The sequence below is a fragment of the Primulina tabacum genome, chromosome 2, assembly GCF_025594145.1.
Source record: "Primulina tabacum isolate GXHZ01 chromosome 2, ASM2559414v2, whole genome shotgun sequence".
Taxonomy (NCBI): domain Eukaryota; kingdom Viridiplantae; phylum Streptophyta; class Magnoliopsida; order Lamiales; family Gesneriaceae; genus Primulina; species Primulina tabacum.
Window position 1 is genome coordinate 8,523,497 of NC_134551.1, and position 72,089 is coordinate 8,595,585.

Below are 72,089 nucleotides of genomic sequence, written 5' to 3' on the forward strand. Positions count from 1 at the left end.
GATGTTTGAAATTTAGTTTAGAAATAAATAAATAAAGCTTTTGCAAGTGTTCTTACCCGAAATGTCACCTCATATATTCATTTTTCCTGTATTATATATATATATATATATATATATATATAAGAAACTGAAAGAAACCTCGAAAACGGAAGAAAGGGTGGAAAGTGAGGAAGAAATTGATACACAAGAGAAATAGAAGAAAAGATAAGAAGAAACGCGGCCACCCCCTATATATTTGATATCTTCTGCTACAAAAAAACTTATAACACCAACCCCATTCGTAATTCCATCAATTACTCGTTTATCAAAAAAATGAGTTAATTGTGTCAATCTTCTTATCGACCCGGTGAAGGATGTTGTATAAAAAGTATCTATATAAGCACGATTATATGACCAATCATATATAACATTTATAATTTTGTCCAAACGACTTCTCTTAGCACCTGTTTTAACAAATGAATTGATTAAGTCGAAATTTTGGAAAGAGGAATAAATGGGTTTATATAAAAAGGATGCTAGAAATATTCCGAAAAAAGCTATACTGACTGAAAAGATTGCATCTTTCAAAAATTCATACCAATCTATTGAATCGTTTGTCTTTTGATGTAAAAGGTTGATAGATGGAGATAACCATTTGGTTAAAATATCTAAATCTGTTCGTTCTTGATTAAAAGAAATTCCTAGAAATCCAATAAACAAAGTAAATAATGGTCAAAATCGGATTCAATTGTCAACTGCCCCTATCGGAAATAGGATTGACTAGCGATTCCGAAGGAACTGGAGTTACATCTCTTTTCCATTTCCATTCAAGAGTTCTTATGTGTTTCCACGCTCCTTTGAGACCCCGAAAAATGGACAAATTCCTTTTCTTAAGAACACATACAAGATTCGTCACTACAAAGAGGATAATGGTAACCCCACCATTAACTACTTCATTTATGAATTTCATAGTAATAGAAATACATGTCCTACCGAGACATAATTTGTAACTTGCTATCCTCTTGCTTAGCAGGCAAAGATTTTCCTACGCGGAAAGGATGATTCATTCGGATCGACACGAGAGTCCAACTACATTGCATTGCCAGAAACCATGTTGTATATTTGAAAGAGGTTGACCTCCTTGCTTCTCTCATGTACACGCTGAGCCCCTTTTCTCCTCGGCCCACAGAGACAAAATGAATGTAGGACTGTTGCCAACAGTTCATCACGGAAGAAAGGACTCACTAAGCCGGAATCACTAACTAATCTAAATCACTAACTAATACTAATATAATTCTAATAGAATAGAAAAGACTAATATAATAGAAAACAACTGCCTTTTCTGTATACTTTCCCCGGTTCCGTTGCTATCGCGGGCTTTACGCAATCGATCGGATTAGATAGATATCCCTTCAACACAACATAGGTCATCGAAAGGATCTCGGAGACCCACCAAAGTACGAAAGCCAGGATCTTTCAGAAAACGGATTCCTATTCGAAAGAGTGCATAACCACATGGATAAGCTCACACTAACCCGTCAATTTGGGATCCAATTCGATATATATATATATATATATATATATATATATATATATATATATATATATATATATATTTTCAAAATTCTTGAAACTATTAAACATATATCTAATATCTTTTTCAATCTTTTTAAGCATAGGGTTGAATTATTGTTAGCTTAGCATAAAAATTGTCATAACGTTAGATCTAACGGTCGAAAGTTGATTTTAACACGTGAGACTATAAAAAATGGATCTCGCGCTATATTTTTAAGAGTGTTTTAATTTTAAGTCTCATAATATATATATATATATATATATGTATGTATGTATGTATGTATATGTATGTATGTATGTATTAATTGCTTGAAAGTTGATGCAAAACATTAATTTAAGGAGTGGATGGAAATATAATAGAATATATTTATAATATGGTTTAAATTTTAGGATTATTTTATTCTAAGTAACTAGATTCGTTGAATCTTTATATATATATATATATTATTTATTTTGGGTTCAAGTTGCATAATGGGGTGGGGACAGAATAATGTAACAAAGCAACAATTTGATCGTTGCTAACTATTTATTTATATTTATTTATTTACTTTTAGCATGTACACTATTAAATATACTAATATAGTATATTTTAGAGTATTATGGTTCTATTTTGGGATATCATTCAATTCCTTGATATTGTTACACCTTTTCAATTTGAGAGATATATATATATTATACAAAAACAAATATGAAAAAAAAATATTATATTTCATGTTAAAAATATTATTTTTCATTTTAAATATGGCTTGTGTTGACCTGTCTCACGAAAATAGATTCGTGAAAATATCTAATAAAATACTTATATATGGTAAATTTGAGATATATTTATATACGAAATAAAAATATAAAAAATTATTTGGAAATTCGATGATGATAGGCTGGTGGGCTGGTTAAAAAAAAAAAAAAAAGGAAGCTGGAGCCGTATGGGCTGAACACAATGATTTCAATATTATGGGTTGAGCCGTATATTGATTATTGATCGTCATTGTAACTTTCACTGCATTAATAAAATATAACATAAATCAATGAGTGACGTTGATGTTTTTGGATTTTGATAAATGTAAGGTCCTTAAAACTTAAATTATGTGACCTAAATCTATGTAATCAAGGGTTTTTATTTTAATTATGTTTTTAATGATTTTATCATTCAATGCATGATTATTGCATGGTTAGGTTTTATATCACGATTATTTTAAAGTTTCATGACTTAGGATTTAAGTTGCATTTCGCGCTTGAACGAGAACGGAGACCGGTGACATTCAGGAAAAATTATTTTTATTGAATAATTATTTTTAATTATTTTATAGGATGTGTTTTAAGTATGATTTTTGAAAATGGACCTTGGCTGAGTATTTTTACCTGTCGGACTATATTTTTAACCGGTACACAAATTTCAACGATTCAGAAGATTTTTTGAGGGCTCGGACAATATCTTCAAAAATGTACCTAAACGAAATATTTTTCGAGAGCATTTGTGGGCTTGTTGGGTTTGCTTTAAAGTTTAATGGGCTCAAAATCCATTTTAATCATTTTAAAATTTTAATTAAGCCCATCAGTGCATGTATTATCTATCAAAACCTACCCTAGCAAACCCTAGCCCTATTCCCTCATTGTGGCCGCCCCTCCCTCCTCATCAGCAGCCTCTCCCTCTCGGTTTTGAAGCAGCAACCAACCACCATCGAAATTCCTCCTTATTTTATCAAGCAAGTTCCTTCCTCGCTCCTCTAGTATTTCCCCGACACGCATTTATTCGAGTTTGTGAGATTATAATCATAAAGGCACGCTGTGTATCTTCCTTGGTGGTTCGAAACGGGTTGTTAGGGGCATGGTTATGTATTATTAATTCATTGTTTAAGTTGGGAGAAATTTGGTTAAGTTTCGGGTCGATTCGGGTTAAAACCAGGACCCCGGTCCAAGTTTTAAAACGAATCATGTAAGTTTTGAAGCGGGTTCGAGTTTACGTTTAAGAAAATTTTTATAATATGTTTTGGGATGTTTTAAGGATTTTGGTAAGTTCCGGGTCAAAATGTTAAGGTCCGGGTGTAAAACGGTCATTTTGGATTTCCCGGGACGAAATGGTCATTTTAAACCCGAATCGAGATTTTAGTCCTGGCAGAGCCCTAAACACGATTTTACATTTTTTTAAACGTTTATGTTGTCTTGATCATGGTTTTTACGTAATTATGAAAAAATACGTTGCATGCTTGGTTTCAAGGAAAAATTACGTATATGCATGATTTTATTAAGTGATGAATATGATGATATGTTTTGAATGATGGGAGTTGGTTGTGATTGACACGATGACACGGTGACATGTAAGGAAGGGCTCAGTGGACGGGTAATGCTGTCATTGATGTCCTCGCCGCCGGGTACCTCTGTTATACGTTGATGAATCCATCGACTGACATGATAATACGAAATTCACAGTTGATGAACGAAATTCAAATTAAGAAAATGAACACGTATATGTCGATATGATGATATGTGTTATGACTATTATCATGCTTTGATAGGGTACGATTATGCATACGATTTTCAATGATCATGAAATGTATGCTGAATACGGTATTTTTCACTGCTACATGATATGTATATGCATTTGATATCACGGTACAGGTATGTTGAGTCTTTAGACTCACTCGATGTGAATGATGCAGGTGAAAACATGTCTATGAGGGGACAGAAGGTGCCGAATTCTATGTAGGCAGGGCTGGATGTACGCACACGACCCGAGGACCACACTTTTCCGCACATCACGTTTTTATGAGGTTGAGTGGATATGAAATTTTGATACGTTGTTTTTGTTATGGTGGTAATTATCAGGATGTTTACTTGAGTTATGTTTACGAACACATATTATGGTCGTGTCTGCAATTGTAAACCGAAATATTTTACTTTTCAGATATTTTTAGACCACAGTATTTTATCTGTTATAGGATTACGATTATTTTAAAATGTGTAATTTTCAGCATATTTCATGCCTGCATGATTTATGAATTTCGGAAAAAAAAATTTAGTGGTATTTTAATTGATAGACGTCACATTTAATTTCTTTCATAAAAAAATTAAACACAATAAGAAAAAGTAGATTAAATATCTTCTACTATTGGTTCGATCTCGTAGGAATTTGTGGGTGGATTTTATTTCGGGGTATGATTTTTTTTTCAAGTCAAACTCGAATCTAAATTATTTTGTGTAATAATTTACAAGCTGCTCGCACATTTTAATGCTCTATTAATATGTTTTATTTATTTATTTATTAAATAAATATAATTCTAATAATTCTAATAATGTGTATTTTTCTTAATATTTAGCTCGATATAATTAATTCATTAACAACCCTAGTATGCTTAAAAAAAAAAAAAAAAAAACTCGAGTACGCTTTTAAATAAAAATTTTCCAAATAATAAACAAGACTCGGCCAAAGAAATATATTAAATGGGGGGTGGTTTTCATGAACTTTCCAAAAGTGATCCCCGTCGATAAGCCCCACAAAGTTTGAAAAAATTCTTTGAAATGGTCACAAATATCGGCTCTCTCTCTGTCTTTACTTAAAAAAATAATAATAAAATAAAATTCTTTTTCGTTGTTTTATCTTTTTGTCATGCCACTGATAAGAATATTATCCTTTGGTAGCAAATAGAAACGATGGATTAAACAAAAGGCTCCGGTCAGAGATGACAATTTTTTCAATAAGTTCTGATCCTCGCAAAAAAATCCAAAAACAAGGACAGAAATCTCCGAGTTCATGGATTTTTTTAAATCCTTGAAATAGCTGAATTAACCCCAATAATAATAATAATAATAATATTAATATTAAATTATTATAATAATAATAATAATAATAATAATAATAATATTAATATTAAATTATTATTATTATAATAATAATAAGTTCGGTTAGGGGATTCTATGAAACCGGCCTCCGGCCATACCCCATTAATATTTTTGAAATAGAGTTGGAGACATGTATGTGGTTTTGATCCCCGTGTATGCGGATTTAGGGATTCCCTGAACCAGAAAAAAGGGAAATCGTAATAGATATGACAGCGAATATTGGATTCATGTATAAAGATGACAAACTCTCCCCCACCCCGTTCGTTATCCCTAGGCTCAGTTTATAAAAGAATCATAAAAACATTTTTAGTGTTTTGTGAGTACAAAATTCGTAAAATATGTTTTTAGATGAATTTTTTATAGGAAAAAAAAATTGGAAATGTTTTTTTAAAAATTATTCTCTGAGTTTTAAAGGATAGTTGAAAATTGTTTTTGATGTTTTTATAATAATAGAAAAAGTTGTTTAAACACCTTTCACTGAAAAAATATTTTATAAAATAATCATCTAAACATATATTTATTTTTAAAATAATTTTAAACAAAATATTTTTATAAATAGCTATCTAAACGGAATCTGGATAAAATGTATACTGACAAATTCAATGGACCTGGTCACCTGGACCGCGACTTTAAAATTTTAGTATTGAATGATTATTTGAATTCGATTCCCTTTCTTGTTCTTTATTTTTTTGCAAGCTGTCGAGTATGACGTCTACCACTTATCATGCGAGAAGACCTTTTTCGAGGAAAAAAAATAAAAATCTGCATGAGACGATCACACTAATCGTATTTTGTGAGTCAATATCTTATTTGAATCATCCATGAAAAAATATTACTTTTTATGCTAAGAGTATTACTTTTTATTGTGAATATCGGTAAGATTGACCCCGTCTCACAGATAAAGATTCGTGAGACCATCTCATAAGAGACCTACTCGAGAAAAAAACCCATCTCATCTAATCATTAGTGGAAGATCAGAATATGTATAAAATTAAATGACAACATAAACACAAATTTAACCATGTCTAGATCAAATATGAACCATAATTATAGAATAAAATATTTTGATATATTCCAAAATAATTTTTCCGATGATCTTATCTTTTATAAGAAAGAATAGAAAAACACTCTGCATCTTCGTAGAAGTTTATTAGTCACTCGAATACTTAGTTGAGGTAGTTGATACTTCAGAGCGATACAAATGGTACCATCATCATCGAAGAATCCTGGAACCAATTTGATTGAACATCTAGTCTACTAGATTGAATTACAGGATATCATGTACTTGACAAACACGATGCAGTACATTAATAAAGTAACTAATTTTTAAGATGTAAATTTTTTGATCCATATATTCTTCAAGTTTAAGCTATTGATTAAACAAGATATTTTATCATGATATCCAAGTCACAAGATTATAAATTCAATACCCTAACATAAAAAAAAACATTTATGTATTTAAATCAATCACAATTACTATTGAAATTACTTCACATCACCGTTTTTAGACATTTCTTGATTTCCGAGTTACACAAAAACAAATAAACTCGGGATTTCGGAACTAACTTGAAAGGAACCCTACACATATCATCCATGAAAGGTGGTCCTTTTTCCTTACTTCCATCCATGAATGCACATGGCAGCCATGTTCTGCTCAACGGACAGAAAGTGTTGGAGGTAAATTTGCTGAGCACCACTATTACACACACACACACACACACACATATATATATATATAGTGTGTGTGTATATATATATCTAAAATGTGAATGGAGTTTCTAGAAATTTATCATATTCCAAGAGAGGACGACCAATATGAATCTTAGTGTTTCCATCAGACAACAATTAGGAACATGATGTTAGCTCCACTTAACCAACCTACACTGCCGCAACATTCTCAAGAATCTATACCCTCAAATTGTCTGGCTACACTGAGCTTCAATCTTGAAATTTCAATGATTTTTTGAGCCGAGTAAATGGCATAAAACAATGGATTAAAAGTTTATGAAGGAAAATTCGTCAGTTGATAAATTTGAGGAGTTAACTCGGTGTAATGGTACCGTTTATGCCATTTTGGATGGTTCTAATACGTTAATATTCAGACCCCTTGTCCGACCAGGCATCCCACCTTTAATTGAAGATAAATCCAGCACCAACCTACAAGAAATGCTGAATGAATCAAAATTTATGCAACTTGTGCGAGTGGGGAGGATACAGGAGGCGACAGTCATGGACCAGTGGATTTTCGGGGCGAAATGATAGTTTTTGAAAAATTATAGGCAGAATTTGAAAATCTATTCTATACATAAAAGGTAAAAACATACGTGATAACAGCTGAATTCTCTTGCTTGCGAGCAGCATAAGTTATCATGATCTTGTTTTCTACTTTTGATGTCTCATGTTGTACTGGCACAAGAATGGACTCTGAAACTGGATTGACACAGAGCAAAACTCCAAATATCAATCATAAACAACTTGAACTATACGCTTTACTAGAGGAACAAACTTACATGGTTTCTTGGTGGTCTTGATGCCACTATCGAGATCCAAAAGTTTCTACAAGATTCAAGAGAGATAATTTAAGAACAATTTCTTTTTGATGAATGGATCATTAAAAAAAAAGATGCAATAGTCACCTTAAGATTCTCATAACACACATCAAGGTTATCGTTAACTAAGATATGGTTGAAGAGACCAGGCGAGTTTCCCTGCTCAAGCTCCAACTTAGCGTTTTGGAGTCGTTTCTGGATCTGTTCTTCTGTCTCGGTTCCCCTGCCACATTTTTTACAAACTTTTTCAGTAAAAGGGCCAGCACAGAGAGACTATTCAAAACACCTATAAGTATAGAAGAGCACCTTGCTCGGAGGCGTTGCTCAAGCTCCTCGAATGATGGAGGACAGATAAAGATAAAAACGGCTTCAAGAGAACTAGCCTTCACAGACCTCGCCCCTTGAACATCGATATCAAGGATACATCTCTACATGAAATCGCACAAACCACCATCTTTACAGTTGCTAAAGAAATGCAAAAAATCCATACGTATAAAGTTATTGTTGAATTTTCAAGTAAAAAAAAGATAGCGGGGGAGAGAAATGCAGCACAACATGTAATTTCCGTGATTCGGTAATGGAGATCTACATTAACAATGTAAAATAATAGGGCTAAGGCAAAATTTGTTCTTTGATTACCAAGAGTTGCAAATGAAATCATATTGTTCTCAGGTGAAAAATCAAAGTATGCGAAGCATAAAACTCAAAACATTAATTGATTACTCACATTATCTCAATCATACACCAAGAAATTATGTACCTTTCCTTTCCTTTGTCCGCAACCACCTCAACAAATTTCAATCACATTCACACCCCGAGAAATTACGTACCTTTCTTTTGTCCGCAACCACCTCAACTGCTTCTATACTTGTCCCATAGAGATTTCCATGGACAGCTGCAAACTCTAGAAATTTTCCATCTTCAATATCTTTCTCCATGACACCTCTTTCGGCGAAATGATAATGGACACCATTCTTCTCATGGTTCCTTGGAGCACGTGTTGTGTGGCTTACAGAGAATCCGAACATTGATGGGAATTCTTCCATCAATTTGGAAATGAGGGTACCCTTACCAACACCAGAAGGGCCACTAATAACAATTGGCTTTTCAGTTTCGCCAATCGCTCCTTTACTCCAGGCAACCACTTCGGTGCCTAATCTGATTTTCTGGTCCTTTACAAAAGGAGTATTCACCTGCACAATTTCAGAGTTTAACCACACTACGTATAAAATTATAACAACAAATGTATCTGCAATAAGTCGATGGAGTGAACAATCATCCTTCTCTCAAGGGAGCAGGGACGGGGACCCTACAAGTGTGGGTGCATTGTCAAATGACAAAACAAGAATGTACGAGTAATTTCCCAAAAAATATAGATCTCTAGCCACCCCTTGCCCCCTCAATTTTCCAGAATCCGCCCCTGGCTACAACTAACAAGAGCAGTAAAAACACATGATTCCACATTACCTCAAGAAACCAAAAGCAAGCATCAGATGTGGAGTCCCCCTTAATAAACAAGATTCGCTCTTCATCCAAAAGAATAGCTGAGTGACCCTTAGACAGATCAGGTTTTGTCCCTAAAACAGTGGGGATCTGCCTGCAAAGACGATAGTATAAACCCTCCCCTCCTCTCTAAATGAAAGGACACAACAATAATTCAATAACTATATGTACAGTAAAACCATACCATTCACCAGTAGATCTATCAAAAACTTGAATTCCAAGCACTGAAGAATCTCCATTTTTCGTCACATCAATGAAATACTAAATCGATAAATTCAAAACCAAGAACTTGTCACCCCATGAGAGAAAAGAAACAACACACTTAAAGAACATTATTCATTCCAAGCGACGTACAGTTCTATTGCCGTCAATAGTAACAGCGCTTTCATTGCCCTTCCAATTTAAGTGATGCCCATTTGCGTAATCACCCTGGAGATCATCTACAAAGAAAGCTGGAGCTTCTCCCTGATCACAACAAGAACAGTTTTAAAACGACCATAGGGAACTCAAATCACAATATCCTAACAAAACAAAAACGTTATTTTCTTCTATTTCCCTATCCAAGAACTAAGAACAAGATCCGAAACATCATCTCACCATTGATAAAGGTGATCCACCCAATCAAGGTTGAATCTGTTATGTGTAAAATTACAAAGCAATAGATCAGAAGAGAACTAATATCCGAAGCTCATAGCAACAAAATATTTCAAATCCAACCGAAGATTAAAAGGTCATAAAAAAAAAATTAACCCTTCATACCCGTTTACGAATTATCCTTCATTAACATATCGATACCTAATGATTGACCTAAATCAAACATATAAATGCAAGAAATGATCTCAAAAAAAAAAAAAAAAAACGAAATCAAAGATTCTAATGCCGCACAAAATAACAAATGGAAAACAGAAACGACCCAAAACACATTGTGCTGACTTCGACAAAGAAGCCGAGAACTGCATTGATATTCGACCAACATACGAGAAAGTAATGGAACCAACCAATAAATTTCGCTAAGGAACATCCCTAACCATAAATAACTACAAGAAGAAGAAAACCCACCTCAATCTAGTGACCACGACAAGGTCAAATTATCGAATTAAATATTAAAACTGAAAAACACCAAGAAAAAGGAGCACTTTACGTAAATACTGAGGGACTCAAACTTTTCCCTTTTGGCGGTGGGTTTTTCTTGAGGTGGTGATCTGATCCACCACAGGAACAAAAGAGAGAAGAAAACTCTGGATGGATTGAAAAAGATGAAGAAATTGCAAGGAAATGTCGAGAGGCTACGATAATAAATAATCCAGAGACCGTGTGTATTTGTTCGTGCGTGGGAGAGAGGTGGATGCCGGTGGCATAAACACAAAGCTTGGAATTCTTGGACCATGTCCGCTTTCGGTTTGTCTTTCACCTTTTCTTCTTAATAATAATATTTAAAAAAATATTATATTTATATTTATATATATATTTATAAGATTATAAAATAAGGGTAAATTTGTCTTGGTAAAATATCAGAAAATAAAAAATCCAAGTATTTAATTAGGGTTTGAATGAATGCTTTGGATTTGAGAAAATATTTAAGTGAATTATTTGAAAGTATTTTATGTAAACTATATTTGAAATTCACTACAATGACTCGAAATTGAGAATTAAAATTCATCGTCAAATTGATTTGCACATTTAATAAATGAATTTAAAATTCATAAATTCAAATTTATCACTCCAAGTATGGTTTCATTAAGTGCATGTACATGGTTATGAATTTTCAGGAGAGAACTATTCGCTATTGCTCTCTAAAATAATAGTCATCGACACATTTCCAATTTCTTTCATAATTACGTTTTTATTAATTTATAGACTTTTGACTGAAATTAAAAATTCCTCTCCTCACGTTATTGTCAACATAAAGAGAAATTGAATGAGTCAAGCTCGAATAAATATCATGCTAGCCGTTTGACTTAATTCGTCTTTATCTTATACATCTAAACAATATATAAATATAAGTTCGATTTGATTAAATATCACAAAACCGAATATATGCAAACAATATTTTTTTAAAAAAAAATATCGATACAATTAACCAAACATCTTACTTTTGAGCAGGTCTTCTCACGAATCTTTATCTCTGAGACGGATTAACCTTACCGATATTCACAATAAAAAGTAATATTTTTTCATGGATGACCCAAATATGAGATCCGTCTCATAAAATACGACTAGTAAAGTCATTTCACACAAGTTTTTACCCATACTTTTTATCAAAAAAATATTAATTTTGATTCTAGACAAAGACTGGGTCGACTGATATCGTCTAACAATAATTAGTCAACATAACTTTTGTACTGCAACTAAAAAAAGTAATAACTAGTACAAATTTAAAATATTCAGTACGTTTTTGTAATTTATTAATTAATTAATCTACATATAATAAACATAAAAGAATTTATTAGGTCCGGAAATCCGCGCTAGGGAAACTTTTGTTTTTAACGTAATTGTTTCTCGAGATAGCTCGATAATTATTAAATTGGTTTATGTTCATTAGGTTTTAAAAGCTATTGAAATTCACATGTTTCAATAAATTAGGTATTTTCGGGGAGTGTTATTCATATTCCACTTATTTTATTAAAAAAAAAATTAGATTTTAATTTTGTATTATAAATTGACAATTACATCTTTTTTTGATTATTTTATTTTTTTAGTAAATTAATTAATAAACTTAATTCCTAAAACAAGTTACCTAAAACATTAACTACCCGAAATTGTCATTAAATTTGTAAATATCCTTTAAAAAAAACTCAAGATAAACATTATTAGTATTATTTACTTAATTAATTATTACTTTTATTTTCATATTAAGTAGTTAACATATTATTTTTTATTTCTCGAAACAGGTTATGCTTCGTTCTTATTTTCTAATATATTATTGATCAGATTTATAGTTGAAATATTTGTCAAATTACATTTCATAAAAAAATAGATGTAAATTAATTTTAAATATTTAGTATTTATTTCCATAAAATTGATAGGGTTAAAATAATAACTTTTTATGTTATAAATATAATGTCATTCCCTACTGGGCCTGGGCCTGTATGACTAGGCCTATATATGAGATCTACCCAGGCCAGCCCGCTATATGGACAGAGGATATTATTAGGATTGGCCCTTAATAATAGTATTTAATTCGCGTCTCTTTGATGGATATTGTTATTTGATTTTTGTTTTTTAAAATATCAAACAGGAGAACGTAGTCAAAAAATCCTAACACTTCGTGTATGCTTTTTGAAACTCTAGTGATGTAACTCGGAAAAATGGGGTAGAGCTAGTGTTTGATTTCCGAGTTGGGAGCCTTCTCTTCGTGGATAGTGATCAAGATGAATAATGACTGAGCTCTGAGAGATGAATTTTAAGAGTTGAACCCCTACACATAGTTCAAACAACAAACTCGTGAATGAGAAATCAGAAAGAGTTTTCTGACGTAACAATTCCGAAGGTTAAGTCACTATTTGACTCACAAAAAAGAGATAATACAAAATATATAATTGCTGACAAATTGCCATATGAAATGAATGGATTTAAACTTGCAAACCTTGAACCTCTTTTTTTAAAAAAAGAAATAATCCAATTAAAAAAATTTACAAAAAAATTTAAAAAGTTGAACCTATCGAACAATTAAAAATAATATCAAAAAATTGATACGGTATAAAAAGAATGAGAAAAATTAACAATACAAAAAAGGAGAAAACGGTTTTTCAAAAGAATTAAAATATAAAAAACCAACAAGATTATTATTTTTGTTACAAATATGCTATTAATAAAATGTTAACTTCTAAATAAAAAATTAACAAGATAAAAAAGAAATAAGAAAAACTAACAATATAAAAAAAGAGAAAATAATTTTTCAAAAGAATTAGAATATAAAAAAACCAACAAGATTATTTTTTTGTTACAATATGTGATTAATAAAATTTAAACTTATAAATAAAAAATTAACAAGATAAAAAAAGATAAAATAGTTTTTTTTTAAAAGAACTATAATATTAAAAAAAATTACATGTACCGTCGTTTTTTCTTTTTCAGTTCGAAATCACATATTTGTAACAAAAAAATTAAATTTTTAATAACATTTTTTTAAAAAAGGGTTGAAATAATTATAAGAAAAAGGTAATAAGAGAGACATCATTTTACCCCCACAATATATATTTGTAACCAAAAATAAAATTGTAACTTTAAATTGGATTATTAATCGCATATTTTAATATGAAAATTATAATTTTGATTTTGAAATAATTAAAATATAAAAATACCAATTTTTTAAAAAAATAATAAAAAAAATAATAGACATCACCCTCTACTGTGGAGAACCCACAGCAGAAGATCTTGAGGCAGACATATGTTTTATAGTGCGTTGTATAATTATTTAAAACATAAATATTGTTAAAGTGCAATAATTGACTCTTTTTGGTAGAACAATCGAAACGTGGTGTTTGAGCCGTTGTACGGTTTAAAATATTATAGTAGCATCATTTCCACTAGTTATAGTTTTTGGTAAAATAACAAACGATCTATCTTACAATTGGTATCAGAACAAATATAGGGTTTGATTCTCATTGATTGCAAGGAGTGCAATTATTGAGAGAGAGATTATTGTGGTGTAATAATTGTCTATGTTTGGTAAAACAATCGAAATATGGTACTTGAACTGTTGTATGGTTTAAAATATTAGAGTTGCACAATTCATCAGCTATAAATTTTGGCAAAACTAAAATCGTTCGATTCGGTACTACAAATATAATCTTGATTATTATGGCAAAAGATGCCAAAAAAAGTATTGAAATAAAAGAAAATTTAAGCAAAGATGTTAAGGTTTCTGATCACTTGATCCCCCTTTACATATAAGCATGAATAATATTAACACATAAAAAATATATAGCGTCTCAACTACCAATTTTTTTTTGTAGTAGATATGTTCGTGAACTCCATATTGTTCAGAATCCTAGCAATTGATCTAGAGCTTTTATCACACGATGATGATTTAAGAGTACAACTCTTTGCATGACAATTCAGAAATTAATCGACAGTGCCTCTCAAGCTGTGTAATCAAGTTGGTAAAAATATAAATGAGCATTTAATCAATGTTGGTGGATTCGGTTTCTCTTTCTCATATGAGTTTGGCATATAAGGCTTGCCCAATATAATTTACGTAACTAACATGATTTACAGACTATTGTGTTAGCCTGAAGGTTTACTTAGTGCACATTGAAAAGTAGCGGTTACGAGTTCCACTATTTCAAATCTTTTTGAATATAAGCATAAATACAATGAAATAATACAAATATCTAACTAATTAATTAATTGGTCGCCCAAATTCTCATATATATATATATATATATATATATAGCGATATAAAACGGTGATTTACTCTTTCTTGGGCTGAAATTGATCCAAAGAATTCGGAAACCAATTAAGGGACGAGCCCAGACGGTTAAATCCGTTCAAGTTATACATGGTGATGCTCCTTTTTCTATGGATGATCCAATATCTGAAGCTATTCGTTTGCTATGCTCTAATGCATCGGGTGCTTTCATCGAGCATTACCCTCGGACAACCAACAATGTAGCCCATGAACTAGCTGTTAGCCAAAATGATGTAACCATGTTTCTCCTGAATTTGATGAATCTCACACTCGAAATTGAATTTGTCTGTCAAAACTGTTATATCAATATATATACAAACAAAAAACTAACAAACAAATATATTGCAATGTATGACAGAATAGCTCCAGAAATATAATTCAACAAACTAATTCGTATGAAAAAAAAATAACGAAACAATCAAACCGATGCATGGAACAAAGTACAATTTCTTTAAAACAGATTCGTCATCTTCACAAAGTATTTGAGGATCAATACATACGTTTGTTTCTCGTGATACAACAGTTGAAGCAGTAGCGAATTAAGGAAATAGAATGTAATAGAATGTTTGAATGAGATCTTGAGTGTGTGTGAGTTGAGGAAATAAACATACTTATTTATAGTATCAAAAAAGACACACCAAAAGTCATTCAATAATGTAGACAGTCAAAAGTTCACATTAACTCAAAAATATGGAGAGTCAAAAGACGCTTTCACATTATACAAATTTTCATTCAACTTTTAATTTTAATTAGATTCTCAAACACTATTGCGTCTCTTGAGTCTTGACAAGGTCGTAAATTATGATTTGTTGAAGATATGGATGAAATGTTATTTTCCTAAAAAAAAATCTAAATAGCATGTGTAGATGATATATATTTTGAATTGATCGGTAAATGTGAGCTTCTAATATTTATGGACTTGATTCAATAATTTTTAATACAGAGGACAAAAGCATCGGTTTTGACAAGTACAAAATGTTTGTGGAATTTGTTTTGTTACGAGTCTGCATGTACAAATGCCAAATGGTGTGTCAAGTTACCATAAATCATGTGTTGCCTCGCTATGGTTGAGGTTGACATGTAACATTTTAATTTATTAAATGTAGTTATCCATAAGCAATCATTGTTACGTCTTGACATAAATATAAAATAATTATTATCATTTTTTCTTCTAAATTATATGTAAAACCGATTGCTTGTCGTTTTATCAAGAGTTATAGCTAATAGTAATGGTGCAACTCAAATCTTTTAAACCGCACAGCAGCTCAAGCATTATAACTCGATCGCTCTACCAAGTAAGGACAATTTTTACAAGCAATATTCTAGGAGATCATTTTATGTCTTACGGTATTACATTCTAAAACTTGTCGTTTATCAAAAGTTAGGTCATAACTCGTAGTAAAAACCCAAGTATTATCATTATTTATGTTTCGATCATTCTCTTAATAACTACCTATATTTTATTATCGTGATGGCGTGATGTCTAACATATTATAAACATTTTTGTTGCGTATGGTTTTGAAATTTCATATCTTTAGAGAGTTCAAGTTTGAGTTAATGATTTTATAAGCAATGATATTTTTTTATTTAAAATTGTGCATAAGAATTTAGTTCCGACAAGTAATGTCATTGAGTGGACGCTTGAATTGTAATTTGAGGAAAGTCGAAAATTAAGGGTTTAAAGCTGATTTTTACAAGACTTATATCGCAAGCGATCTTAAATTATTATAATAATTCAGGTTCTTTGAATGAAATGAGTTTTTGAGAGAAACATAAGAATGAATTATGGTGTAATAATTGATTGGTTCTCTGCCATAAATCAATTTTATTCGTGTCATAAAATTTGAATAATTATTTTAAAAAAAATTTATAGAAAAATATTAAAAACAATCACATTAAATATACGGTGTGAATTATCATAGAGTATAAAATTTCAGCAAAAAAATTATCATAGAGTGTCAGGTCGTCTTATTGAAAAAGATAATTATTAAAAATTATGTTGGAGTTAAAAAAAAAATCTTTATAGAAGGTAATTTTATAAATTCGAAACATGACGGGCCAAGAGACCGAGAATTATTAGTCTAGACATTTTTTTAAAAAAATCTTAATTTATGAGGTGAGAGAGACTCGAACTCGAACCGTAGAGAAAAATAGGGCGAGACTATACGAGCTAATGCTCAGTCTTATTAGTCTAACATTTTTTAACATTGGGGATTGCTTAACTGTTATTTTTTGTGTGTTTTAGGTAAACTCAAAAAGTCGGTATTATGCAAATCACATTGATAATCTAACATTTTCTTGCATAATGCATAGTAAAATTTTAGACATATATTTCAATTTGGGTCATCCATGAAAAAATATTAATTTTTATTGTAGATATATATAAGATTGACATGTGTCACAAATAAAAATTTTAAAGACTGTATCACAAAAAACCTATTCGCAGACTAGTTAGAATTTTATGGGTAATTAACTAACATGCTTATTAAGTTGTTGCCATTATCAAATACAGAAATTAGTTGAATGTATCAATCAGAAATCAATTAAAACTTTGGACATTACGTTACAAATCAATCGAAAACGATGTAAACCAGCCTCGACAGCCTAATTTAATTTTACAAGGATGCTACCCAACATTTTGGTCCACACCCCTCACTAGGAAAATCATATTTGATGTGATCCGGGTGAAATCAGTGACCAGGGTCGGGTGTTCCACCGGATCTGCTGTGGGGACCCGGACGCTAATCATGTTCTTAATCATCATTGGGACTAATTAATCAATTATAAAACAGGGTCTAAATTTTTTTTTTAAAATGCGAAACGTAGTGAAATAAAACGTATATACATCTCAGTATAAAAGTACAAGTCCTGTACCACATACATTTATTCAACTAAGGTTTAACAGCTAATATCACGTGTCTAACCCTATCTCTAATCCAAGTCCGGAGCCTCCACTCTAATCACGATCTCTCTTCATCTTCTCAACCCTGAACCTCTCTCATCTGTTGTCATGCACACATACAAAACAAAACAACAGCCGGATAACTCCGGTGAGAATAAATCCCAATATAAACAATGTAAACATGTAATCATATAAAAACATATACAAAAGCATATAAAAAATATCATTCACATGCAGCCAATCAACAAACATGTATGATATCAAAACTGTAAATCAACTAGTCGTATCAGACTTGACTCAAACAACGCGTCGTCTCAGACTCGACTCATTCCTAATCTAGGGATCTCGGTTTTGAATATTGAGAATTATATCGAATCTTAGTTGATAGGAATGACTCAACCCTAAACGGCATCGATATAATTCCTATATCTAGTGTCTGGGCGAAACAGCCACAGAATTGACGAATCAGTCAAGAAGCGAATCAGCCAATAATTAGACGAATCAGTCAGGGACTAGGAGAATCAGCCGATAGCCAGACGAATCAGCCGGTAACTTGGCGAATCAGCCAATGACTAGCGAATCAGCAGTCAATACATGCATACAATAACTAGGCGAATCAGCCGATGACTAGCGAATTAGTAGCCAATACATGCAGTGGCTATAAATCAATAGACTACAAACATCAATCTCATCAATTACAAATATCAATGCAATAAACTAAGTATGTGATTTAGGGAAACTCGAGTCAAACCTCACTCGAGTTGTGCAATCCCACTCAACATTAATTTATACATCTCTTTCTGATACTCTGACTTTGTCGAAGTCTCGAACTCAAAGCCTGTCAATACTCAATCTGACAATAATAATATCGAGGGTACGGTATCAATACACCACTCAAACAACACTGGATATCATCAGAATTCAATCAAATTCTGTTTCAACAGCACAACGGCATAGTCTCAATATACCCAGCAATATCATCTCAGTCAGATATCAATTCTAACATCTCATAATCGGTAACAATTCAATTCTGATATCAAATCGATTCCAAAACAACTCCGAAAATCATAACAATTCCATATGGTATTTATTCTTCAGTCCGGTTTCGATTATACGATGTCTAACATGACCAGAACATCATATAAGAATCATATCAGATTCTGACAATACCATAATTTCAAATCATATCAAAACGTAGTAAAACTTACGTCCAGTTGTAGCCTACGTCGATAGGAACACAGTACTGAAGTCGGATTCAAAATCAGATAGACGGATTTCTCACAAAAGGCGTAAGGATTTTTCACTCTTTCCTCGGTCCTTTCTCGATTCTTCTTTCCTCCATTTCTGAAGAATTCGTGCATATATATATATATATACACTAACATGCAAGAAGGCAAATGGCACATCCTTTACGCAACACGTCTCGCGCATATGCGCGACATCAACCGGCGCATATGCGCGAGACCTTAAGTCTCGGCGCGTGTCTTCCCAACTGCTGGCGCATATGCGCGACACATTTCCACGCATATGCGCCCAACTCTCTGGACCTCTCGCGAATGTGCGCGTATACAAGTCGCGCATGTGCGCCCAACTCTCTGGACCTCTCGCGCATGTGCGCGTATACAAGTCGCGCATGTGCGCCCAATGTTCTGTCCCACATCATGGGCTTCCGCACTACTCGCGCATATGCGCGCTTACTCTTCGCGCATATGCGCGAGACCTTCGGCTCTCGCATCAACAATCTTACATGCAAACTTTCAATTCGTGTCTCGATTAGCCCTTTCATAATCATTTCGATTAAAATCAATAATCGTAATTTAACACGATATAAAATCTCGGGCATTACATCTGCTATCAAGATAATAAAGAAAACTGAGAAAGAACTATATCTGTGATGAATATATATCTCAGTAATATGGCTTCAGCTGTAACCTGTAAACAAGGAAAGAAACTCGTGAATGGGCGCCGGAGAGGTGTCCGGTGTGGCCACTCCGATGCTTAAGTCAGCAGGTGTAAAAGAGGAAGCTCTTTAGAGAAAATATTGCTGCTGGTATGAATAGGTGTGTGCACCTTGTGTTTAATGTAGAATGAACATGATATTTATAGTAGGAAAAGTAATGATGACCTCGTTCTTCGTGCTACCTACTAATTATAGTAGGACGACTGATCATACCATATATCCTGACACGTCAAATCATACATACAATAGTCACATCCTGTCTGTTTGATTCCGTCAACCACTTGGATCGATGTCAGATATGAGACAGTCGCTCATATCCTATTCTGCTAGTACACTCGAGTGTGGTGCTCATATCGAGGTGGTCTGGTAGAAAACTTCTCTGGAGCTTGCACGAGAGCCTGGGCATCCAATAAAACGACGGTTCGTTCGATCCTACCTGTGGGGGCACTGCCTCCACAGGATTTAGATGATCCAAATTTAGCCACATTTGTGATTTAAAAAAAATAGTGGACCCCATGTACTTGTAGCTAAATCTGAACCTTGGATCTACACATAGGAACACTGTCTTACATGTAGGGTGAAATATTCCCAAAACGACGTAGCATGTACGTACGTACCAATTTGGCTGTGGACAGAGACATGAGACAACAACTGTCATGCAATCACGGGCGGTACTTTTTTCAGTGGTCACGCCTGACTCAACAACTGCATTAAGTAATAGTACCATGTGCAACCCCCAAAATAAATAAATAATATTGAAAATATATTTTTAATATAAAAATTAGTAATTTTTTTTATAAATAAGATATTCGTATCATTAAATTTATTTATACGATTTTATTGGAGTTTTTGTGATATTTTCAATGTACATTTGTTATTAGACAAAAATTTGTGTGAAACGATCTCATGTGTCGTATTTTGTGAGACAGATCTCTTATTTGAGTCATCCATGCAAAAGTATTATTTTTTATGCTAAGAGTATTACTTTTTTTGTGAATATCGATAGGGTTGACATATCTCACAGTCACAGATAAAGATTCGTGATACCGTCTCACAAGAGACTTACTCTATTATTAATATTATTTTATAATATTAATCTTGATAATAGTTAAGTGTGATAATTAAAATAAATTGTAAACATAATTATCTTAAAATCTAGAAGATAGGAATTCAAACGTTCGTTTTGAACCGAAGAGATTTGGAAATCAAGAAAATTGGGATAAATTGGTGTAAATTTTATGTAGCTTTTTTTGTTCATTAATAACTCAAATAAAATTTATATCTCAGACTGACTCGAGAAACAGTTACTAATATACTTATATACATCTATTAACTAATATACAAATAGAATTTAGTAATATACATCTATTAACTAATTAAAGTATCTGAAAAACATACAATTATTTTTGAATATAATATAAATTTTTTTGAATAATTCTATAAATCTATGTAAAAACACAAACAAATCTGTATGTACATTTAAGCTTTTTTTTTAAAAAAAAAATTAAAACAAATTTTGTTGATGTTTATCGTTGAAAGTGATAAAGACAAAGCAACGCGTGGCTTGATATGATCTATGATCCAATAATTGCTGTGTCGGGTCTGAAAATGGATGCGTTGACGTGGACAAATCTCCTACGCACCTTTTTACCAAGGTGCTTTGCAATTTGAACTTTGTTACCTACGCTGGTTTGAGTCATATTTCCCGATTTCTTGATGAGATTCATATGAGACGAACTAAAAATAGATAAAGCTGATGAAGACATCGAACTGATACAGAAGATCAAAGCAAATTCACATCATATCAAGTTGATAAAAAATTCAAAATCAAATTGAGCTTGTTTTAGAACAAGTTGATCCGATATGAGCGGAAATATAATTTCTTATTTTAAATGATTTCTCTAATATTATTTTTTGCTTGTTGATTTGATTGATATAATATTTAATAAGATTTTGTCTTTTTAAATAACGAGATAATTATGTAAATATTATCACGATATGATATCAATGTTCAAAAGGAGTTCTGTTCCTAATTAAACTCATATTTTCCTTGTGAAATATGTTTCTTTGTGAAAATAAACTCTAGGAGAGAGAAAGTCCATAAATAAGAGAAACAAGGACACTATTGATCGGCTGCTTCTCGATTAATCATTCATGCACCCTACACATCGTGGAATTTTAGAAAAAAAAACATTCTCCAATGACATTGTTGTTTTAAAGAGTACTGTTGCACGTGCTACCGTGATGGAGACATTTCAGACAACACGCGTGCAAGTGTTGGCTGAAGATCAGGTTTTGTTGCTCGAAGTTTTTGGCATCACGTTTTTTCTTTCATATTTATGTTTTAGTATTCTTGGTTGTTTTAAAAAGCTATTTATTTTCTCAACGTGTTGAGAAAATTGATTTTCATTAAGATCACTAGTGATTGATTTTGTAAACGTAACACTTGTTTTCTATTGATTATTTTTGCCCTGAGACACTGTTATTTATACTTGTGCAAATTTAATCTTGTTCATCGTATTTATTTAAAGTCAGTTTGTGTTACAAACTTTAATATTCTACTGCATGTTGTCTTAAATGTTGTAACATTTAGCACAACAGTTAATTCTGATAAAACACAAATTTACAATCTTACACTGCTATTATTATATAAACTCACATCTGTCAAGCAATATTCCTTACGCGATACAAAATCAAGATCCTTATACAATAGATCCATCTGCAGTTCTTGGACTCGATGCAGTGCATATCTGAAGACCTTGAAATTCCGCATATGTTAAAGATTTAAAAGATTTTATAGTTTATTGATTTCTTTACAGACCGATAAGATGCAAGAATTGGTTGAGTTTAAATTTTAGACTTTTATGGCTTTATTTATTAATTTCGCATGAACAAGTTTGGATAGTAAGGAATTTATTTATTTTATTATTTATGTTAGTTTATTTATGATAAATTAATTATACATGTTTTAGGATTAAGAAAACTGTTTTTTTTTTAAAAAAAAATTAACGTAAATTAAATGAATTTAGAAGCAAGGATCATTGCATATTTATTGATCTCGATTCGATAGTTTCGATATGGATGATGACTAGCGTAAATTAAATATATTTATTTTTAATATCCCGATATTATCTTAACTCGAACTAATTTAAATTATAATTCTAGTTTGGAGAGGAAGACAAGCGAGATTAAATGATAATTCCTACTTTATCGGAATGTTTCATTTATGAATAATAAAATAAAAAATATATACCCACCTGTGGTACGCTTTTATTAGTTCAAACCGGCATAGAGCTAGGGAGAGATGAAAAGTCGAAATTCTACATGGTTTCAAAGCAAAAAAACGACAACTGTCGGATCGGGGGCATTGGGTTACCACTAATCATTATAAATTTCATATTTTAATATGATTTAATCCGCAGGTGTTGCCTTCCAGAAAATTCTCACTTTATTTTCATCCAGCCGTGTATAATTCAAACGACGCTCATATAACTATTATAAGTATAATGTTTTCTGCTAGAAAATTAATCCCATTATCCACTTAATTATATGGACTTGTATAAAAAAACTTGACACTTCATTAATATATATATTTAATTATAAAAACAGATCAAACAAATTTAATAATAGTAATAGATTTCTTTGGGGGATTTTGTAATTTATTCTGCTTATTTCTTGATTTTCTATACATTTAAAGTTCCTCATTAAGTCTTATAATATATTTTTTCTCTAATCCAACCAATCAAAACATTACTTGATTTGTATAAGTATATATATTCCATATTACCGATAAAAGTTTCTTTAATGTATACAATATTTGAAATATTTCAGCTATTATTCTTAAGTCACAGCACGACAGTAAATTTAAAAAATTTTCAAATAATATGTTAAATCCAACACATTCTTTTTTTAATTTATTTCTTTTATAAAAAAAAAAAAAAAACTCAAAATCACGCTATGATTGGAATAAAAAATGTATGTACTGAAAAATTAATGGAGTTTTTGTAAGTGGCGATACAGATGGACCTCGTTAATTATATTTAGCTAAGTATAATCGCGGGACCATTTGCAAAGTGTTAAAACATTAGCACGTGTCACATTTTATATTTAATATTGAACTATAAATAATTATCAAATATATTCCCCAATTTATATATTTATGAAATTTTAGACGGATCGTAAATTTTGATGGTCTCTCTTTGGCCTTTGGTCAACATATTTTTCACATACAATTTTTAATTTTTCTCGTTCGCGTATGTTTGTATAGTTTTGATAAACTACACACCAATATATACACATTTACATAACTTCCAATAGAAGTATGTCAACTGCTATATGTTCACATAAATGTGCAGGTGAATATGCAACATAACAAAACTATATATATCGTGTCAATCTTTGTGACCATCAATTAGGTGATATTTACATGTTGGATATATAATTTGATATTATTCATCATATTTAATAGATGAGTCGACACCTTATTTGTCGGTACAATAGAAAAAACTGTATATAAATTAATGGGAAAAATACAATTTTAACGTAAATATCTACGTGATATGCAAGTCACTCACTAGTCCGATTCATTAGATTCCAAGGAACTTAAATATTATGAAACCGATTCAAAATTCAAATGGATTTAACATTACATGAAATTTCAGAAAATATACCTATATTATTGTTCTAGTTTTTGAAGCTTGGAAAATAGTATATTTTTTAAAATTATATTTCAAAGAAATAATAAATAACAAAATATATCAACGTAATTTAAAATCGTACGTTAATTCACGCAATATAAAGACACACGAAATGATTTTTTATTTTTTTTTTTAAAAAAACGAAGCTACACCTAAGCCTTTAAATGAGGCATTGATACAAAATAACAGAGAATAACTTGTGAAATAATTTGTTTAAAATAATAGTAAAAATGGTGCGAATTAGATATAAATATTATATCAGATATTGTAACATTTTTATGACAACATATAGTGAAATAATATAATATAATATAAATAAATTAATTAAAAATAACACGTAGATAATTATATATAAGTGAAAACACATCTCCGATGCCTCTAAGCAAAATAATCGGTAGAAAAAAAATCGAATTTATAAAATCAATACTAGTGAATAAACGAAAAACTATATTCTTAACAATTTAAGAAAGTAAATTACATAATAAAATATCGATAACAAAATGACAAAAACACAAGAATGCAAATCAATGTGACTGAAATTTGTAGCAAAAAAACAATTATTTAATCAACACTTTGTACGTGTGTTTGTCTTTAGGTGTCTTCGACATCTCTCGACAACACTGTGAAGCAGCGATGCTTCGTCTTTACGAGTTCTTCGGAAAATTATTCCGAGCTTTATTTTGTTTTCTCGTTTCTCGCTAGTACATTGTACATCAACTCATCTTCACTATATAAAGATTTGTTTTGATTTTGATAGTATTCCTCGAATAGATTCTTACAAGATAAAGGAAATGAGTATTCATTAGGAAACAAACTCTTTTAAATATCAGAGATCAAATCTAAAGTTTAAGAAACTCAATATTTTATAAAGACAAAACTGTTAATATACAATTTCATTTGAAATGAAAAATTGAATATTTTTAAATTTCTAACAAAATGATTTAACCGAAAACAACAAAACATTTGGATATTATATAATTAAGCACATGTTTTACGATTATTAAAAATAAATTAAATCGAGAATTGAATTATCCGAAATCCAAAAGTTTTCATAGCTATATTTGTACATAACACGAGTATTATTCTGTAAAAGAATCGAAGCCATCTTTTTTTCTCCCCCCCCAAAAAAAAAAATAACTGAAGTTACATTGCAAGTTCTATAATGTTTGGATCAATAAAGTTGATTGCATAAATTAATGGAGCAGATCTCTCGTGAGACAATCTCATAAATTTATTTTCACGAGTCGAGTCAAACCAATCTATAATTAAATTGAAAATTAATAATTTTTAATATAAAAAAATATTTTTCATAAATTGGTTCAGGTTGAAAATCATCTCACAATTTATTTTTTCAAAATTCATAACACAATATAAAAAGCATTTATTGGGAAGAAAACAAATAGTTTCATCCGATTCAAGTTGCACCAAACAGTGGTGCCCTTTGGGATTCCTTAAAAATTATTGACATACTTGATAACATAACATTGATAAAGTTAACATCCCCATGTTATAAACATTCTAAGTTGAGTGGTGCATTATTTTGGTAGATCCGAAAAAATTGTAATTTTGATCATTATATTTATCTTTTACGCTATATTGTCATTTATTATTTAATATTTTACGATTTTGATTTTTTCTCGTGAAAAATTGAGAATGGTGATGTGATAATTTTATTATGGCAAAAATTTGTGTGAGACGGTCTCACGGATCGTATTTTGTGAGACAAATATCTTATTTGGGACATCCATGAAAAAATATTACTTTTTATGCTAAGGTACCGTTTGGTTCATGGTATGAGATATATAGTATAGAGATAAGTAATATTTTGTAATAATAAAATAAATAGAAAATGATAGTTAATATAGTGTTTGATTTAATTGATTTGATTGATTAAATTTGAGATAATATGATATTACCATTTTGTCATTGTTGAAAATATTAATAATATTATTTATTAAGGGTAATATCGTAATTTTATACTATTGATTTGATTGATGTGAGTTAAATTATTACGAATTTGATTGATGTGAAATAAATAATTAATAATTTGATTGATCGAGATAAATAATACTTGTACAAAACAAGTGATATGATAGGACTATTTATATTAGTACTTACAAGTACTTGAACCAAACAGTACCCAAGAGTATTACTTTTTATTGTGAATATCAATAGGGTTGATCCGTCTCACAGATAAAAATTCGTGAGATTGTCTCACAAGAGACCTACGCTTTTACTGTTACATATCATTTTGACAAATTAGCTCATTTTAGACCTAATTTTTCTCGAAGCTTGTTAAATAATTTTGAAAGTTCAAAAAAAAAAAGAAAAAAAAGTTAAATAAAAAAAAATTATTTTGCTTTTTGGAAAATCAATTTCTGCCTTCCCAAGAAAGTAAAGATACATGCATATTTTTGTCGGCCTTTTGAATATGCAAGGATTTGGAGTTAAGTGTAAAGAAAATAAAGTCCACGTGTCACAATATTACTTGACGGTGAAGGGAAATTGTTCGATGTTTAACCAAAAACCAACTATATAAACCCCATTTTGCATCAACTTCGAATCACACATAACTGTTGAACGATCATTTCACATTTTAACGCGCTATCCTTTCCTCTTTCGGGAAGTTTGCTGTTAAATTCATTTGATTCGTAACTTTCCTTCTCTTTAAAGATACACGGGTGATTGTCATTTTCAGAGCATTCAGGTTTTTGAAGCTGCTTCTTGTGGAGGTTAAATTATAGGATCCTGGTAGGTAAAACTTTGGTGTTTTTCAGGATTTTAATTTGATTTACTTTCGTTTGAATTGAAGATGTAAGTTCAAATTTGTGCAAGTGTGGATGTTTTGAAGCATATTGCTCTGGTTTTGAGTTGATTTTCTCATCTGAGGCCGTCTTCTCAGGATTTTGTTACTGGAGGCTTTTAATTTTGTGTATCTCGGGTTCTTTTTCCATGTGATATACAAGATTGAAACTTTCGGAATGATTGCACGTCGAGCTTCTGCTTTGCCTGCTATCGGTGGAGTGTGTTGGTGCGTCAAGCTTGTGTTGTACCTTTGAGTCGATTGAAGAATTAATTTGAGAGTTGAGACCCTCTGTTCCTGACGTCGAATCCTCTAAGACGTCTATAGATTTTTCCCGAATTTGATATTTTCACTTTCTGCTGGTCGCTATCTTGATTTTATGTCCTCCATGCGAAGATAAAAATAGAGAAACAAATACGATGACGAGCGAAAAACTAATTTTTTTAAAAGCTCTTGTGAAAGTGTTTTTTGGTTTTGGTTTAAGTTTGTGTGTTGAGTCAGTGCGCATACTTCTTTGCCTGGGGTCCTTACTTTATCCGGCAAAAGTTCCCGGTTGCAGTGGAAATAAATTTGAATTCATGCACTTTTTGTTGTCACAATTATAAGTTTGTAACTGGACTACGCTGTGGTTTTAAGTTCACTTAACACCTTTGCTTTGTATGTTTTTTTTATTTGATTATCAGATTTCAGAAGTTTTTCTGTGTCTTTTGCTCAACGACGGTGATTGTTCATATTATAATTTATGTAGTCATTTATTTGGCTATGCAGTATAATCTCAAGCAGTCCTAGAAGGTACAAAAATGACAGTCATACCGAAGATCTCTGTCAACGACGGGAACCTTGTGGTTCATGGGAAAACCATTCTCACTGGAGTGCCTGACAACATTGTGCTTACCCCGGGGTCAGGCGTTGGACTTGTTGCAGGGGCGTTCATTGGTGCAACGACCTCTCACAGCAAAAGCCTCCATGTCTTCCCAGTTGGTGCCTTAGAGTGAGCACATGTTATTCAAAATCATCATTTATTCAGAGATTTGTTTTGCAATCCTTAGTGATTATCCTTTTAGGGATGTTTCATAGGTAGACTAGGTTTTCCATTTGTTAGTGGCCCTATTTGACGTATCGATGCTTGATTAGGGATTTTAGGGACATCACCACTGACTTTTTTCATCAATACTTTCATTTTTATAACCATGCGCTTTAAGTAGTTGTTCAAAGAAACAAAATAAATAAATAAAAGAAACAAAATGGCTTGTCAAGTGAATTTAAAGAATAAAACTTTAATCGCTGTTTTTGAGTCCTTCCACGTGATATCTAGGACTTTTTTCTTGTAATTTGCAACATCTAATCAAAATTAATCTTTGACTTATTCTGTCACAGAGGAGTCCGGTTTATGTGCTTATTTCGTTTCAAGCTCTGGTGGATGACTCAGAGAATGGGAACTTGTGGGAAGGACATTCCGCTGGAGACTCAATTCATGCTGGTCGAAAGCAAAGACACGTGCGAAGGCGAGCGTGAAGATGCTCCAACTATTTACACTGTGTTCCTTCCTCTCCTTGAAGGGCAATTTCGTGCTGTTCTTCAGGGCAATGAGAAGAATGAGCTGGAGATCTGCCTTGAGAGTGGTGAGTAGTTCATGGAACCGGAAAGCATTGGATGTATCAGTGTATGCTTAAATGAAACACTGTGCATATCCTGTGGAGACATACGTTCTGCTTTCCCGATTCACATTAAGCCATAAGATCCATTCATCAATGGTGCTATATGTGTAATGGAGTTGGCAACAAGGCGAACACCACTGAGATGGAGAAATGGATAACTCCCTGTTATCACATGCCTGTCTTAATGGAGTTCCTAGGGGTTGTGGGGGAGATAACTAGAGAAAAACAGTAGAAAGAAAAAAAAAAACAACTTTTTTTGTTGTGTCGTTTGATGCAGGTGATAATGCTGTGGAAACAAACCAAGGACTACACCTTGTTTACATGCATGCTGGTACAAATCCTTTTGAAGTTATCAACCAGGCTGTGAAGTAAGCCATTTTCTCTTTGTATAACACGAGCCCCTCCAAATAATGCTTGTTAAGAATTTTATGCACTCTGTGTTCATTCCCTGATGGAATTTTTTTGTGTGAATCAGAGCTGTAGAGAAATACTTGCAAACCTTTCAACACCGTGAAAAGAAGAAGGTGAGATTTTGTTATGCTGCTTTATTTATAACTTATTTTGTTGATCGAGATTCAGATTCGAGCTGTACAACTTATGCTTGCATATTTTGCATGTTGTTTCTTTTGTAGCTTCCCTCCTTCCTTGACTGGCTAGGATGGTGCACATGGGATGCTTTTTACACCGATGTCACTGCAGAAGGTGTTGAAGAAGGACTAAACAGGTCAATCTGGTTATATTTGTCCGTCCTTCGAACGGCATATTTTGATGAATTATGGCTAAACAGTAAATTTGTTTTCTTGTTTATCGTTTCAGCTTGTCCCAGGGAGGAACTCCTCCTCGTTTTTTGATCATAGATGATGGCTGGCAACAGATTGGAAGTGAGGTCAAGGATGATTCGAACTGTGTTGTACAAGAAGGAGCTCAGTAAGGCTTTTTTTTCAAATTATCAATTGTGTGGAGAAGATTTGTGCTTACTTTCATCAGTTATTACAATGGACTAAATGATTTTTCAGTATGCCAGTTGTGTTATGATTCGAGAAGATGAAAATTGCTTGCTTTAACATTTCTGGGGCGATGCCTTTATGTTAATTTTGCAGGTTTGCAAGCAGGCTTACAGGAATTAAAGAGAACACAAAATTTCAGAAAAACGGGAAGAACAATGAAACAGAACCAGGTCTCAAAGTTGTCGTGAGAGATGCCAAGAAGCATCACAATATTAAGTAAGTTCTCTCCAACTTGGTTTCCCTACTCACAGCTCGTGATTTTGCATATGTTGTTTGTTATTCATGGCAATTTTTACACTTTTGTATCCCGACAATGTATTTATTTCCAGGGGATATAACTTTCTTGCCATTTTTTATTGTTATTTACCTAATGTACAAATACGTCTCACATAGGGAAGGTGGTCTTGAATCTTATATGTTGCAATTATGAATCTTCAGGCATGTATACGTATGGCATGCCCTAGCTGGTTACTGGGGTGGAGTGCAGCCTGCAGGACCTGGTATGGAACACTACGACACTGCTTTGGCCTATCCGGTGCAGTCTCCTGGTGTGCTAGGCAACCAACCAGATTTAGTTATGGATAGTCTTGCCGTTCACGGCTTAGGCCTGGTTCACCCCAAGAAGGTCTTCGACTTTTACAACGAGCTTCATGCTTATTTAGCGTCGTGTGGAGTGGATGGTGTCAAAGTTGACGTACAGAACATCATCGAGACTCTCGGTGCTGGTCATGGTGGTAGAGTGTCTCTCACTCGTAGCTATCACCAGGCCCTTGAAGCCTCCATCTCACGGAACTTTCCTGATAATGGATGCATCGCTTGCATGTGTCATAATACGGATGGTATCTATAGTGCCAAGCAAACCGCGGTTGTTCGGGCTTCTGATGATTTCTACCCTCGTGATCCTGCTTCACATACCATCCACATTTCTTCCGTAGCTTACAATACAATATTCTTGGGAGAGTTTATGCAACCGGATTGGGATATGTTCCACGTGAGTTTAAATGAAATTCAATCTTGACAAACCGGAATTCAAGTGCATATTTTGTATCTTTGTTTGTATAGTGTGAAATGTTGACTTGTGCGTTTATATCATAGAGCCTGCACCCAGCCGCGGAGTACCATGCCGCAGCTCGAGCAGTTGGAGGATGTGCAATTTATGTTAGGTAATCCCATTTTTAAACCCGATCATCTCCACAATATCTTTTTTTTTTTAAATTTATTCTGTTCAGTCTCATAATTCTAATGCTTTCCGTCCATCAGTGACAAGCCTGGTAACCACAACTTTGAGCTTTTGAAGAAGTTGGTTCTTCCTGATGGGTCCGTTCTTCGTGCACAATTGCCTGGACGACCAACATTGGACTGTCTCTTCGTCGATCCAGCTAGAGATGGAACAAGGTTTGTGACCTCACCTCTCAGCCAAATGTCCGAAATCTTTCCTAAATATCCTACTATAACTTAAATTTGCCTTTTTGCCCACCTTATATTCTGCAGCTTACTTAAAATCTGGAATGTGAACAAATGTTCCGGATTAGTAGGAGTCTTCAACTGCCAAGGTGCTGGCTGGTGCAAGACAGCAAAGAAGACACGCATTCACGATGCCTCCCCTGGAACTCTGACCAGCTCTGTTCCAAGTGACTGACGTCGATACTCTATCTCAAATTGCTGGATCGGATTGGAATGGAGTTGCAATAGTCTATGCCCACAAATCAGGAGAAATTATTCTCTTGCCAAAAGGCGCAGTCTCTGCCAGTGACACTCAAAGCTCTTGAATACGAACTTTTCCACTTCTGTCCCGTGAAGGTGAGAGCTGCTCTAGTACGTCAAAAAAACCTTATTATCAGCTGTCTCGCTACTAATTAGCTCTTTTCATAACACAGATTATAGCAACAGACGTTTCCTTTGCACCAATTGGCTTGCTGGGTATGTTCAACTCTGGTGGTGCTGTGGAGCAGTTTGATTTCCAGAAAGCACCTGAATGTGATTCGCCTGCAGCAGCAACTGTCACACTTAAGGTCAGGGGAAGTGGCCTCTTTGGAGTCTACTGTTCTCAACGCCCCCAGAAATGCATCATGGATGGCATGGATGCTGAGTTTAACTACAAAGCTGAAACAGGATTGGTAACTCTGTTCATACCAGTTCCGGAGGAGGAAATGTACAGATGGACTATTGAAGTCCAAGTCTAAGCAGTTTTGTAAATTTATTGGAATTAAAGAAATTTGGGTTTAGGGACTTTAGAGGAAGACCCGAGTGGGAAAAATAATCGGAGTTTGTATCAGTTTTCGTGTTAGTGTTATCTTAATAAAATTAGCTATGTTTTCTATGTTTGGCCGAAAATAGATGGAAGTTAGTCCAACGACATCAATGGAGTACATAACCTTGAAAGCTTCAAATAAGATCTCATACAAAAGAAACTGCAATTACACCAGTCACATTTGCACAATGCACGTCTGAAAAGCAGCATAAATCATGCCAATCCATTAAAATCATTATCGATTTAAAGTCATGCAACGTTCAGATACTGCAACGATTCTCACAAATAATTGTATTTCGATGGTTTTTATTTATTTTTAAATGTTTACTGATCGATCTGTCACAATAAACCCACATCAAGAATAAAACTTAGGATTTGCAAATCAGATGAAGGATTGAAAATGACTTACCACATTGGCCTTGATCCTTGACTGGTGTGACAGCCTCTTTCTTTCTCCTATCCATGCTAGGTGGCACAGCACACACATTTTCATATCTAAACGAGGTTGTTTTAGCGTACCATTCTCCGTTTGCCGCCGAATGTTGCACCTTAAGTCCATTTCTAGCAGCCTTAAACTCCTCATCAGTTTGATCAGCAAATGCGTTGTTACCAAGCTTGTAAGGCAGATTTTGAGCTTCGTTAAACTTTTCAACGAACTCAACGTATCCTTAAATATCTTAAAACGCAATGCTTTTTCTTCATTAATTTTATAAACGCGACCATATTGAGTCATCCATTGTTCGTGTCGTTCTAGCATGGACGATGTTGGTACGGTGCGATACACGGTTTGATGGACAAGCAATGCGGAGATAATCAATGACATGGTAAGGAATATGGTGTGTTCCACGCCAAGTGAGACAGCCATATTCTTGGTTGAAATGTAAATATATCAAATAATAGTATGATATCTTCGTGCCTTGTGATAATATTGATTATACCATGTATTTATAGAGAATGAATATTAACGATGTTTCTGCTTTAAAACCATCGGAATCTGATGAAAGTTAAATGATTATTGCAATTAAATAAGTTAAACTATTTTTCCGGGGAGATTAAGGTGAAAAATAGTCACAGACAACTATGGTACCCTTAACGTTGTTTCATTATTGATTGAAATAGACTACTATTTTGAATTAGATTGTCCCAACAAGACCAAAGCTTTTATTAACAGAACTTTGGTTGTTTGGAAACAAATTTAAATATGTTAAAATAAAATAAAAATCCCATTGTAATAAAAATATAAGTTAATTTGTATATACATTCTGTACGTCTCATTCAAATTTACGACCTGTCTATAATTACTTGTTTGAACAGTTTTGTCATTTAAGCGAACGTATTTTGTAGATACTGACAAGGGAATAAGAACGAACTTTAGCTTTTCAAAACTTATTTATTTTCCACAGCCTCTATCCCAGCATCTATTCTTAAGGTTTCTTTGGCTATCGATTTCGTCTGCAGTAAAAGCTATCCATACCAAGGAATTGTATTGCAAAATGTGGATTTAGCAGGGAATGAGGAGGAAAAGCTAAAGCAGAGTGTAACAATGTCAATTTACAGGAGAACGGAACAGTTACGCCAAGCTGCCCTTAAATCTACAATACAGTTAATGATAAAGTGTGGTAGGAAAATGAAGTTTCGTGGATTCTTTATACGATCTAGCATTCATTGGTGCACATAGCATACTAATATATAATAATCATTTTTATTTATTTATTTAAATAATATGAATCTGTTGTATCATAAGCAATGATTGAGGACTGTACTTGTATCTCATTGATACAATGGTACCGTTGTTTGCATATTTGAGGTTATTTTTTAATAGATAGCTGAATAAAACAAAATGCACAGCAAAACAGTTGTCAATATCTACCATGTAATTTTATTCAAGTGGAAAATGTTCTGAATTACAAATATATCTGTTCGAGCTTGAGAGTCTTCTAACGGCGTTTAAATGATGAGGACGGAGTATTTGATGAATCTAGCTAAACAATCTGTTTTATCCGCATGGTGTGGTATATCTGGAAACAAGAATCTGTAAAAAATCAGCAAAGTTTGATTGTCTAGCTACTTTCCAAAGTTTCTATTTCTGCATGTCAAACCACTTATGTTGAATGTTGGGAGAACATAAATACAAGGCGTACCTTATAATTTCGCATATACTCTGAACTTTTCAGGTGCGTCCTTAACAGATTCAGGTATACGCATGTTGCAAAAAAGAGTAACTCTTGAGGATGCAATTAGTGTTTTATTCTCAGGAATGGAGGGATCACATTTCGAAAGTTGCACCTCCCATACCTGCTCAAAAAGTTCAATGGCATTCTTAATTAGAGCAGATGAATTGCATGAATATATACACATTTTCAATTACTAACCTAGCCCCATGCTATTCAAAATAGGTTGCACTAATTTTCATCTGAATATATGTACACCATTCAGGATATTCTCTTCGATAAAAGATTAGTTTTACCAAAAACTTTATGTAGTTCAAACATAATTTTATATTAACATATCCTCCCACATATAATCTTGAGAAAAAACCACTCATTTAAAAAAAAAATCTACCTGAACGGTTTTGCCAACGTTGACTGGTGTAGCCTCAGCAATGACAAAGTCTCCTAACTGCGCGCTCTTTAAATGGTTGATGCTGAGCTGTATTCCAGCCACTCTCTTCAGCCCTGATGCAAGGTGAGCTCCCATGCTTGCGAGAGCCTCAGCTATCAGAGCCGAGACCCCTCCATGCAGCACCTTGAATGGCTGCATATCCAGGTCTCAAATGCTCAATTAAAGAACTCAACCATCAATCACTCGTGTGATGTCATGAAGTTATTAGAAACTACTAATTCCAAAAGTTGAAAATAATGGAAGGTGATCCAATAAAATTTGTATAATTTAACACGTGCACACACATATATGCCGTAGACTATGAAACATAGATCAAGAAACAACATATAAAGCATACAAGTGCATGTCAGTCTAGTATTGGACATCAAAGTCTGAGGAACTAACACACAAGGGAAATTTCAATGAAATATAAAGTGACTGCAGAATAGAAGGATTAGACTTCCATAATCTTGGTATTTAATGGTAGACAAGAATTTAAGAACCAATAGGAGATGCCCTGACAAGAATTTAATACTTCTAAGATATCTTTATAACAAAAAATAACAAATAAGCTAGTATAACGAGTGTTACCTGACAACACTTTGAAGTGACCAGAAGGTGGCCTGAAACTTTGTGAGGTGAAAGGTCATCTATTTCAAATCCAATTGCGTGAAGCGGAGCATCCAAAATCTCTGTATTTGGTCGTCCTCCGGTAGGTGGCGGCGGTGGGTTCATCCTTCTTTGCCTCTTGCTTGCTTCGGGTGCTCTTGTACAAATATTCTAAACTGAAAAAGGCAATCACAGGTTGAATTCTGATCCAAAATGGAATTCTTATACCATCAAATATGGATGTTTAAACTGAAAAAGGCAATCACAGTTTGAATTCTAATACAAAATGGATGTTTATCCTAAATTTTTTCAATTAGATCTCTTATTGAAGCCACAGCTTCTTGTTCATCACAACTTTTTAGACATTTAAGCTGGTAACATTGGTTCAGTATTCATTAACCATGAAAGGAAAGCTTCACAGACTTCCAAAAATCACATTCAATACACAACGCAAAAGCTAAAAGCCAAAATTTTACAAACGCAGAAGAAAAAGTCTCTAAAAATGTAAAACAGATGCCTGAAATCCAGAGCAAAAAGGAAAAAAGAATCGACAATTCAATAACGTAAAAGTTATAAATCAAGGAAAAAAAATAGCACGGCTCAAATCCCAAACGCAAACATAAACTAGTCCCGAATCCCGATTAGTATACCGATTCAACCACGAAAAAGAAAGTTCGATATCCGCAGACAAATGATTTTTATAGAGATACCAAAAAACCCACCAGCAATCCCGTATCGTGAATGCGAATTTGTTCAGAGAAAACGCAGCTTCAAAACGAGTGAAGCAAAAAGGCATCCACCATTTGCATATGTAGGAACCAAAATATATACAATGGTGAGCCGTCGTATTAGGTGAGATAGAGCCTTACATCGGTCAACGCTGATGAGCGCCGCCGCAGTAGCGCCGTGGTGAATCAGCGACTGCGAATCGATACTTTTGACTGTCATATGTGGGCATGAATTTGGTTGGCTTTACGAATTAAAAAATTATATATAATATTTTTCAGAGCCAAATATTAAATTATTTTAATTTTATTCTAAGATATTATAATAATATTTTATAATTCATGCATTAATAAATGAGAGGAGACTTCTAAATTTGACAAATACATTTTAACTAAAAATCTCTATTTACAAATAGGAACAGGTCAAATAGTCTAACAATAGTTTCTAAATTCTAAACTCCAGGTGGTCAGGTCACATTTGTCCACCAGAAATATTATATCTTTATTAATTAATCTATTTATTTAATTTTTTTTTATAATTAGTTACAAATGGTAAAACATATAAACAAAAATTTGTATGAGACGATCTCATGAGTCGTATTTTGTGAGACAGATCTCTTATGTTGGTCATTTATGAAAATTATTATTTTTTATGCTAATATTATTATTTTTTATTGTGAATATCGGTAGGGTTGACCCGTCTCACAGATAAAGATTCGTGAGATCGTCTCACGAAAGACCTATTCAAACACATAAGTGTTAAATTTGTTGCAAACCTGGTCATTTATGTGGTGGATTTCCACATATCAATTGTATGAACAAGTTGATAAAATGTTTTTCTTAATCTCCCTTTCTATCAAAATATTGAAAAATTATAGCATGGCTGCTATTCACTTCCGATGTGACATAGCCTAAGAACTGACCAAAATTTTCAAATTTATACATTCATTTTTTTAATATATTTTATTTTTCTTGAAAATGAATTCCAACTTTATTTGCATATGGCAGATCAATTACAGGGTTTGCTGTTTTTAAATCGTATTTTTATGTTAAAATAAAATATACAAACCTTTTTTTTTAATCTGAAAATTATAAACTGAGATCGATGGAAGCAGCAAACCAAAAAATATACAATGTTTGTTTGTTTATTTGTTTTTTTTTTAAAAAAAATCTCCGGGAAATTTATTTTGGGAAGAAGTAAAAAACTTATTTTTGGGTATTATTTTATGATAGACGATTTTTACTTGTGCATATCGCATCATATAAAAGTTTATTTGGTATTATATTAAACTAAATAATTTAGACACCATCGTTGAAACAACTCAGGCACTTCTTCATTGCACACAAAATTTTAAATGTCTTTTTTGGTTTTATTTAAGGAGTTTATAGAGGTTGAGAATATAAAATATATGTTTGGTTCTATTTTTAAAAAATGTAACTAAAATACAATAGAGATAATTTGATAAAATTATTCTAAATTTTAAATATTATATCATGGTTATTGGTAGAGCCCAGCCTAGCCCATTTTCTCTAAAGCCCAGCCCAATTTTATTAAATTTTAAAAATTAAAATTAATAATAATTGTAACTTTCTCTTCCTCATCAGTATTCGACTTTAATTTTCTTCCAAAAGCTTCAAGAAATTTTGGAGCCTCATACGCCGATTGTAGCCGTTCCGCTTGTCCAAAAATTAAATTAAATACATATTTGGGAAACCATCGATGTTAGCATTCTATTGATACCCATTTTGCAAGAAAAATCGCGAATCCAAGCCACGACCGTAGCCAACCACCACCTATTTCGTCGGAAATCGGGAAGAAACCTTGGTTTAGGTTGTTTGAAGCTTGAATTCGAAGCGTAGGACAAGATTCGAACATTCAGAGGTATATTTTAGATTTTAAAATTTCGAATTTTGGGTATTTTAATTCATTTGAACTTCAACAATTAATATATATTGTATTATCGATCGTATGTGTTATATCACAGCTAATTGGAGATATTAACAAAATTTCAGAATTTATTTGGGCATAATTTCAAAAATTCAGAATTTTATAATTGGGTTTTCGAATTTTAGTGTTCAATAATTAGTGTTTAGATGTTATAAAATTGTCGTATATTAATTTTAGAAATTTTAAAGATTACGTTATGGATTTTTGGAATTTTAGGCTAAAATCTAAATTTGGTGAATATTGGCAAAACAAATAGAAGTTGATGTGAAATAAATTATTTGCCACAAAATCGTATTCTTCGGGAAAATCCTTATGATATTTAAGTGGTAAATTAAATATCAGTCGAGGTACGCATGAACTGTTTCATTATGACGTCTATAATAATGTTGAATGACATTAAGTATTTTGATAGTGAATTGTGGCGTGCCTTATGTGCTTCTGTGAATAACATGATTGCATTCACACATTTATTTGAGTTGATACTATCAGTGCATAGTATTTCGAGCCTTGACTCCGTTGATTGCTATCATTATTGATCTGTTGAGCTGTTGTCATCTATGGAGTGAGTGATATGATTAAATCACTCCTGACATCTCATTGATGGAGCGAGTGATAGGATTAGCACACTCCTGATGACTGCACGAGGACTGACCGGGTCGCTACTGGACCCTCGATGCTACATGTATGGATGAGCGGCGGCTTGATGTTTCGTTGCTGCATTCCTGGCACGGGTGGCCACTGTTCTTGTTGCTGCTGCGTTTCGTTTGGACTCCGTTTTGGTATCCGTTATTTTGTTGTTACCGACATGCATTGCATTGCATTGCATTACTTGATTTTATTTTATGTCAGTTATATTTGTCATAATTTTACTCGTTCATCGTACTGGGGCCTGACCCTCTTTTCTTTTTATGCTGTAGATGTTTTTTATGCTATAGCAGGTTATTCAGGAGGCTTTGATGCATCTGGTGAAGCGTCGGGTAGCGGTGCCCAGTAGTTGGTTTGTCGATTGAGAGTTCTCAGATATATAGTACATATATGTGTCTATTATCTCATCAAGTCATACTTTTTCTAGGGAATATCCTGTGTAGCTGTACTTTACGATGTTTTGGATTGATAGTTGTGTGATCGAACCTAGTCGGCTCTGCATGTGTTAGTCCTGACCGGTGCGGCTGTAGGATGTGAATCGATGTTATGATTTTATTTCAAGTATATAATTGTTGTTTGTGTTGTTTGGAAATTTTTGGGAAGTTATACTTACGAGGATGTCATGCCGAAATTTCTATTGGCCCAAAAGAAAAATTTTTAGTCACTTTCGCTGTTTACATTAATAAATCCTGGTTGTAAAAACAAAATCAACGTTCCATCAATTTTTGAATTTTAATAAAATTAAGCAGATGCTAACGTTGAATCCGAGTTTAAAAAAACATACAAAACTAATTTAGTAAATCAAAAGTCAATAATAAATTTTTTTGGTTATTGCAAAACTCACTTAGTTAAAACAATGATTATTTTGATTGATATAATCTTATACATGACACTCGCTTTCTACATGGTACAAGACCACAAGTAGCTAGCAAAGTAAAGAACTAAGATATCAAAACTTTCACCATGGTTGTAAATTGAAGATGGAATGCGCACATGTTTGTGGTGTAGTAACATAAATATATTCTAACAGACGGCTTCGAATTCACCTTAAAATCATTAAATTGTCATCAACTAGACCGGATTGTGCATTGAGTACATGAGAAGCATTTTTTATTTATTTTTTATATAAATATAGTGCATTTTAACACATTCAGATTATCTTTCTGCATGTACTATTATTATTATTTTTACCATATTATGTACCAAACATTTTGCATTGAATTCTCAAAGTATCTAGACTTTTATCTGTATTCCAAATTTATAAAGAAGCATGATAATTTATAATTATTTTTGATCCTACTTAATAATTAGCATAAATTACTAATAAAACTACATAAACATAATCAAATTAAGAAGGAAATATCTATGTCACTTAGCTAACACAATTATTACAAAAATATTCAAGTAAGAGGCAGCTTTTTAAATAATTGCCATTATCTTTGGCAATTAATGCCACCTAAGATCCTCCCAACTCGATAATTAATGCCAACCTTATTAAAAATTAAATTAAAGATTATCTTTATTTAGTTGAAAATTAGTCATGTGAAAATTTAAAATATATTATATTTTAGTTATTAATTATCTTATAAAATATATTGGTGTAATTATTTTTTGCAGTGCGAAAATCTTGAATTGAAAATGATAAAAAAAATTTGAAAATGTTTCCAAGAAGAAAATTAAAACTAACATATATATATATATAGAGTCTTGTTACCCTGCATCCCTTGGGTGCAGGGTTTTCGTGGGCGCCAGCCTGTGCGGGCTTTTTTTAATTTTTTTTTAAAATTAAAATAAAAATCAACAAAAAAGGCTTTTAATCTACGCACAAAACTTTCCACCTACCATCTTCACGCACCAGAAGAAAATGAAAGATACACACCACACGGTCGGGAGCTTCAAGTGATCGCAATTCTGGAGATCTCGTGCAGGCTCTTTCCGGTCACCTCAAATCAAAAGAGTACGCTTCTCGACCGTGCTATTTTGGTGAACAAACTCAAAGATTCCAAAATCAGAAGGTAAATCGAGGTAGTTGGAAATTTCTTATTCCGAAGATTTTCCGAATTTCGGATTTTGTAAGTAAAATATGTGCGTGAAAAATCAAACATTCAAACCGTCGGAAATAAAAATCGGGTTCGGTGGCTGTCTTGATGTATTTTCGATTATTTTTTATTTATAATCTTGAATTGACATTGAATTGTGGCCTGAGTACACGTAACTTATCAATTACTTCGTTGTTAAAATTTGGCTGCATTCTGGGAATTTATTTAATTAATGACTCAAGCAGATTATCTTATTTTGCACGAGCTAGGCAGCATATCATTAAATAATTTTTCGAATTTTGCATCAATTGTTTGCCGAGCTAGCCAGCATAGCTATGTGTAGCAATTTTAATTTTGTTATTTTCATATTTATAGAATGGAAGAAAACAGCGGCGATGAACTGTCATACATTCTCCAAGTTGGAGACAATCAAAAGCCAGAAATATGGATGAAATTCGAATCTTTAAAAAAAGCCTGCACAGGTGGGCTGGCGCCCACGAAAACCCTGTGAGACAGTCAACCGTACCGATATTCACAATAAAAAGTAATACTCTTAACATAAAAATTAATAATTTTTTATGGATGATCCAAATAAGAGATCCGTCTCTCAAAATACGACCAGTGAGACCGTCTCACATAAGTTTTTGTCAAAAAAGTAATATTTTTTTATGAATGATCCAAATAAGAGATTCGTCTCATAAAATACAACTCGTGAGAACGTCTCAGCATGAATTTTTGCATTAAAACTATACAAGTATTTGAGGGAATGCTGTTAAAGTTTTTTTCTTGAAAATAAAAATAATAAACTTTATTACAGAATTCGTTGGATTCAACTGTCCGTCTGTCCTGTCCCCTGTACGCACATATATACACGCATGTAGTTATATATTTTAGAGGGAAAAAGAATAGGCAGGCGGAGAGAGAGAGAGAAGTCACAAGATTCGGGAACCCGTAGAGATTAGGAAAAATTTTGGTGGGTCAACAGCCTGACAGGTCTGCTCATTACCGGGATTGATCCGAAGGTAAAATTGAAACGACATTATTCTTCGTGTCAAGATAAAACCCGACAACCTATGTTTTTTTTTCTTCTAAATTTTGATAATGATGTCTGTAATGTCATGTTTGTGAATGATTTTATGTTTTCTTCGCATGATCAATGTTCTTTAATCGATGGATAACTAATATTTTTTATATGAGCAAGATTCTTGATTTTTTTGGTAATTGCTTTCTTAAAAAGATGCGTGGGATGCCATGCCCATAAACTTATGTTTTGTCAATGGTCATATCTGCGCTTAGGATTCTTGAAACGTGAATAAGAATTGAATGTTTTGGAAATAATATTGACGCCTGATACATTTATAAGAAATGAAATTTTCGGAAGATTTATGAGATTCCCATTTTCTTGGATGATTTTTAACCTTGTACTTTGAAATGGTTTGATGAGGTTTTGACTTGAGGTGTCTTTGAATTTGGGATTCTGTAGGCTGGTAACGGAAAGTTTTCCCCTGATCTTACAAACTTTCCTTTCCCTCCTAGTTCTCCTCATGATTTTCAAGAATCTCTCATATACATTAAATATAGAAGGGAAAGGAAAGATCAAAGTTTGAAAGTGAGTTGGCGAGAAATAGAGAAGGAAATCTGTTGGAAGGGAGAGGAAATATCAAAGTTTTAAAGTGAGTCGGTGAGAAAAAAAATCTGTTGATTGGCGATATTATGAGCGCTGTATCTGGGGTGATGTCAAGACAAATCTTACCGGCGTGTGGCAGCCTTTGTTTCTTTTGCCCCTCATTGCGAACCAGGTCTAGGCAGCCCGTGAAGAGGTACAAGAAGTTGATAGCGGATATTTTTCCTCGGTCCCAGGTCTGTATCATCACTAAATGTTGTGTTTCGGATTAAAATTGTTTGTTTAAACATTTTTCACTAAAAGCTTAGTATCTGTTGGTCAATTTGCATCATGTGAGTTACTAAATTTGTGATTCTGGCTGTATTCATATCACATATTTAACTTGAAGTGCCGTGGCTGACCAATTCTATAAAAGTTGGTCTTGATTTGGAGGTTTTTTACATTGATTGTGAAATGCTAATCCTAGTAAACATTGGATATTAAGGTCGTGATATGAATTTTACTCTATGTTAGATAAGCCAAGACTGGATGTAGTTTCTTCAACAACAATTTTGCATCAAATGAGTGATTATATTTTGTGGCTTGGTGGTGTTAGTGTCTCTCTTTTTGTTTTTCATACTCGCTGCCATTAAATTATTTCGGTTTTTTACTTACATTTACAGGAAGAAGAACCAAATGATAGAAAGATTGGCAAACTATGTGAATATGCTGCAAAGAATCCTTTGCGCATCCCCAAGGTATTATTACACTGGCATAAAGTTCGTTTCCAATCTATGAACAAGAAAAATAGCATAGTTCAAGTCAGACAACTCGTAATGTCACGGCCCAAGCATGAAGCGTGGTATCGGGGTGTGACATTGACAATATTTTCGAAATTTAAATTAAACTTTCAAGAAAACTGAACCATATAAGTACAAAAGTGCGAAAAACTAGTCTATTATTACATTCAAATACTGAAACAGTTTGTTACGTTTGGAAACAAGTGAAATTGCATAGCTTCTCATTTTTTCTGGAAAGTTGAATCACTACAAAGAAAAAAAAAGGATAAAAGTACCAATAGTTATGCAACTATGAAGCAACTACATGACTTAGCCATAAGGGTTGTAAGAGGTGAGTTACAAGGAAATCATTCAGAGCCAATTCCTTCCAGTACAAACATCTTATAACAAAACATGTTTATACAGAAAACATAACAACTATGACAACATTTTGAAAATAGAACAAAAACAAAATGCACACAAAGCTTTAATTAGCCTTAGCCGGTTCTGAACCAAAGTATGAAAAAGTATTAATTTGCCTTATCCGGTTTGAAAGCAAAGTGTACAGGTGTGCATGGCTACTGATTATAAGTCATATAGAATTAACCGTTCCAGAGGCGAGGTTAGGACAACGGATTCACCCTCTGTGTCAGGGTTGGTATGAGCTCAAAACAATGAATTCCTACCATCACATGTTTAAAAACTTAAATTTCTAGACTGAAAATTCTGGAACCAAAGAGTATCAACACATAACCCACTACGTCGGTAAAAAAAAATGAAAACTAGGAATGTGTCGATACTCTTTGGTTCCAGAATTTTCAGTCTAGAAATTTAAGTTTTTAAACATGTAATGAGTCATCCTGGTTTAAAACATAATGCACAATTTTAAACCAGAAAACCTCTTATATGTTGTGGCTAAAATGTCAGTTGAAGCGGAAGAATGTGTTTGGGAAAACAAGAAAGCTAGAAACACTGAGCTTTTCCTTGCTGGATTTGTCTTTGTTGGGAATTTGGTGCTTAGGCAGAAATAACAATAGTGCTATTACTTGCAGAGAGTATTTGTAAAAATTTCTCATGGGAATTTGTTGAGTATTTATAGGTGCTGAATTCACTTGTAATTTTAACTTTGTCTCAATTCTTATTATTTCCATAACTTGACTGTTACAAGAGGGTTTATTTCTCATATTAATTCTTAAATAATGGTTGTTAATGGCAGCCATTATCCCTACATCAAGGTGCCATTTACATGCCCTTTTAAGTTCCCCAACGATAAGGAGGTTTGGGTTTTATACTGGGAGCCTGGCCCTCACAGATCATGTTTAAGTGGTGCTTGTTTTTCTTCACTCAGCAAAATCTTTGTCAAATTTGCATGAGCCAACTATTTTTACCGGCAACAGCCTTATGATAGTTTGATAGGAATACGATCTCATGATTTGCTGGCGCTTGGGGACCTTAAGACTTTAATGATTTTGCAGGTTTCATTGTTTAACTAGAGGAATAAATGTTAGAAATTTATATAAATTTAGTTTATGATCCCCATGCCCTCAGGTTTTTTTCCCTTGCCAATGCTCCTGTTAGGATCAAAAATAAATTTATAGGCAATGAATAAATTTATCTCAAAATATTTCGGTTGTGTTAGCAACATTGAAATTTGTTTTTGTCCGTTGAGTAAGTCAATCAGTGGGAACTGTGTGGAAACAGCTTACTGAAACTGGTTGAATTAATGGCTTATCAAGAAAATCATTAAGGAGGGTAGACTGAAAAGTAAATAAGCATAAAGTTGTTTCTGGATGTTCGGAGATTTCAAAACTCCTACGTCACCCCTTCTTCCTCACGGAAGGTTTGCATTAAAAGACTTTGGTGATTACAAGTAATTTGAAACACCTACTTTAGTGGGACTTAAAAAGTGCCTAACTGAAACTCTTGGTAAAACTTCAATCTAAATACTTTGAACAGTAAGACTTCTTACTCTCAATTACACAGATTTCACACAGAAATTCTAAACACAAATTTCATCCTCAAAAAGATCAGATAATGATATATCATCGTGTGTTGGCTATTTCAGCTTGACTCTCGGAAAGCTTTTACGAAGAAGATTAGTTTGCTTTAATAATCCAAAGATAGATGGTGTAATTGTGTAACTTAGAGTTTGTTCAAGTGATCTATTTATAGCTTTAATCTACAGCGGTAATCTTTTCAAAATATATCAATTTTGAAATGCAGATGTCATTGTTTCCATGTCATCGTCATTTCTGACATGTTCTGGTAGTGCGCCGAAACCTGACATTCTGTTTAAGGTTCAGTGATTGTTAGTACGGAAAACTTTATCTAATATTTCAGCTGAGTTCTGATCCTTAATCATACTGATTCTTCAGGGAATATATGGATTTGGTCTGACTGATCAACTAGATAGACAGTTACTTGGGCTTCATCAGTCGACCTAGAATTGGTTTGGCTGTTAGTATCCTTCTTATGTTTGATCACTCTGGCTTTGTAATCAATCAAGCTTCTTAATTCAGTTTTCCTCCTTGAATTCAATTTGGTTAGGTTCTGCAGTTATCATTTAGATCAACATCCTTATTCAATCACCAAAACTTAAAATGTTCCAACAAATCCTCTTTCTGCCTTAAAAAAAGAAGACCATGATTGACAAATTGATAGAATTTGATTAATGTCACTTTTGAGGGTGTAGAGGCGAATTCTTGAATTAAAAGAATTCAAGAAAAATAAAATATTATTTAGAAATAATTTAGTATCAAAGAAACTAAAATGAATTTACAAAACTCTGCTTCTTGATAGTTAGATGCATGTAACATGATATGTTTTACACACTTCTTTCATCGTATTCTTTTCGGCCTGTGCTTGGCTCTTGACATAACTCATAATCATTTTATAAAAAAAATATCGAATGTACTATCCTAATTTTGTTTATCACAGTGCTGCTACTTTTATTCCCTTTCTAAATCATTTCGTTTTACTTATTTTTATGTTTGTTTTCAAATTACAGATTGCAAGCTCTATTGAGCAACGATGTTATAAGTACTTAAGAGCCGAAAACTTTCGATCAGTGAAAACAGTCTTGTGCACTTACAGGAAATTGATATCTTCATGCAAAGAGCAAATGTACGTACACTGCTGCTATATTTATGTTTGGTGTCCAAATTATCGGTGTTTGTTATAGACTGTCTTTTATTTGTTGGTAAATCAGTTTGTGCATCATTTTATATTTAGTTTTTGTAAGATTCTGAGAACAGGATCATATATTTTGAACCTTTTCCATATTTTTGGTAATATAACATCTGAATAATTAATTTCTTCAATATTAGAACTTTAATGCGGTGCTCTGAATTTTAATTGTCATAATGATCCAGTTAACAGTGTTTTGAGCTTCCAGAACAAGTCTGGAAATATTAGTATTTGTATTGTCATAGTTGTTTCTAAACATTTGATAGAATATGAACCATGGAAAAATTTACGTCAGCGTGAATTTTCGAACTGAATATTATCATACGGAAATTGATGGCTTTCCCTTTCGTTGTCTTTAATGTTTTCCTTCTTGTTTCGATCCTTTATTTGATTTGCAAAGTATGAGCTTTCAAATCTTTTTTGTCATATTGTCTCCTAAAAGTAGGTGCTACTCACAAAATTTACATATTTCATTTCATGTCAGGCCTTTGTTTGCAAATACTTTGCTGAGCATCATGCAGACCTTGCTGGATCAGACAAACCAGGATGAAATATTAATTATTGGATGTCAATCTCTGTTTGATTTTGTGAATAATCAGGCTAGTTTATTTATTTCTTTCTTTTCTCCGGATGATCAGCTCCTTAAGCTTATGGATAGGGTTCTTTAAATTCCTGCTATAAAAATTAGACTTGTTCAACTCTGGTATTATTTCCAGAAAGATGGAACTTACATGTTTAACCTGGAAGGGTTTATACCAAAACTATGCCAACTGGCTCAAGAAGTGGGAGAAGATAAGAGGACGGAATATCTACGGGCAGCTGGACTGCAAGCTATATCTGCTATGGTATAGCATATACATTTTCATTACTTTTTCAAATACCTTTGAGTTGATAGATTTAAATTAGAGTAGGAATCTGAGTCTACTTAAATTCAACTTATCAAAAAATATGTAGAATTTAAATGCAAGCCTTGGCAACACTCTTTAGTTCTCAATATTTTTTCTTGCTTCTTTAGGTGTTTTTCTTCCTCTTTCCTTCAACTATGACGGGATTTTCTTTACTTTTTGTTGGACTTGGAACAGGAACTCTTAACTTTACCTTCACTACATCATTCATTTTTTATGATTTGGATTTCTTCAGACAAGTTGCCGGTCAAATTTAAAACCAGTATTTTATAATGAACAACAAAAAACATTTTGACATGCAGCTGATATTTAGGTCATATATTCCAATTATTCTTTTAAGTTTTCATTTCTTGATTGTGGAAGTGCTGACCATGTGACTTAAGCAACTTTAGGTGCACTATACTTTATTGATACTTTTTGAAAGTTTTATGTTGTGGCCTAACGAATTTTTCTATTTCCTGAAACGTTGGCTGCTGCTGCTTGTGTCTTTGCTTTGTTATGGATGAAGTAAAAATAAACAGTAAATTTGGAGAAGAGATTGAGTCAAAACACCATTATACATACAGTATTCTTGACTTCATGTCAATGGTCTAATAATCTCTTAAAACGAGCCATTTCTCATTAAATTATAATTTTTGTTTTAATCAATGTTTTTATATATGGATAATGGGCAATTACTTTCGGTGAAGGGGAGAACTCCAAAGTAATTTAGTGACTGAGATATCTCTACGTTAATTTATTTTCTGATACTTTTTGCAAGCGTAAATGCTTGGTGTACTCACCAGCAAGCTATTCTCACCAGTTAGAAATCTTCCCTTGGGTTCTAGACCAGAGCAGGTTTTGTTTATGGATTCTTTACAGCATATTTAGAGCACACTGGTTTTGTTTTTGTAAGCTTCTAAGTAGTTGTTCGTAGAATGATAACCATGGATTTGGTGTTCATTTCATTTGTGATACCTCAGCGCTTCATGCGCATGTACTTGGATTTTCAGCCATTCAACATTTCATCGATATGCTTTCTTTTGGGATTTTCTGTCTTCTTTTGGACATTGAATAGTTCCTCTTTTTTCCCTTTCTTCTTGTACAGATTTGGTTCATGGGTGAAAACTCCCACATTTCAGTCGAATTTGATTGTGTAAGTATAGTCTTTTTTTAAGATATTTGAGCTTCTCTTCTTTGTTGTCCTACCTAATGAACCTGAAATAAACAACTTGTTTATTTCCTTTGTTTTCTTTAATTATGCTCTGTATCTTATGGCATCATTGTTTTTCTACCTACAATTCTGTTCATTTTTATCAGTTTCTTAAATTGAAGTTAGAGCACTGAATTGAATTTATGTTATCATGTTATGGCTTTCGTAGAAATTCTCATGACAATTTGAATAAGGTTGACTTAACTTTTCAAGTATGTATTTATAGCCACTATACCACTTTTAGATCATTGTCAAAATTTGTTATTATTGATTGCACCATGCTTTCAAGTTTCAGGCAAATCGAGGAAAGCCAAGTATGTTTCTTTAAACAAACACATTAAAAAATGTGTACATTAGCTCCCAAATAACAAATGATATTGAATTGCAATGTGTTCTCAAGCACAAAATTTTGTTAATTTTATCTATCAATGTTACCGAGCTCTTACTGATTTCTAAACCATTTTGAAATTGAAGCCCAAACTGTTACTTCAAAATATTATTTATGATGTTGATGATATCAACAGTCATTGCCTCCTCTTTAATATTTTGTATAAACATGTACCAATCTCTATTAGCTGGTAGTAGAATTTATTATTTCTAAGTTATATCTTTTTTTGGCCTTTTGTTTTATGATTTAACTCCAAAAGTATCAAACTAAGCTGTTTTTATTGTTAAACGAGGGTGAAATATGTATTGTTCAACTTCACTTTTCATTTTAATCTGTTTATACTATGAAAGTCTGTTATCTAATTTATATAGTTACATGTCTTGTCCTTTTTCTTTGCTATTTTCAAATTTACATCCCCTCCCACCCAGTTTCATTTTATTTATCAACTCAATCTTTCTGTTCAGATTGTCTCAGTGGTCTTGGAAAATTATGGAGGTGCAAATAAGGAGTCCCACAACTCCGACCAAGATAATACGGCGCAAGAAGTTCGTAAAACTGAGGATCACGTGTCTCCTTTACCAGAAACAGAGGTTCCTTCTTGGACAATGATCGTTAATGATAAAGGACAACTAAACGTGACAGCGTAATTTCTTCGCACAATTTGGATTTTCCTTTGGCCATTTTTTGTATGCTTAACTTGAATTTTGATTAAAAATCACAGGGAGGATGCCAAGAACCCAAGCTTCTGGTCTAGAGTGTGCTTGCATAACATGGCCAATCTTGGAAAAGAGGCCACTACCATGCGTCGTGTTTTAGAATCTTTGTTCCGCTACTTTGACAATGGAAACCTCTGGCATACCGCAAGTGGGATCGCTTTTCCTGTGCTAAAAGACATGCAAATTCTGATGGATAATTCTGGTCAGAGTTAATTATTATTTTTTCGATTTAGTGGCCTGTTTCAGATTGATCGTTGTATTTTTCTCTTCTTTTTTTTTTATCAAGTGCATTTCTTTCTTTTATTTGTGCAGGGCAAAATACACACTTGTTGCTGTCATTATTAGTCAAGCATCTTGACCATAAAAGTGTTCTTAAGCAACCTGGCATGCAGCTTGACATAGTTGAGGTGGTCACTGCCCTTGCTAGACTCACTAAGATCCAGTCATCAATAGCTATAGTTAGCTCTGTAAGTGATATCATGAGACATTTGCGCAAAAGTATTCATTACTCACTCGAAGATGATTCAATCAAATGGAATAGAAAATTTCATGAGGCGGTTGACGAGTGTCTTACAGCACTGTCGTCGAAGGTGGCATTACTAAATCTCTATATTTTCTCATCAAATGCCTATTATCTTTTATAGTGGACTCATTTAGTTGTCACTGCCATCTTTCCTTCTTCAGCCAACTTTCTGAAATTCATGGTGGTGGTGCTTTTTATATAAATACAGGTTGGAGATTCAGGTCTAATCCTTGATGTAATGGCAACAATGTTGGAGAATAACTCAAGTGTTACTTATATGGCTAGACCTACCATTTTTGCTGTCTATCGTGCTGCTCAAATTGTTGCTTTTTTGCCAAATTTATCATATCAGAACAAGGCAAGCTCTTAAAAAAATTGAAAAGATTTCAGCTACTTTTCTTTATCATTTCTCTAGGTGAGATATTGACGCTGTGTATGCTATTTTTGTTCTCCATCCAGGCTTTCCCAGAGGCTTTATTTCAGCAGTTACTTTTGGCTATGGTGGATCCAGATCATGAAACCCGAGTTGGAGCTCACCAGATCTTCTCTGTTGTCCTTGTGCCATCTTCAGTTTGCCCTCATTTGGAATCAACTTTGTCTGAATCAAAGAAAAACATTGAGTTTCCAAGGACACTCTCAAAAACTGTTTCTGTGTTTTCCTCATCAGCTGTCCTGTTCGAGAAGTTGAGAAACAAGAGGAGCATTTCCAGGGAAAACCTCACTGAGATAAGCAATGAAAATTTTTTTGGGGATGTAGAGCATAGAAACAATACAAATGGAATGTTCAACAAAATTAAGTCTACATATAGTCGGGTATACAGCTTAAGAGGTTCATCCATGCCAGATGTTGATTCTTTGACCAAGTCAAGTAAGGACATGGTAGGCCTGCTTGGTATTCTTCTACTTCTTCCAAAGCTTATACATGTCAGATGTGATAGGCTCAAGTCTTTTTCAAATTGTTATATGATTTACAACTTCTTGTATTAAATGTTGTTTATATGGGTTCAATATGTGGGATCTAGGAATATTCTAGGGAGGGAGGGAGGGATTGTAAAAAGGGGAAAAGACGGGATTTCAGAGTAGTTACAACTTAAATTACATTTTTTGCTCGAGCATGGTGACCCCCCCCCACCCACCAACCATCACCAGGCCCCTGGTGTTCAGGTAGTTGAGATGAAGATTCTCATTGGTTTAACAATGTTATAGTAGTCATTAGGTGTCTCTTAGTGATGTTATTATATAAGTGTGTGTGTGTGTATACATATATAGTGCTATCACAAGCAAATGTCTTCCTTTTCACTTTCAGCGTGTCCCTCTTAGACTGAGCAGCCACCAGATTACCCTTCTCCTTTCATCAATTTGGACTCAATCACTGTCTCCTGCGAATGTGCCTGGAAATTATGAGGCCATTGCTCATTCATACAGCTTGATTTTATTGTTCTCTCGAGCCAAGGTATATTTCAGGTTCAGTAATTTCTCAAACATTAAGCATTATTGCTGCAACCTGCTTTTAATTGCGGTCTTATATTTATTTCCGTTTTCTCTATAATAATGTGTTTTCCTTCTCTAAAGATGTATTTTTTTTGCTGTACTGGGTTTTGGGAAAGGGAGAGGTGTTATCCCGAGTAATGTTTGCAAGATTTTTCTTTTTATTTTTGTATCTGAATCAAGTTGAGGCTTGATGATGTTTTAGATTCTGCTAAATACGCGCATTCTCTTTGGAAGAATGCTTTTTACTGCATTACAAGTGATGCAAGAAAATATGTGAATTGGACTTTGGGTATGGTTTGAACAATGTTATGATCCAAGTAACTTAATATAACATGGGTTACCAAGCAATCAACATAAAATTTATCGCAACTATACAGACAAGTAATTACTAGGATAAGTCCTTGATCAAAAGCAATGAGTACAAGTGCTTCCCTGTTTCATATTTCTTAACAACCTCCTGATAATCCTGGACAAGTAAAGATCCATACTCATGGAAAGCATCTGGACCCAGAGGTGAATCAGGATACACTGAATGTGACACCTGCAGCGGACATAATTTGTGAACAAATCATCACAAAGAAACTATAGGAAAAGCAATGATTGAAACTACATAAAACTACATCCGCAGCACAAGTCCTTGCAATGGAACACAGATATTGATAATTAAATGAATTCATCCTAAATTTTTTCCCTCAAAATTTGGAAAAATTACCTTGCTGGAATATTGTGGGGGATTCAGGGGCTTAAGGATGTAGAGATAGAATGAGTCCTTCCTTTGCAATTTCTTCTTCTTGAATAGGCATGTTGTTGAGAGGGCTATGAGTTAAAACTCTGAAACTGTTTTCTTTGGTGGGTGCAGAACTCAAGCCGTGATGCTCTAATTCAGTGTTTTCAATTGGCATTTTCATTGAGGAATGTTTCTCTTGCAGAAGGAGGTGAGCCTTCTTACGATGAGAATTCTGTGGCAGCAGATAATGATGATGTTTTTAAATATGGTGTCATCTTTTTCCTATAGCTGTCTATAGTAGGTATACGGTGTGGAGGGAAAATAGAAGAGATGATATAATAGACAATAAATCTTAATCTGGAGACATGCTAATAGAATCTAATGGGACACCTAGTTCGACAAATTCAAAGAACCACATTTTTCATACGTTTTGTATCAATGAGAAGAGGGGTGGATGTTTATTTTCATAAATCATGGCACTCATTCATTTGGATAACTTTTCAAGTGATTGAACTTGATAATTCTATTTTTTAATGATTAAGAACATTGTGCTTAAATCTAAACTCAGTAGATGGCTTAATAATAACACTAGTTACATATAATTCATATGAAAAATGGTAGGGTTCAACCAGGTTGGTGAAATAATGTAAATTTAGTTCCTGGAGGAATTTTTTGTAAGATGATTTGCTAAAAATGCAAATGAAGAATTGTATTTTCCGGTGAAACAAGTTTGGACGAATTCGGTTAAGGTATCAGCATGGAATTTTGCCACTGAAATTGATTATATTATTTTCAGGGACTCTCCCTTTGTCACGTCGCAGATCTCTCTTTATGCTCTCAACTTCTATGATTATATTTTCATCAGTGGCTTTCAACATTCATCCTCTTCTTCCATATGTGAGGGCTACGCTTTCTAATAAAGTGGTGGGGTTGCTTATCTGTTCTGAGGTCCTTTAATTTTTATAATGTCTGCGTGTCCCTTTTATTGTGATGTCTGATTTTCTTTTCTTTTCTTTTTTGGATTTGTGTCAGGTTGATCCTTTTTTATGCTTGGTAGAAGACTCCAAGTTGAAGATAACTGAAGCTGGTTTAGGACACCAAGAATTTGTTTATGGATCCAAAGAAGATGACTCTTCTGCTCTTAGTTGTCTTTCAGAAATAAAATTAACCGAGGACCAGACTAGAGAATCCCTAGTTTCAATTATAATTCAAAACTTGGGTATATTATCAGATGTGAGTCTTAAAATTTCTTGTTTGTGACTTTTTGACAAGGTGGGTAATATTTTGTTTATAAGATTATTATCCGCATCATTGCTATTTGGTTCAGTCTGAAAAGTCTACCATAAAGGAGCAATTGCTTAAGGACTTTGTGTCTGATGACTTGTGTTCTTCTCGAGCCCAATTGTTTATTGCTAGCTCCAAGAAAGGGCATGAAATTAATTCTCGCAGTCTGAAAAACCTAGAGAAGGTAAGTTATTGTATTGAGTTCTGCAGTATTTTTGTTTGTTGATATCTTATTTCTTAGTAATATAATACAGGCAACCTCGACCATTGGATTTGATGATTCTTCTCTAACGGATTCACTCGCAAGTAGTAATTTCCAACATGATTCTCAATCAACGGCCGAATCTCCAAGTTTCCTTAGTGTGGATCAACTCATGCAATCTGTGAGTTGCTTGAATAATTTTCTTGCAGCAGTCCAAGTTTTGAAACTGTATCATGCATTAATATTTTTGAATATTTGTAAATAGGTATTGGATACAGCACATTATGTCGGCAGAATCTCTATGAGCACTGCCCCTGATGCATCTTACAAGGAAATGGCCAATCACTGTGAGGCACTTTTAATGGGAAAGCAACAGAAGATGTCATATTTGGTTAGCACTGATCCTAGCCAAGGAAGCTTGTTAACAATATCTTTGCCAAATTCTGACGAAGAGGGCAAGCAAATGGCTTCACACGCGGTTATTGACTATGATATACATAAGGTACTTAAAAATATGCCTAAGGTTTGTGCACACATTTTTTTATTACAACGCATGTACGTGGGACATGCATCTTTGTATGTGAATACTATACTGCCAATCGATCTTCGGCTAAAGTTGGTGGCATATAGTTCTCAGACTACGTACATGGTATCTCCTAAGGTCTGTCTATAAATTTTCCTTAAATTTCGATAATTATAATAAACATTGAGGTTAGGCTTAATGTAAATTGCCACCCCTACCAAATTGTACGGATGGACCATGAGCAGTTACTTTAACATCAATGTTTGCTCTTGATGCAAAATCACATGTGCAATTTGAACTGCCATATTTGTTAGGTAAAGTGGGGCCCACGTCAAAATAAAATATTCAGAAATTGGAATCCCACATCGGATTTCTTTCAATTTTGGCTTATGAATTCTGTTATAAATTGAGTCTTCCTTGTTTGCTTTTAGTATCCCAAAATCAAAAGCTTTTCAGTTTTGATAAAAAAAGAGTGCATAGAAAAAAAGAGTGTATTTTTTTCTTGAGTGCGGGAATTCTCTTGTGTGAGTTAGAGAAATTATTTTCTCGGTATACTCGGGTTTGGGAGTGTGAGATATTTAGTGTATTGGTGTATACACTTGTTGTAATATTTCTTCCGGTTATAAAAGTTGAAGTGCTCCGTGAACGTAGCCTATCTTGGGTGAACCACGTAAATCTTTGTGTTCTTGTTGGTTGTTTTATTCCGCAAGTTTTTTGGGTACTATATTATCATCGTGATCGGCATCGCTTCGGTGTAATTTTCCAACAACTGGTGGTATCAGAGCCTTGTTGTGAAAATTCTTAAGAATTCTGAGTATGCTCTGTGGTTGCAGCTTCGTCTGATCTTCCACATCAGAAAATATTTTTTAGATTTTTTGCTAAGGCTAGAGAAGTGATGGCTGGAGATGATGGATCGGGACCGGGAATCAACAGATTCGACGGAACAGATTTTTCGTTCTGGCGGTTACAGATAAAAGATTATCTGTACAGTAAGAAGCTGCATCAACCTCTATCAGGAAAGAAACCGGAAAAGATGGAGGATGATGATTGGGAGCTCCTTGACCGACAGGTGTTAGGTGTCATACGATTGACCCTAACAAAGAATGTGGCACATAACGTGGCGGAGGCACAAACCACAGAAGAGATGATGTCCATTTTATCGGACATGTACGAGAAGCCATCAGCAAACAACAAAGTGTATCTCACGAAAAAGTTATTCAACTTGAAAATGGGAGAAGGTGCTTCGGTGGCTAAACACATCAATGAGTTCAACACGATTGTTTCTCAGCTAACATCGGTTGAAATTAATTTTGATGATGAGATTCTTGCACTTATTCTTTTGACGTCTTTACCAAATGTTTGAGAACCAATGCGGGCAGCGGTTAGCAACTCCGTTGGAAAAAGAAAGCTACAATTCAATGATGTCAGAGATCAAATTCTTGCTGAAGAAGTTCGCAGGATGGATTCGGGTGAAGGAACATCATCGAGATCCTGCTCTAAATCTCGAGAACAGAGGAAGAGGCAGGAGTGGCGAAAAAAATTCTAACCGATGGCGTGCTAGGTCCAAGTCAAGAAATGGAAAAGACAAGAGCAACTTTGAAAAGAATTTGAAGTGCTGGAGCTGTGGTGAAACTGGTCACTTGAAAAAGAACTGCAGATCAACGAAGAATAATGCCAATGCTGTCACTGAGGAAGTACATGATGCTCTGCTATTATACATGGAAAGCCCTGTTGATTCTTGGGTTATGGACTCGGGAGCTTCGTTTCATACCACTGGTGATCGCGATGTATTTGATAATTACATCGCTGGCGATTACGGAAAAGTTTTCCCTGGCCGATGGAAAACCCTTGGAAATTGTTGGTATGGGTGATGTACAGATGAAGATGTCAAATGTATGTGTCTGGAAAATCAACAAAGTCAGGCATGTACCAAATTTGACACGCAATCTGATCTCGGTGGGACAGCTCGATGATGAAGGCCACAATGTGACCTTCGGTGATGGTTCCTGGAAAGTGAACAAAGGAGCCATGATTGTTGCTCGAGGAAAGAAAACTGGAACACTGTATATGACTTCCAGTTGCAGAGACACATTAGCAGCTGCGGATTCTGGAGCCAATTCAAGTCTATGGCATTATAGACTTGGACATATGAGTGAGAAGGGAATGAAGATGTTGGTGTCAAAAGAAAAGCTAACAGAATTAAAGACTGTTGAACACCAACTATGTGAAAGCTGTATCTTTGGAAAGCAGAAAAAGGTGAGCTTTTCAAAAGGCGGTAGAGAACCGAAAGCAGCAAAGTTGGAGCTGGTTCATACTGATGTATGGGGACCATCTCCTGTGACATCCCTTGGAGGCTCGAGATACTATGTCAAAATCATTGACGATTCGAGTAGAAAAGTTTGGGTTTATTTTCTGAAAAATAAATCTGATGTTTACGAGACCTTTAAAAGGTGGAAAGCCATGGTGGAAAATGAGACCAACTTGAAGGTGAAGTGCTTACGGTCTGACAATTGTGGAGAATATGAAGATGACGAATTCAAGAAATATTGTGCACAGAACGGGATCAAGATGGAGAAAACCATTCCTGGTACACCTCAACAGAATGGTGTAGCTGAAAGGATGAACAAGACCTTGAATGAGCGCGCAAAGAGCATGAGATTGCATTCTGGATTGCCAAAATCATTTGGGCTGATGCTGTTAACACTGCAGCATATCTGATCAACAGAGGACCTTCGATACCGCTTGACTGTAGAATACCCGAAGAGGTATGGAGCGGCAAAGAAGTAAACCTTTCTTTCTTGAAAGTGTTTGGATGTCTATCCTATGTTCATATTGATTCAGCAAGCAGAACAAAACTTGATCCGACATCAAAGAAGTGCTTCTTTATTGGTTATGGAGATAATGAGTTTGGTTATCGTTTCTGGGATGACCAAAATCGGAAGATCATTCGGAGCAGGGATGTAATCTTTAATGAGCAGCTTCTGTATAAGGACAAGTCAGACATTGGAGCTGGAGATGAATGTCCTGAAGTCAAGAAGACTGATGAAGTGCCATTGACATATATTCCTGTGAATGAATCGAAAACCAGTAACCAGGAAGATGAAGAAGAAACTGCACAAGATGATGACCCACAAACTCCGGTGATTGAACTCAGGAGATCTTTGAGAACCATTAGACCACCTGAGAGATAATCCCCTACACTTCACTATATTTTGCTGACAGACAAAGGTGAACCGGAGACCTATGAAGAAGCAATGCAAAATGATGATTCAACCAAGTGGGAGTTGGCCATGGAAGATGAGATGGATTCATTGTCATCCAATCAGACGTGGGAGTTGACAGAACTTCCGCAAGGCAAAAATGCATTACATAACAAGTGGGTATACCGATTAAAAGAAGAGCATGATGGTAGCAAGCGGTACAAGGCAAGAGTTGTTGTAAAAGGCTTCCAACAATGGGAAGGAATTGATTACACCGAGATTTTCTCTCCGGTGGTTAAATTAACCACTATCAGGACTGTACTTGGACTAGTGGCGAAAGAAGACTTACATTTGGAGCAGTTGGATGTAAAGACTGCGTTTCTTCATGGTGATCTAGATGAAGAAATTTATATGAAGCAGCCACAGGGCTTTGAAGTACGGGGAAAAGAGAAAATGGTGTGCAAACTTCAGAAGAGCTTGTATGGTCTCAAACAAGCTCCAAGACAGTGGTACAAGAAGTTTGATGGATTCATAAGTAATAATGGTTTCCTAAGGTGTCAAGCTGATAACTGCTGTTATGTGAAAAAGTTTGACGGTTCTTATATCATACTACTGCTATATGTAGATGATATGCTGATAGTTGGAGTTTGTCTGGAAGAAATTGATAAACTCAAGAAATATTTATCAAAGGAATTTGTCATGAAGGATTTGGGTGCTGCAAAGCAAATCCTTGGAATGAAGATCTTTAGAGACCGGGTGAATGGATTCTTGAAGTTATCTCAAGAAGAGTACGCGAAAAAGATGGTTAACAGATTTAATATGGATGGAGCTAAATCTGTGAGTACTCCTTTGGCTAGTCATTTCAAACTAACCAAAACACAATCACCATCGACGGAGCAGGAGCAGACTTATATGAATAAGGTTCTTTATGCTTATGCTGTCGGAAGCCTCATGTATGCAATGGTGTGTACAAGACCAGACATAGCACATGCAGAGTGGGAGTTGTGAGCAGGTTTATGAGTAATCCAGGAAAGCAGCACTGGGAAGCAGTTAAGTGGATTCTCAGGTATTTGAAAGGAACTGCTAGTTGTTCTTTATGCTTCAGGAGGTCAAAATTGGGCTTACAGGGTTTTGTCGATGCCGATATGGGTGGTGACCTGGATGGCAGGAAAAGTACTACTGGATATGTGTTCACATTAGGTGATACAGTTGTAAGCTGGGTGTCGTATGTTGCAGTTACAGAAGCTAGCAAGGAGATGATATGGTTGAAATCCTTTCTGGAAGAATTGGTTCAGAAGCTTGAAGATAGCACATTACACTGTGACAGTCATAGTGCTATTCATTTAGCAAAAAATCCTGTTTATCATGCTAGGACAAAGCATATACAGGTTAGGTACCATTTCATCAGATCAGTGCTGGAAAATGGAGTCTTGATGCTGGAGAAGATTCCTGGAAGTAAAAATCCAGCTGATGTGCTCACGAAGACGGTAACCATTGACAAACTGAAGTTGTATTCAACTTCAGCCGGACCGCAAGTATAAATGGAGATATATGAGCTGCTGCAATGATGATGTGAAGAAATGATTGAAATCAAGTCTTCAAGTGGGAGAAATGTTAGGTAAAGTGGGGCCCACGTCAAAATAAAATATTCAGAAATTGGAATCCCACATCGGATTTCTTTCAATTTTGGCTTATGAATTCTGTTATAAATTGAGTTTTCCTTGTTTGCTTTTAGTATCCCAAAATCAAAAGCTTTTCAGTTTTGATAAAAAAAGAGTGCATAGAAAAAAAGAGTGTATTTTTTTCTTGAGTGCGAGAATTCTCTTGTGTGAGTTGGAGAAATTATTTTCTCGGTATACTCGGGTTTGGGAGTGTGAGATATTTAGTGTATTGGTGTATACACTTGTTGTAATATTTCTTCCGGTTATAAAAGTTGCAGTGCTCCGTGAACGTAGCCTATCTTGGGTGAACCACGTAAATCTTTGTGTTCTTGTTGGTTGTTTTATTCCGCAAGTTTTTTGGGTACTATATTATCATCGTGATCGGCATCGCTTCGGTGTAATCTCCCAACAATATTCAGAACCATAAAAAATTACTGTATTTCTACTCAACGTTCGCAATAAACTTTCGTAATTATCATCGAGAAACACTGACTTGTTTAAACTTTCATAATCATCATCGAGAAACACTGACTTAATTGTTTAAAACTCTATGGCAGATTATCTTTTTTATAATGGCAGTAACATTTATTTTGACTTATTATGCATATTCGATATATTTATTTGAAATATTTCTTGTCATATTTATTTTAAGTTATTTCATCTATATAAAAGAGTTATGATTGTATTGATTGAATTCATATTGTGGATCTATCTTCACGGTCGAAGCACGTAATTTTCTATTCTCTATTTTTTTGACAATGTTCATGACTTACTTTCTAACTATTGTGCCCCCGAAATTTGTTGTATCAGAATGTTCCTAGAGCCCCAAGTGAACCATCCGTTACCGGAGCTCCAGCACAATGTGCAGCTGAATTGCAAAAGAATCCCCACTCCTTCAGACTGCCAGCATCGAGTCCATACGACAATTTCTTGAAAGCTGCCGGATGTTGATACAGATGGGACAAAATCAAGTACCATTATGGCCATAAGTGCACTATATCGCTCAAATAAATTTAACTGTCCAGGTGTGAGTACTTTGTGCTGCCGAGCATATAGATCAGCATTTGGCAAGAAGATAGCCATCCAGCAACATGGCTTTAACTGGCCGAGTTAGTGGATTCTTTAAATCACTCTCTCTCTTTCCTCTCCAATGGCGTGAAAGTTCACATTAGATTCGAGCTTTTCCTCCCTGAGCAGAGGTGTGAATTAATACTAGGATGTGGTTTTGTAGCTATAGTTTAGACCACGACCTTTTCATGTACAAAGATTGGTTTTGTTCATGGTTCAGCATTATGATTACTTATAGTGATGAGGAAATGTGTACATTTTCCAAATTTGTATTAAATGTTAATGGAAATGTCGATGAGTAATAAAATCAAAGAGCGTTTATGAGGCAATTCTGCATCTTCTAGTCATGGTACTGTTTTTGGATTTTCTCATTAAATCCAGGGTGTTAGTATTAGTCTGTTGATTATTTTTGTATCTTCCGGTCGAATTCACAAGCATTTTTATTGAAGTCGATTTTTTTCCTTCTTGTTCCGATCATTTGAGGTTTAAATAAGTTTTAGACAGTTCATTGTAACTTGATCATACGTCTTTACGGTAGCATTGTCTCGTTGATGAATGTATTCATTAAACAGTTCTTGCAAGCGATTTTAGGATGTGTCATTTTTTATGTTAGTAATAAATTTAGAGTTTGTAAGAGAGTATTTTTTTTTTCAAGGCTCTAAGGACCAAGATTCTAGTAGTGGGTTCAAATTTCACCGACTGTGTATATATATATATATATTCATGTTCAATACGTTATTATATATATACTGTATGTGCTGATGATTTGTATTATAGCTCATATGATACCAATGTTTAGAAGTATAGAAAAATGAACATGCGTTATGCATGAACAACTAAACTGTCTGAATTATAACATGGCTAGTAACATTTTGAAACAAACCTAATCACAAAAAATAAAAAATCATGACCATAAACGGTATATGAATCAGACACATTATCTTAGCCATATGACACACTTTTCAATCTGCTTCTTAGTTGATTTTGACAACTTAACAACTCTTTGTTTCAGTTTGTTATAATATGCATATAACCATTTTTGGTATACTCATCAAGTATCTGAACGTTTCAATATATATTATGTTATTTACAATCATCATTTGAGATATGATATGCTCGTAGTTTGCTTCTGTATCACAACATGTTTTGGTTTTCTACATTGTTTTTATTTGGTGATCTCTTTTTCTGATTATTTATTTTTTTGTTGAATGATTTTTCAGTTTTTTATAACCGTCAACTATGATTCCTAAAAAAAATGCTTTTAGTCGTCATAAGTTTTCATTTATGACTAAAAAAATGTATAACCAATATATTTTTCAACAACAGTAACCGATGAATGATATCACAACTTCTTCAAACATCATAATATTTGTAATATCATTTTTATATATTTAGTATCAATATTATCAATCTATAATTACAAGGTTAATAAATTTTAACAATTATTTCTCAATTACTGTAGGAAAAATACTTGAAAATCTTTTCAAATTACAATATCTTAGAACCGTGTCATCGTTTAATTTGACGCAATTAAGGAAAGTCACCTCATTCATCATTTTTTATAGAATCTTTGGAACAATGATTGCGCGCATCATAGCATGAGGATGATATAGTTTCAACCTCATTTGTTGTGTATAGACAAAAACATGTTTTCTTCTATCGAGTTTACATTTGTTTTATAATGTTTTATATCTTGTGGAATGACATACAAAATTAATTATTGTATTTTAAAAATTTTGAGAAGAGACAACGATAATGTAATTAAAACATACATATGAGATTTCATTCAAATATATGTCAAAGTATTTGTCTTATTCAATATCACATCTAATAATACAAATGTTTAGATTTCATTAGTATTTTATGATAGTCAAAATTAATTTGATAAAATTGTAGAATTCTGTATGAATTTAAACTATTTGGCTAAGTGAATTTATTTGGCGATAAGTTTTTTATGGTACCATCATATATTTTATGAATTAGGTGGTTAGCCATTTTGACAAAAAAAAAGGACAAAAACTACGTCTTAGCCACATCGAAATATATCAAGATAATATCGAAGGAAATAGAGTGCAAATGATTCAATGTCTCAATCTACAAAAAATGTACAAAATTGATCTAGTATGTCCACAAAGTTTTAGAGTTGTTCCATGCCATTATAAACAGAATAGGAATTATGCACAATTTGTTTTTTAGATTTAATGAAGAATATTTTCTTTTTGAAATTTTTTTTATTCATTGAAAAATATTGACATTTCATATGACATCAACGGGCGGAGCTATGTGTTGCTCCACCCGGGTAGTAGCCCGGGTGACTTGTTTTTTCCCGATATTTTTTGTACATAAAATTTTGTCTTATTTTCCGGTAGCCCAGAGCTCTATTTGTCAATATTAGCTCAACCATCGTTTAGAAAATTCTAGCCTGGGTATAAATGAAAATCTGGCTCCGCCACTGACATCCATATGTCACAAACATGAAGTAGCAACATAAATATTGTATAACATTAAATGTTTACACATATAATTCTTCAATTTCTTCTTCATTGTGCTTCATTGAAATTCAAATCCGAGTCATTCTTGATCTTTTAAAATTTTGCTTAAAATACGATTTATATATATAATTCATATATATGTATATGTTACTTAGATAAACATAATTTCAAAGATATATAAAAAAATATGTATGAATTATATCATACAGAAATGTGGACCTAGCAATACGCAACATTATTTTTTATTTAACATGTATTTTTTTTGGCATCCGCTACGTTTGTCTTAATCTTTTTTTTTCTCAAAATGTGATGCATTTTGTAGACTATATATGAAGAAAAAAAAAATTATATAATTCGCAGAAACCTTTTATTACCTTGTTCGTAGAACAGAGAACCCAAAATATGTGGTATTGATTGGTGCTCTCATAACTATTTTCATATAAACAATAAGACAAATCATAAAATATCAGAAAAATCAATTACCGCCAACAATATTAACCAAAATAAATAAATATAAAAATATAACACATACAATCTCAATAAGAAAAAATTGAAAACTCAAAGTTTTAAAATAATTTACTGAGTACATAACAAAGAAATGGAAGTATATACGCACAACAAAAAATATAAATCACTCTCAAATTAAATATTATATCATATCATTTGCAATTTGTTTAAATTTTCCATTATTTTCTTGAAATAAAGAGAAGACGCCTTATTAACCTTATTGTTTCATAGATATTCCAATTATTTAAAAAAAAAAACACACAAAAGGAAAAAATCGTGCCTTAAAATCATCATAAAAAAGTTATATAAAAAAATGCTAAAGAAAAATAGCCGTAAAAATATAATTCGAAGTCATACAATTTTTCTTAAACCAAAGAAAATTTTTAGACCACCGATAATTTATCTGTAAACAACAAAGCATAACTTAACTTGGGATATAATTAAATTTAGAATCATGCATAATCGTTGAGTTAGAACAATATCGCAAGCCAAAAATCTACTGGGTATTATTTCTTTTAACAATATATCTATGTTTGTCGTCCACCAAGAATTCCTACTTTAAATCATCATCTCATAATACATGAAACGTCTGCAACTCGTTTTCTTAAAAAGTACTAGAATTTTTTTCCCCCTTAATCTCCATAATTCGAAATATACATATATATACCTTAAAATACCTTGACACCATTTTAAAAATAAAACAACCAACTAACATTTAAAAATCCAAAGGAAAATAATTCAAATCGTAAAACTTTTACCAAACCTAAAAACATTATTTGAAAAGTATAGCACATACTATAACCTCCCAAAAACCACTCGCAAACGTAAATAAATTGTCGTACAAATATCTTTGACATAAATCATATCATAAACTAGTGCAGAAAACTAGCGTCAGTCTTCGAGTTATGTGCACTTTCAGTCCAGTCAGATCAACCATCAAGACCTCTATTAACATATTATCATAATCACCTGCATCAATCACACCTAGTGAGTCTAAAGACTCAACACACCATAATCTTGATAACAAGTAATACGTATACAGATCACATACAACAGTGAAAATACTTGTACTTAAAATATCGTTATCATGAAGATGCATAAACTTTAAACATAAACATTTTCATAAAGATGCATGAACTTAAAACTAAAACATTTTTATAAAAACTTAGACTTTTAATAATTATTTGAGCTTAAATATAATTTTCCATTATTTTATTCCGCTTAAACCTAGGCGTTTCAAATAATTCTTTAATTAACGTTTCGTGCGACGATAAAATCCCGGATAAATCCAAATCTCATTATTTTCTTCCCAAAATTTAGTCATAACATTTTTATTATTTATTCTACACTTGGGAGCCATGAATCACACCCGTGGACCCATGGTTCCAATTTTCCTTTTAATTTTTGAAATAATGACCCTCACTCGAACACACCGAGCCATCTCCCAATTTACTCGTGCCACGCCCAAGCCACATTGAGCCAAACCCCAGCCAACCCACCTAGGCACCCTCCTGACCAACCTTGACCCATAGAACCTAGCCCTAGCTTGCTCAAACCCTGCTGAAACTTGATCCAATATTCTGCATGTGTGCGTGAGTGTCTCCTAGCCTATCTTAGGACTCCTAGCTAGCCTAGGGCTCTTCCAGCCGAGCCACACCGCAACCACCCTGACCCTAACCGCTCTTGGACCACGCCCAGACCCTGCCCAGACCAACCCAAGCCCTGGAACCCGCACAACGAGCCACCTGTTAGAGCAACCAGTAGCTGCGCCCCTCCATGGTTCCCTCGCGTTTTCTCAAACCATCAGCCAACCAAGCCGCACCAGCCCCTTCCCAGACCCTTGTGCACCCTCCTAGGACCCTAAGGACCTAGCCTAGCCAAGCCCAAAGCCCTCTGGCCGAGTACCTACATCCCGCGCAAGCCACATACCCTGCGCGTCCCCTTCACAGCCTCTGGTCCTCGAGTCGTAGCATGGCTAGGACTCCACCCTTGACTCATACACACCCCTAGCCAGCCCTGGTCCCAGCCAAACCCAAGCCCAGCCACTATCTCCCTTAAACCGAGCCCTTCAAACCCCATGACAGAAAGTTTGTTTCAGCTGGTGTTCTATTCATGATGTGCAATGTTTGTGGTGATTTCCATGACTCTAAAACTTGTGTAAATAATCCTTGATCAATTCTAGTCATGAAAGCCCCTTGAACAACCATATAAACATGTTTTTGAATCCAATATCAAGGGTTAAGCACAAGCATATGCATAGTTACGAAAATTGTGAATTGTGTGACTTGTTTTCATTCAAAACATGACCAAAAAAATACTATGGTGTGATAAATGATTTAAAGGAAGAATATGGCGTGCCTATGTGTTATTAACGCACGAATTATCGTTGACGAATCGAAGAACGACGACGAGAAACCTTGGGTGAATTTACCCTTGAAGCTATCGAATTTTCTCTTCCAAAATATGGTATGTGTGTGCCGCGTAAATTGAGAGAAGGGAGAGTTTGTGTTGCACAAGAAAAGTGGTGTGCATATAGTAGGTTATGGGATCTAATTTACATATTAAATAGTTAATTAGACACTAATCAAAGTCTTGGCCCATTAACCATGTTAATTAGGCCCATTTAGCCCATTATTGTTTAATTAAAATATTAAAAATTATTTTGTTTACTAATGTTTGTGAATTTATTAGCTGGGTTCCCAAAACGTTTGTATTTTTGTTGAAAATCCAACACCGATAAAATTTACGTTCCGGCGTATAAAATCACCTCAAAACATCTTATTTTCAAAAATAATAAAAAGCATCAATCATATTTTAAATAATTAAAAACAATTATTTAATAAAAGCATTTTCTATTTTCCAGCCCTCGGTCTCCGTTCATCGACTGCAACTCGAATAACCTTCAAAAATATATTTTAATGCAACCATGCAGAAAAATATATTTTAAACATGTCAATATGCACAATATAATTAATTTATGCAATTAAAACATTAATTGAAATACACAAGGAATTTAGTAACTTGTATGCATGTGGTTCGCGTTGACCTTAAATTTTTGGGGTGTTACAATACATGTTTGTAATATGTTATTTATGAAAAAAAAATACACGTGTACACCGACAATCATGACAAGATCCACCAATTTTTTTTATTTCACATATTATTTGATTCAAAATTTTTATGATATTATTGATATTTTGTATTAAAATTTTTTTATTTAGATGGATAGAATGTGTTTGAATTTGAGTTTTTCTATACTAGATTATATTATTTTTATAGTATTATTTGAAAATTTTAAATACAAAATATCAATAATATCATAAAAAATTTTGAATACTGATTTATAGATAGAAGCTTGGAAATAAATAAAAAAATTGTATGTTGATATTCTGATACATAAGGTAAAGCAAAGAAACATTTCAGTATTTTTAATATTTTCTTTTGTCGCTTTAAAATAAGTAATACATACAAATAAAAACATGAATTATGTGTTTAAGAATTAATGAAATATCATAAGAATAAGAAATCGAAAAATAACTATTTTTTTGGGACATGCGGTTTTGTTTTTTATTTTCTTTTGGTAAACAAAAAAAGCACATAAGCAATTCAAACAATACAAATAACATAAAATAATAAAGCATGTTAATGTTGGGATATAAAAACTCCTCTCATTGCAAGAACACAAACGGGTCAAATGGAACAAATCATTTAGTAATATTTATTTAGCAGGATATATAAAAAATTGACTAAATAGTTTAAAAACAGTGACAAATAATACTAAAAAAATAATATAAGCAAGCACACAAAAACTCAAATTCAAATACTTTCTATCCATCTAAAAAAATTGAATAGAGAATATAATAATGTCATAAAAATTTTGAATACTAATTTACAAACATAAATCTGGAAAAAAAATTTTCCTAATAAATTAAAAAATATTATATCTTGATATTCTGAGACATGAGGTAAAGCAAAGAAACATTTCAATATTTTTTAAGTCGCTTCAAACTAAGTAATCAAAGCTAACAGAAAACATGCATTACATATTTAAGAATCAACGAAATATCACAAAAATAAGAAATTGAAAAATTACCACTTTTGTGGGACATGCAATTTTGTTTTATATTTTCTTTCGATAAACAAAAAAATCATATAAGCAATCCAAACACAATATGATCAATACAAATAACATATAACAATAATTAAAAAGAATATTTTATTACTTTATAATTTTGCTAAATTGATATTATAAATTTAAAATTTTGCCTTTCTAGATTATCAAATTTTGCTTAATTTAATTCTAAATGATAATATCTTGGTTTACTTATTTCTAGATTATGATATCATTCTTGATTTATTTTTAGATGATAAGAACTTGATTGATTTATATCTAGATATGATATGATTTGTTTTTAATATGATTTTTTTCTCTAACATATTTTATTCTTGTTTAAAAGAGTTTTTTATCTAATGAAAATCTTGTTTCCATATTTTGTAGTACTCTTTTATGGAATAAATTTTAGGTCAAATCATGGATTTAAATATGGATATCCATATAGCCGTACATGGGGCTTTGAGAGTGCTTTGTAGAGAGAGAGAGAGAGAAGAAGAGCTTTAGAGAGAGAGAAGAGGCTTTTTGTGGAGAGAGGCTTTTGGTGTGTTGGACTAGGGAGATTTTCACATAGAAGAAATTAGAAGAGTCCAACATATATTTGCTCTACGTTTTTGTGTAATCGGTTGATCACTTTACAGCGTATGAGAGCTGCTGGATTTTTCTGAACACAATCAGAGTTCAAATATTGAAGATTTTCGTGTTGAAGATTTTGTGTGATTGATTCACATATACCGTGTTGTTGTTTGGGGTTGCCAACACTCAAGAACAACACTGATGCAGAGTGTTGATCGAAGAGTGATTTCTTTGGTTTTAAGCAATACGTTTTTTATTTTATGCATCTAGTTTTTATGTGATTTATTTTGATGCATTTTTAATTCCTTGGAGTGTCAAGGAATTTGGTTTTGTTTTCTCACTAGTATAGTTTTGATGTAAACGATTTACATAATTTTTCTAGTGAATTTTTTGCCATGAGGCATCGCACAAGTATTCGTACTTGTGCATAATTTAAATCTGATATTAATTTATTAAATTTATATTTGTATGTTAATACTTAATTTCCGCTGCATGTTGTGTGCTCGTGTTAACAACACCAGAGCACAACACTAACTTCTGATACACACATTATAATATTTCAATTAATTTCCTGTACGTTTATGAGCAACAATCCTTTCAAGTGGTATCAGAGCCAACAGTTGATACACTAAGTGATTGATTCTGGTTTATTGTTGTTTTTTTTTTTGCAGGAAATTTTACAGAATCCCAATGGACGTACTGTCTACAAACACTGCTGTTTTGAAGGAAAAATGCTGGCAGCAAGTCAACCCGCACGGTGTTGCCTCAGGTGTTGCAACACCGGGCCGCAACACCACTTCAAAATCCTTGTGTTTCAATGCTAAATCTTACAATGACTCAGGTAATCATGAAATCCAGGATACTGATTCTGATGAACTCACCTTATAAATTGTGCAGGCTATGTATGAAGAGCTATACGAAGATTGGATCAAAAGAAATAAAATAAATTCTATGCTCTCAAAGAAAAATACTAAGTTAAAGAGTAGCATGTCTCGACTGGAAGTCTTGTTGAGTAAGAAGGACCTCGAACTGTGCAAAGTCAAGGATGATCTTGAGAAGGCCACAAAGACTATTGCTAAATTCAGCTCAAGTTCATCAAAACTTGACCCAATGCTAACTATGGGAAAGGACAACAGAGCTGGTCTTGGATATGTTGAAAGCACATATGAACATGGTGAAACTTCCAACTCTAAATCAAAATCAACCGTGTTTGTAAAGGCAAGTGAAGACTGCTCTGTCCCCTTAATAGTGAAACCTCCCATGAAAACTCTGCCAATCTCAAAGCAAGTCTCGGAACGATTGCTGAAACAAAACAGAGCTTCATCTTCTCATTTGAAAGTTGACCCGCCAGTAAAGATGCCACAAACCAAGAAGCCAGTGTCAACTTCTAAATCAAAGCAAAGAAAGCGACATTTTATTTGCCACTACTGTCATAAGCCAGGTCACATCAAACCTTTCTGTTTTAAACTGAGAAATGACTGTATGAACTGGCATGCAAATCTGGTGTTGCCCACTGTGTTGCCCAACACCAGGCGCAACACAACAGTCAAGAAACCTCCTGTGAAGAAAGTTTGGGTACCAAAAGCTGTTATTCATTGCAATGTCATTTATACTTCTTTAAAAACTAACATTGCAGGTGCATTGTACTTTGACAGTGGGTGCTCACACCACATGACCGGATCTAAAGGACACCTCACGGATTATGTTGAAGTAAAAACTGGGCGTGTAATCTATGGTGGTGGTTCCAAAGGAAGAATTGTAGGCAAAGGAACCCTGAATGTTGACGGGCTTCCTTAACTTCATAATGTTCTACACGTTGAAGGACTTAACTCAAACTTAATAAGCATAAGTCAACTTTGTGATGATGATTTACATGTTAAGTTCAATAAAAATAATTGTGAAGTTTTTAATATTGCCAATGTTTGTGTAATGTCAGGTACTCGTTCAGCTGACAATTGTTATCAATTGGGAGAAGGTGATGGTTGCCGAAGTGCCAAGATAAATGATTTGGACCTATGGCATCAAAAACTGGGACACGTGAGTATCAATACCTTGAAGAATCTGCGTAATTTTGATGCTGTGAGAGGTATGCCCAATTTAAATTTAGGTGCCGTGTATGTCTGTGTCCATGTCAGAAAAGTAAACAAACCCGTGTTGCGCACCCGATGTTGCAACACTTTGGGACAACACAATGCCTTGAACTTTTGCATATGGATATACTGGGTCCAATGGATGTTGATAGCTTGGGTGGTAAGAAATATTCATTTGTTTGTGTTGATGATTTTTCGCGTTTTACTTGGGTAAGTTTTCTTAGAGAAAAATCTGACACTTTTGATGTTTTTAAGAAGTTGCATGCTAAAATAACAAATCTGTATGATATGAGGGTGGTCAAAATAAGAACCGATCATGGTAAAGAGTTCGAAAATTCTCATTTTATTTCTTTGTGCGATAAGAAATGTATCACTCATGAATTTTCAGCTCCAAAGACCCCCCAACAAAAAGGCATTACTGAGAGGAAAAATAGAACCCTTCTAGAAATGGCTCGAGTCATGCTAAGTTCCAAGAATGTGTCAAAACGTTTTTGGGCCGAAGCTTTAAATACGGCATGTCACATTTCCAACCGTGTTTATTTAAGGAGTGGTTCTACAATGACCTCATATGAGATTATCATGGAAAAAAAACCAAACCTAAAATATTTTCATATTTTTGGATGTGTAGGTTATGTGTTGAATGATAGAGATCTTCTAGCTAAATTTGATTCCAAAAGTGATAAATGTCTTTTTCTTGGATACTCTACTAATGGCCGTGCTTATCGTGTATTTAATCTAAGAACCAGGACTACAATGGAATCAATTAATGTTGTGTTTGATGATCTTGCAGATCTGGCAGTTAAAACACCGGAGGATGAAGTAGAAGGATTGCTCTATATAAGTGAGCCACTGACCAGAAACAGTGTTGAGACAAGTGAGGCAACACCAAGCACAACACCGCCTCTGAACCAAACAGAAACTATAGATAATTATAACGATGATGATGATGATGTGGTAATCAATGGTGGAAAAGAAATTCCCAGCAAAATTCAGAAGAATCACCCATCATCACAAATTATTGGTGAACTACATGAAGATGTGCAAACTAGGAAAAAGGAGAAGGTTGACTACCGAAAAATGATCGGATTAGTGTGTATGAACTCCATATTCGCCCAGGTAAGCCACTCATGCTTTGTGTCTTCAATTGAACCTAAAAATGTGAATGAGGCTCTAAAAGATGAATTTTGGGTCAATGCAATGCATGAAAAACTTGAACAATTTGTGCGCAATGATGTATGGGATTTAGTGCCTAGACCTTTAAATACCAATGTTATTGGAACAAAATGGATTTTCAAGAATAAAACAGATGAATCTGGTAACATTGTTTGGAACAAAGCTCGGTTGGTAGCTCAAGGGTATTCACAGGTTGAGGGGGAGGATTTTGATGAAACCTTCGCTCCTGTAGCCCGAATTGAGTCAGTCCGACTGATGCTTGGCATAGCATGTCATATGCACATCAAATTGTATCAAATGGATGTAAAAAGTGCTTTCTTGAATGGAATTCTGAATGAGGAGACCTATGTTAGTCAACCTAAAGGATTTGAAGATCCCCACCACTTGGACCATGTCTACAAATCGAAGAAGGCTTTGTATGGACTGAAACAGTCTCCAATGGCATGGTATCGTAGGTTGGCCGAATACTTGATAAACTTGGGCTTCAAACGAGGTGAGGTTGACAAAATCCTTTTCATTCAAAAACTGAAATCTGATATTTTGATCTGTCAAGTATATGTAGATGATATTTTGTTTGGTTCTTCATCTGAAATACTTGTGAATAACTTTGTGGATTGCATGTCATCACAGTTCGAAATGAGCATGGTAGGAGGACTAAATTTCTTTCTTGGATTACAAGTTAAGTAATTTCATGATGGTATATTGTGCCAACTCAAGTGTTATAGACATTTCTAAGAATCTTGTTCAACACTCTCGAACAAAACACATAGACATAAGACGTCACTTTATTCGAGATTTGGTTGAAAAAGGAATAATTCGACTGGAATTTGTTAGGACTGAGAATCAACTGGCTGATATATTCACGAAACCTTTGGACTTTGAGAGATTTTTCCAATCTTCGGAAGTCTCTCAGCATGTGCGTACAATAATCACACACACATGTTGTCATTGGTGTTGCCAACACCGGTGACAACACCATTTTTGCATGTAT

At 33.6% G+C, this 72,089-nt stretch overlaps 4 protein-coding genes and 1 long non-coding RNA gene across 11 annotated transcripts; 3 read left to right on the top strand and 2 right to left on the bottom strand.

Annotated features, from left to right (window-relative positions):
• Positions 1-6,878: 6,878 nt before the first annotated feature.
• LOC142529473 (guanylate kinase 2-like) lies at positions 6,879-10,785 on the bottom strand. Of its 4 annotated transcripts, XM_075635027.1 has the most exons (12): positions 10,503-10,748; positions 10,041-10,076; positions 9,798-9,908; positions 9,628-9,704; positions 9,408-9,537; positions 8,771-9,133; positions 8,247-8,368; positions 8,028-8,163; positions 7,902-7,947; positions 7,716-7,821; positions 7,452-7,548; positions 6,879-7,041 (listed from the first exon to the last, which is right to left on the bottom strand). In XM_075635027.1, the coding sequence occupies exons 2-11, from the start codon at positions 10,041-10,043 to the stop codon at positions 7,455-7,457; spliced, it is 1,188 nt and encodes a 395-aa protein (XP_075491142.1). In that variant the 5' UTR covers positions 10,044-10,076; positions 10,503-10,748; the 3' UTR covers positions 6,879-7,041; positions 7,452-7,454. The 4 variants fall into 4 exon arrangements, with proteins under 4 accessions (XP_075491142.1, XP_075491132.1, XP_075491128.1 ...); XM_075635017.1 differs by lacking the exon at positions 6,879-7,041 and having other exon boundaries at positions 7,151-7,548; positions 10,585-10,785; XM_075635013.1 differs by lacking the exon at positions 6,879-7,041 and having other exon boundaries at positions 7,151-7,548.
• Positions 10,786-26,981: 16,196 nt separating this feature from the next.
• Positions 26,982-32,203, top strand: LOC142529490 (putative galactinol--sucrose galactosyltransferase 2). The gene is given in 15 exon segments (XM_075635044.1): positions 26,982-27,166; positions 27,987-28,209; positions 28,596-28,840; positions 29,154-29,244; positions 29,352-29,400; positions 29,509-29,600; positions 29,693-29,803; positions 29,977-30,099; positions 30,322-30,874; positions 30,979-31,046; positions 31,144-31,278; positions 31,375-31,501; positions 31,503-31,610; positions 31,612-31,683; positions 31,761-32,203. Coding segments are annotated over 14 exon segments (2,271 nt in total). The 5' UTR covers positions 26,982-27,166; positions 27,987-28,018; the 3' UTR covers positions 32,067-32,203.
• A 1,757-nt stretch (positions 32,204-33,960) lies between these two features.
• On the bottom strand, positions 33,961-36,331 carry LOC142529510 (1,4-dihydroxy-2-naphthoyl-CoA thioesterase 1-like). Of its 3 annotated transcripts, none has more exons than XM_075635073.1 (5): positions 36,214-36,331; positions 35,327-35,520; positions 34,697-34,888; positions 34,276-34,429; positions 33,961-34,166 (listed from the first exon to the last, which is right to left on the bottom strand). In XM_075635073.1, the coding sequence occupies exons 2-4, from the start codon at positions 35,468-35,470 to the stop codon at positions 34,277-34,279; spliced, it is 489 nt and encodes a 162-aa protein (XP_075491188.1). In that variant the 5' UTR covers positions 35,471-35,520; positions 36,214-36,331; the 3' UTR covers positions 33,961-34,166; position 34,276. The 3 variants fall into 3 exon arrangements, with proteins under 3 accessions (XP_075491188.1, XP_075491190.1, XP_075491182.1); XM_075635075.1 differs by having other exon boundaries at positions 33,961-34,152; positions 36,067-36,305; XM_075635067.1 differs by having other exon boundaries at positions 36,067-36,304.
• Positions 36,332-37,682: 1,351 nt separating this feature from the next.
• LOC142537370 (uncharacterized) lies at positions 37,683-39,293 on the top strand. Its single transcript, XR_012818533.1, has 2 exons — positions 37,683-38,796; positions 38,935-39,293. It is a non-coding gene; the product is annotated as an uncharacterized LOC142537370 (long non-coding RNA).
• A 2,242-nt stretch (positions 39,294-41,535) lies between these two features.
• LOC142529497 (protein SEMI-ROLLED LEAF 2-like) lies at positions 41,536-60,033 on the top strand. Of its 2 annotated transcripts, XM_075635053.1 has the most exons (20): positions 41,536-41,723; positions 42,185-42,561; positions 42,988-43,062; positions 46,091-46,206; positions 46,754-46,868; positions 46,986-47,114; positions 48,262-48,309; positions 49,219-49,397; positions 49,476-49,672; positions 49,783-50,060; positions 50,202-50,351; positions 50,453-50,872; positions 51,300-51,446; positions 52,344-52,419; positions 53,008-53,135; positions 53,244-53,444; positions 53,539-53,679; positions 53,750-53,878; positions 53,963-54,199; positions 59,892-60,033. In XM_075635053.1, the coding sequence occupies exons 2-20, from the start codon at positions 42,415-42,417 to the stop codon at positions 60,030-60,032; spliced, it is 3,054 nt and encodes a 1,017-aa protein (XP_075491168.1). In that variant the 5' UTR covers positions 41,536-41,723; positions 42,185-42,414; the 3' UTR covers position 60,033. The 2 variants fall into 2 exon arrangements, with proteins under 2 accessions (XP_075491168.1, XP_075491172.1); XM_075635057.1 differs by lacking the exon at positions 42,988-43,062.
• Positions 60,034-72,089: the final 12,056 nt, after the last annotated feature.

What these genes read in the sequence shown, in the direction of transcription:
- LOC142529473 (XM_075635027.1), bottom strand. An exon ending in CTTGCTTTTGGTTTCTTGAG is followed by an intron (nt 9,134 to 9,407) that starts GTAATGTGGAAT and finishes GAAATTGTGCAG; the next exon opens with GTGAATACTCCTTTTGTAAA. An exon ending in GAGCAACGCCTCCGAGCAAG is followed by an intron (nt 8,164 to 8,246) that starts GTGCTCTTCTAT and finishes AAAATGTGGCAG; the next exon opens with GGGAACCGAGACAGAAGAAC.
- LOC142529497 (XM_075635053.1), top strand. Translation starts at nt 42,415, where the DNA reads ATGAGCGCTGTATCTGGGGTGATGTCAAGACAAATCTTACCGGCGTGT. An exon ending in ATTTATCATATCAGAACAAG is followed by an intron (nt 50,352 to 50,452) that starts GCAAGCTCTTAA and finishes TTCTCCATCCAG; the next exon opens with GCTTTCCCAGAGGCTTTATT. An exon ending in TTGACTATGATATACATAAG is followed by an intron (nt 54,200 to 59,891) that starts GTACTTAAAAAT and finishes TTGTTGTATCAG; the next exon opens with AATGTTCCTAGAGCCCCAAG.
- LOC142529510 (XM_075635073.1), bottom strand. Translation starts at nt 35,470, where the DNA reads ATGAACCCACCGCCGCCACCTACCGGAGGACGACCAAATACAGAGATT. An exon ending in TCACTTCAAAGTGTTGTCAG is followed by an intron (nt 34,889 to 35,326) that starts GTAACACTCGTT and finishes CTGGATATGCAG; the next exon opens with CCATTCAAGGTGCTGCATGG. An exon ending in ACGTTGGCAAAACCGTTCAG is followed by an intron (nt 34,430 to 34,696) that starts GTAGATTTTTTT and finishes CTTTTTGAGCAG; the next exon opens with GTATGGGAGGTGCAACTTTC.